Raw genomic sequence first — 69,080 nt, 5'->3', positions numbered from 1 at the left:
CTTGCTGTGCTGGATTGTAGCTCTAAGCTCCTCGCGAGCTTACGCCTTCAGTTGTTGTCTGATTGGGTTACTTGCTGTGCTGGATTGTAGCTCTATGCTCCTCATGGCTTTACGCCTTCAGTTGTTGTCTGATTGGGTTACTTGCTTTGCTGGATCGTAGCTCTAAGCTCCTCGCGGGTTTACAACTTCAGTTGTTGTCTGATTGGGTTACTTGCTGTGCTGGATTGTAGCTCTAAGCTCCTCACAGGTTTACGCCTTCAGTTGTTGTCTGGTTGGGTTACTTGCTGTGCTGGATTGTAGCTCTAAGCTCCTCACAGGTTTACGCCTTCAGTTGTTGTCTGGTTGGGTTACTTGCTGTGCTGGATTGTAGCTCTATGCTCCTCGTGGCTTTACGCCTTCAGTTGTTGTCTGGTTGGGTTACTTGCTGTGCTGGATTGTAGCTCTAAGCTCCTCGCGGGCTTACGCCTTCAGTTGTTGTCTGATTGGGTTACTTGCTGTGCTGGATTGTAGCTCTAAGCTCCTCGCGGCTTTACGCCTTCAGTTGTTGTCTGATTGGGTTACTTGCTGTGCTGGATTGTAGCTCTAAGCTCCTCGCGGACTTACGTTGTCTGATTGGGTTACTTGCTGTGCTGGATTGTAGCTCTAAGCTCCTCGCGGGTTTACGCCTTCAGTTGTTGTCTGATTGGGTTACTTGCTGTGCCGGATTGTAGCTCTAAGCTCCTCGCGGACTTACGTTGTCTGATTGGGTTACTTGCTGTGCTGGATTGTAGCTCTAAGCTCCTCGCGGGTTTACGCCTTCAGTTGTTGTCTGATTGGGTTACTTGCTGTGCTGGATTGTAGCTCTAAGCTCCTCGCGGGTTTACGCCTTCAGTTGTTGTCTGATTGGGTTACTTGCTGTGCTGGATTGTAGCTCTAAGCTCCTCGCGGGTTTACGCCTTCAGTTGTTGTCTGATTTGGTTACTTGCTGTGCTGGATTGTAGCTCTAAGCTCCTCGCGGGTGTACCCCTTCAGTTGTTGTCTGATTGGGTTACTTGCTGTGCTGGATTGTAGATCTAAGCTCCTCACGGGTTTCCGCCTTCAGTTGTTGTCTGGTTGGGTTACTTGCTGTGCTGGATTGTAGCTCTAAGCTCCTCGCGGGCTTACGCCTTCAGTTTTTGTCTGATTGGTTTACTTGCTGTGCTGGATTGTAGCTCTATGATCTTCATGGGTTTACGCCTTCAGTTGTTGTCTGATTGGGTTACTTGCTGTGCTGGATTATAGCTCTAAGCTCCTCGCGGACTTACGCCTTCAGTGGTTGTCTGATTGGTTTACTTGCTGTGCTGGATTGTAGCTCTAAGCTCCTCGCGGGTTTACGCCTTCAGTTGTTGTCTGATTGGGTTACTTGCTGTGCTGGATTGTAGCACTAAGCTCCTCGCGGGTTTACGCCTTCAATTGTTCTCTGATTGGGACACTTGCTGTGCTGGATTGTAGCTCTAAGCTCCTCGCGGGCTTACGCCTTCAGTAGTTGTCTGATTGGGTTACTTGCTGTGCTGGATTGTAGCTCTATGCTCCTCATGGCTTTAGGCCTTCAGTTGTTGTCTGATTGGGTTACTTGCTTTGCTGGATTGTAGCTCTAAGCTCCTCGCGGGTTTACAACTTCAGTTGTTGTCTGATTGGGTTACTTGCTGTGCTGGATTGTAGGTCTAAGCTCCTCGTGGGCTTATGCCTTCAGTGGTTCTCTCATTGGGTTACTTGCTGTGCTGGATGTAGCTCTAAGATCCCCACAGGGTTACGCCTTCAGTTGTCTGGTTGGGTTACTTGCTGTGCTGGATTTTAGCTCTAAGCTCCTCACAGGGTTACGCCTTCAGTTTTTGTCTGATTGGTTTACTTGCTGTGCTGGATTGTAGCTCTATGATCTTCATGGGTTTACGCCTTCAGTTGTTGTCTGATTGGGTTACTTGATGTGCTGGATTATAGCTCTAAGCTCCTCGCGGACTTACGCCTTCAGTGGTTGTCTGATTGGTTTACTTGCTGTGCTGGATTGTAGCTCTAAGCTTCTCGCGGGTTTACGCCTTCAGTTGTTGTCTGATTGGGTTACTTGCTGTGCTGGATTGTAGCTCTAAGCTCCTCGCGGGTTTACGCCTTCAGTTGTTGTCTGATTGGGTTACTTGCTGTGCTGGATTGTAGCTCTATGCTCCTCATGGCTTTACGCCTTCAGTTGTTGTCTGATTGGGTTACTTGCTTTGCTGGATTGTAGCTCTAAGCTCCTCGCGGGTTTACAACTTCAGTTGTTGTCTGATTGGGTTACTTGCTGTGCTGGATTGTAGGTCTAAGCTCCTCGTGGGCTTATGCCTTCAGTGGTTCTCTGATTGGGTTACTTGCTGTGCTGGATTGTAGCTCTAAGCTCCTCACAGGGTTACGCCTTCAGTTGTTGTCTGGTTGGGTTACTTGCTGTGCTGGATTGTAGCTCTAAGCTCCTCACAGGTTTACGCCTTCAGTTGTTGTCTGGTTGGGTTACTTGCTGTGCTGGATTGTAGCTCTATGCTCCTCGTGGCTTTACGCCTTCAGTTGTTGTCTGGTTGGGTTACTTGCTGTGCTGGATTGTAGCTCTAAGCTCCTCGCGGGCTTACGCCTTCAGTTGTTGTCTGATTGGGTTACTTGCTGTGCTGTATTGTAGCTCTAAGCTCCTCGCGGCTTTACGCCTTCAGTTGTTGTCTGATTGGGTTACTTGCTGTGCTGGATTGTAGCTCTAAGCTCCTCGCGGACTTACGTTGTCTGATTGGGTTACTTGCTGTGCTGGATTGTAGCTCTAAGCTCCTCGCGGGTTTACGCCTTCAGTTGTTGTCTGATTGGGTTACTTGCTGTGCTGGATTGTAGCTCTAAGCTCCTCGCGGACTTACGTTGTCTGATTGGGTTACTTGCTGTGCTGGATTGTAGCTCTAAGCTCCTCGCGGGTGTATGCCTTCAGTTGTTGTCTGATTGGGTTACTTGCTGTGCTGGATTGTAGCTCTAAGCTCCTCGCGGGTTTACGCCTTCAGTTGTTGTCTGATTTGGTTACTTGCTTTGCTGGATTGTAGCTCTAAGCTCCCCACGGGTTTACGCATTCAGTTGTCTGATTGGGTTACTTGCTGTGCTGGATTGTAGCTCTAAGCTCCTCACGGGTTTCCGCCTTCAGTTGTTGTCTGGTTGGGTTACTTGCTGTGCTGGATTGTAGCTCTAAGCTCCTCGCGGGCTTACGCCTTCAGTTTTTGTCTGATTGGTTTACTTGCTGTGCTGGATTGTAGCTCTATGATCTTCATGGGTTTACGCCTTCAGTTGTTGTCTGATTGGGTTACTTGCTTTGCTGGATTGTAGCTCTAAGCTCCTTGCGGGTTTACACCTTCAGTTGTTGTCTGGTTGGGTTACTTGCTGTGCTGGATTGTAGCTCTAAGCTCCTCGCGGGTTTACGCCTTCAGTTGTTGTCTGATTGGGTTACTTGCTGTGCTGGATTGTAGGTCTAAGCTCCTCGCGGGTTTACGCCGTCAGTTGTTGTCTGATTGGGTTACTTGCTGTGCTGGATTGTAGCTCTAAGCTCCTCGCGGGTTTACACCTTCAGTTGTTGTCTGATTGGGTTACTTGCTGTGCTGGATTGTAGCTCTAAGCTCCACGCAGGCTTCTGCCTTCAGTGGTTCTCTGATTGGGTTACTTGCTGTGCTGGATTGTAGCTCTAAGCTCCTCGCGGGTTTACACCTTCAGTTGTTGTCTGGGTTACTTGCTGTGCTGGATTGTAGGTCTAAGCTCCTCGCGGGTTTATGCCTTCAGTGGTTTTCTGATTGGGTTACTTGCTGTGCTGGATTGTAGCTCTAAGCTCCTCGCGGGTTTACACCTTCAGTTGTTGTCTGATTGGGTTACTTGATGTGCTGGATTGTAGCTCTAAGCTCCTCGCGTGCTTACGCCTTCAGTGGTTCTCTGATTGGGTTACTTGCTGTGCTGGATTGTAGCTCTAAGCTCCTCCCGGGTTTACACCTTCAGTTGTTGTCTGATTGGGTTACGTGCTGTGCTGGATTGTAGCTCTAAGCTCCTCACAGGCTTACGCCTTCAGTGGTTCTCTGATTGGGTTACTTGCTGTGCTGGATTGTAGCTCTAAGCTCCTCGCGGGTTTACACCTTCAGTTGTTGTCTGATTGGGTTACTTGCTGTGCTGGATTGTAGTTCTAAGCTTCTTGCGGGTTTACACCTTCAGTTGTCTGATTGGGTTACTTTCTGTGCTGGATTGTAGGTCTAAGCTCCTCGTGGGCTTATGCCTTCAGTGGTTCTCTGATTGGGTTACTTGCTGTGCTGGATTGTAGCTCTAAGCTCCTCACAGGTTTACACCTTCAGTTGTTGTCTGGTTGGGTTACTTGCTGTGCTGGATTGTAGCTCTAAGCTCCTCACAGGTTTACGCCTTCAGTTGTTGTCTGGTTGGGTTACTTGCTGTGCTGGATTGTAGCTCTAAGCTCCTCACAGGTTTACGCCTTCAGTTGTTAACTGGTTGGGTTACTTGCTGTGCTGGATTGTAGCTCTATGCTCCTCGTGGCTTTACGCCTTCAGTTGTTGTCTGGTTGGGTTACTTGCTGTACTGGATTGTACCTCTAAGCTCCTCGCGGGCTTACGCCTTCAGTTGTTGTCTGATTGGGATACTTGCTGTGCTGGATTGTAGCTCTAAGCTCCTCACGGCTTTACGCCTTCAGTTGTTGTCTGATTGGGTTACTTGCTGTGCTGGATTGTAGCTCTAAGCTCCTCGCGGACTTACGTTGTCTGATTGGGTTACTTGCTGTGCTGGATTGTAGCTCTAAGCTCATTGCGGGTTTACGCCTTCAGTTGTTGTCTGATTGGGTTACTTGCTGTGCTGGATTGTAGCTCTAAGCTCCTCGCGGACTTACGTTGTCTGATTGGGTTACTTGCTGTGCTGGATTGTAGCTCTAAGCTCCTCGCGGGTTTACGCCTTCAGTAGTTGTCTGATTGGGTTACTTGCTGTGCTGGATTGTAGCTCTAAGCTTCTCGCGGGTTTACGCCTTCAGTTGTTGTCTGATTTGGTTACTTGCTGTGCTGGATTGTAGCTCTAAGCTCCTCGCGGGTTTACGCCTTCAGTTGTCTGGTTGGGTTACTTGCTGTGCTGGATTGTAGCTCTAAGCTCCTCGCGGGCTTACGCCTTCAGTTTTTGTCTGATTGGTTTACTTGCTGTGCTGGATTGTAGCTCTATGATCTTCATGGGTTTACGCCTTCAGTTGTTGTCTGATTGGGTTACTCGCTGTGCTGGATTGTAGCTCTAAGCTCCTCACGGGCTTACGCCTTAAGTTGTTGTCTGATTGGGTTACTCGCTGTGCTGGATTGCAGCTCTAAACTCCTCGCAGGTTTACGCCTTCAGTTGTTGTCTGATTGGGTTACTTGTTGTGCTGGATTGTAGCTCTAAGCTCTTTGCGGGTTTACACCTTCAGTTGTTGTCTGATTGGGTTACTTGCTGTGCTGGATTGTAGCTCTAAGCTCCTCGCGGGTTTACGCCTTCAGTTGTTTTTTGATTGGGTTACTTGCTGTGCTGGATTGTAGCTCTAAGCTCCTCGCGGGTTTACGCATTCAGTTGTTGTCTGATTGGGTTACTTGCTGTGCTGGATTGTAGCTCTAAGCTCCTCGCGGGTTTACGCCTTCAGTTGTTGTCTGATTGGGTTACTTGCTGTGCTGGATTGTAGCTCTAAGCTCCTCACGGGTTTACGCCTTTAGTTGTTGTCTGATTGGGTTACTTGCTGTGCTGGATTGTAGCTCTAAGCTCCTTGCGGGTTTACGCTTTCAGTTGTTGTCTGATTGGGACACTTGCTGTGCTGGATTGTAGCTCTAAGCTCCTCACGGGCTTACGCCATCAGTTGTTGTCTGATTGGGTTACTTGCTGTGCTGGATTGTAGCTCTAAGCTCCTCGCGGGTTTACGCCTTCAGTTGTTGTCTGATTGGGTTACTTGCTGTGCTGGATTGTAGCTCTAAGCTCCTTGCGGGTTTACGCCTTTAGTTGTTGTCTGATTGGGTTACTTGCTGTGCTGGATTGTAGCTCTAAGCTCCTTGCGGGTTTACGCTTTCAGTTGTTGTCTGATTGGGACACTTGCTGTGCTGGATTGTAGCTCTAAGCTCCTCGCGAGCTTACGCCTTCAGTTGTTGTCTAATTGGGTTACTTGCTGTGCTGGATTGTAGCTCTATGCTCCTCATGGCTTTACGCCTTCAGTTGTTGTCTGATTGGGTTACTTGCTTTGCTGGATCGTAGCTCTAAGCTCCTTGCGGGTTTACAACTTCAGTTGTTGTCTGATTGGGTTACTTGCTGTGCTGGATTGTAGCTCTAAGCTCCTCACAGGTTTACGCCTTCAGTTGTTGTCTGGTTGGGTTACTTGCTGTGCTGGATTGTAGCTCTATGCTCCTCGTGGCTTTACGCCTTCAGTTGTTGTCTGGTTGGGTTACTTGCTGTGCTGGATTGTAGCTCTAAGCTCCTCGCGGGCTTACGCCTTCAGTTGTTGTCTGATTGGGTTACTTGCTGTGCTGGATTGTAGCTCTAAGCTCCTCGCGGCTTTACGCCTTCAGTTGTTGTCTGATTGGGTTACTTGCTGTGCTGGATTGTAGCTCTAAGCTCCTCGCGGACTTATGTTGTCTGATTGGGTTACTTGCTGTGCTGGATTGTAGCTCTAAGCTCCTCGCGGGTTTACGCCTTCAGTTGTTGTCTGATTGGGTTACTTGCTGTGCTGGATTGTAGCTCTAAGCTCCTCGCGGACTTACGTTGTCTGATTGGGTTACTTGCTGTGCTGGATTGTAGCTCTAAGCTCCTCGCGGGTTTACGCCTTCAGTTGTTGTCTGATTGGGTTACTTGCTGTGCTGGATTGTAGCTCTAAGCTCCTCGCGGGTTTACGCCTTCAGTTGTTGTCTGATTGGGTTACTTGCTGTGCTGGATTGTAGCTCTAAGCTCCTCGCGGGTTTACGCCTTCAGTTGTTGTCTGATTTGGTTACTTGCTGTGCTGGATTGTAGCTCTAAGCTCCTCGCGGGTTTACCCCTTCAGTTGTTGTCTGATTGGGTTACTTGCTGTGCTGGATTGTAGCTCTAAGCTCCTCACGGGTTTCCGCCTTCAGTTGTTGTCTGATTGGGTTACTTGCTGTGCTGGATTGTAGCTCTAAGCTCCTCGCGGGCTTACGCCTTCAGTTTTTGTCTGATTGGTTTACTTGCTGTGCTGGATTGTAGCTCTATGATCTTCATGGGTTTACGCCGTCAGTTGTTGTCTGATTGGGTTACTTGCTGTGCTGGATTATAGCTCTAAGCTCCTCGCGGACTTACGCCTTCAGTCGTTGTCTGATTGGTTTACTTGCTGTGCTGGATTGTAGCTCTAAGCTCCTCGCGGGTTTACGCCTTCAGTTGTTGTCTGATTGGGTTACTTGCTGTGCTGGATTGTAGCTCTAAGCTCCTCGCGGGTTTACGCCTTCAGTTGTTGTCTGATTGGGACACTTGCTGTGCTGGATTGTAGCTCTAAGCTCCTCGCGGGCTTACGCCTTCAGTTGTTGTTTGATTGGGTTACTTGCTGTGCTGGATTGTAGCTCTATGCTCCTCATGGCTTTACGCCGTCAGTTGTTGTCTGATTGGGTTACTTGCTTTGCTGGATTGTAGCTCTAAGCTCCTCGCGGGTTTACAACTTCAGTTGTTGTCTGATTGGGTTACTTGCTGTGCTGGATTGTAGGTCTAAGCTCCTTGTGGGCTTATGCCTTCAGTGGTTCTCTGATTGGGTTACTTGCTGTGCTGGATTGTAGCTCTAAGCTCCTCACAGGGTTACGCCTTCAGTTGTCTGGTTGGGTTACTTGCTGTGCTGGATTGTAGCTCTAAGCTCCTCACAGGGTTACGCCTTCAGTTTTTGTCTGATTGGTTTACTTGCTGTGCTGGATTGTAGCTCTATGATCTTCATGGGTTTACGCCTTCAGTTGTTGTCTGATTGGGTTACTTGATGTGCTGGATTATAGCTCTAAGCTCCTCGCGGACTTACGCCTTCAGTGGTTGTCTGATTGGTTTACTTGCTGTGCTGGATTGTAGCTCTAAGCTTCTCGCGGGTTTACGCCTTCAGTTGTTGTCTGATTGGGTTACTTGCTGTGCTGGATTGTAGCTCTAAGCTCCTCGCGGGTTTACGCCTTCAGTTGTTGTCTGATTGGGACACTTGCTGTGCTGGATTGTAGCTCTAAGCTCCTCGCGGGCTTACACCTTCAGTTGTTGTCTGATTGGGTTACTTGCTGTGCTGGATTGTAGCTCTATGCTCCTCATGGCTTTACGCCTTCAGTTGTTGTCTGATTGGGTTACTTGCTTTGCTGGATTGTAGCTCTAAGCTCCTCGCGGGTTTACAACTTCAGTTGTTGTCTGATTGGGTTACTTGCTGTGCTGGATTGTAGGTCTAAGCTCCTCGTGGGCTTATGCCTTCAGTGGTTCTCTGATTGGGTTACTTGCTGTGCTGGACTGTAGCTCTAAGCTCCTCACAGGGTTACGCCTTCAGTTGTTGTCTGGTTGGGTTACTTGCTGTGCTGGATTGTAGCTCTAAGCTCCTCACAGGTTTACGCCTTCAGTTGTTGTCTGGTTGGGTTACTTGCTGTGCTGGATTGTAGCTCTATGCTCCTCGTGGCTTTACGCCTTCAGTTGTTGTCTGGTTGGGTTACTTGCTGTGCTGGATTGTAGCTCTAAGCTCCTCGCGGGCTTACGCCTTCAGTTGTTGTCTGATTGGGTTACTTGCTGTGCTGGATTGTAGCTCTAAGCTCCTCGCGGCTTTACGCCTTCAGTTGTTGTCTGATTGGGTTACTTGCTGTGCTGGATTGTAGCTCTAAGCTCCTCGCGGACTTACGTTGTCTGATTGGGTTACTTGCTGTGCTGGATTGTAGCTCTAAGCTCCTCGCGGGTTTACGCCTTCAGTTGTTGTCTGATTGGGTTACTTGCTGTGCTGGATTGTAGCTCTAAACTCCTCGCGGACTTACGTTGTCTGATTGGGTTACTTGCTGTGCTGGATTGTAGCTCTAAGCTCCTCGCGGGTGTATGCCTTCAGTTGTTGTCTGATTGGGTTACTTGCTGTGCTGGATTGTAGCTCTAAGCTCCTCGCGGGTTTACGCCTTCAGTTGTTGTCTGATTTGGTTACTTGCTTTGCTGGATTGTAGCTCTAAGCTCCCCACGGGTTTACACATTCAGTTGTTGTCTGATTGGGTTACTTGCTGTGCTGGATTGTAGCTCTAAGCTCCTCACGGGTTTCCGCCTTCAGTTGGTGTCTGGTTGGGTTACTTGCTGTGCTGGATTGTAGCTCTAAGCTCCTCGCGGGCTTACGCCTTCAGTTTTTGTCTGATTGGTTTACTTGCTGTGCTGGATTGTAGCTCTATGATCTTCATGGGTTTACGCCTTCAGTTGTTGTCTGATTGGGTTACTTGCTTTGCTGGATTGTAGCTCTAAGCTCCTCGCGGGTTTACGCCTTCAGTTGTTGTCTGGTTGGGTTACTTGCTGTGCTGGATTGTAGCTCTAAGCTCCTCGCGGGTTTACGCCTTCAGTTGTTGTCTGATTGGGTTACTTGCTGTGCTGGATTGTAGGTCTAAGCTCCTCGCGGGTTTACGCCGTCAGTTGTTGTCTGATTGGGTTACTTGCTGTGCTGGATTGTAGCTCTAAGCTCCTCGCGGGTTTACACCTTCAGTTGTTGTCTGATTGGGTTACTTGCTGTGCTGGATTGTAGCTCTAAGCTCCACGCAGGCTTCTGCCTTCAGTGGTTCTCTGATTGGGTTACTTGCTGTGCTGGATTGTAGCTCTAAGCTCCTCGCGGGTTTACACCTTCAGTTGTTGTCTGGGTTACTTGCTGTGCTGGATTGTAGGTCTAAGCTCCTCGCGGGCTTATGCCTTCAGTGGTTTTCTGATTGGGTTACTTGCTGTGCTGGATTGTAGCTCTAAGCTCCTCGCGGGTTTACACCTTCAGTTGTTGTCTGATTGGGTTACGTGCTGTGCTGGATTGTAGCTCTAAGCTCCTCGCGGGTTTACAACTTCAGTTGTTGTCTGATTGGGTTACTTGCTGTGCTGGATTGTAGTTCTAAGCTTCTTGCGGGTTTACACCTTCAGTTGTCTGATTGGGTTACTTTCTGTGCTGGATTGTAGGTCTAAGCTCCTCGTGGGCTTATGCCTTCAGTGGTTCTCTGATTGGGTTACTTGCTGTGCTGGATTGTAGCTCTAAGCTCCTCACAGGTTTACACCTTCAGTTGTTGTCTGGTTGGGTTACTTGCTGTGCTGGATTGTAGCTCTAAGCTCCTCACAGGTTTACGCCTTCAGTTGTTGTCTGGTTGGGTTACTTGCTGTGCTGGATTGTAGCTCTATGATCTTCATGGGTTTACGCCTTCAGTTGTTGTCTGATTGGGTTACTTGCTGTGCTGGATTATAGCTCTAAGCTCCTCGCGGACCTACGCCTTCAGTGGTTGTCTGATTGGTTTACTTGCTGTGCTGGATTGTAGCTCTAAGCTCCTCGCGGGTTTACGCCTTCAGTTGTTGTCTGATTGGGTTACTTGCTTTGCTGGATTGCAGCTCTAAGCTCCTCGCGGGTTTACGCCTTCAGTTGTTGTCTGATTGGGACACTTGCTGTGCTGGATTGTAGCTCTAAGCTCCTCGCGGGCTTACGCCTTCAGTTGTTGTCTGATTGGGTTACTTGCTGTGCTGGATTGTAGCTCTATGCTCCTCATGGCTTTACGCCTTCAGTTGTTGTCTGATTGGGTTACTTGCTTTGCTGGATTGTAGCTCTAAGCTCCTCGCGGGTTTACAACTTCAGTTGTTGTCTGATTGGGTTACTTGCTGTGCTGGATTGTAGGTCTAAGCTCCTCGTGGGCTTATGCCTTCAGTGGTTCTCTGATTGGGTTACTTGCTGTGCTGGATTGTAGCTCTAAGCTCCTCACAGGTTTACGCCTTCAGTTGTTGTCTGGTTGGGTTACTTGCTGTGCTGGATTGTAGCTCTAAACTCCTCACAGGTTTACGACTTCAGTTGTTGTCTGGTTGGGTTACTTGCTGTGCTGGATTGTAGCTCTATGCTCCTCGTGGCTTTACGCCTTCAGTTGTTCTCTGGTTGGGTTACTTGCTGTGCTGGATTGTAGCTCTAAGCTCCTCGCGGGCTTACACCTTCAGTTGTTGTCTGATTGGGTTACTTGCTGTGCTGGATTGTAGCTCTAAGCTCCTCGCGGCTTTACGCCTTCAGTTGTTGTCTGATTGGGTTACTTGATGTGCTGGATTGTAGCTCTAAGCTCCTCGCGGACTTACCTTGTCTGATTGGGTTACTTGCTGTGCTGGATTGTAGCTCTAAGCTCCTCGCGGGTTTACGCCTTCAGTTGTTGTCTGATTGGGTTACTTGCTGTGCTGGATTGTAGCTATAAGCTCCTCGCGGACTTACGTTGTCTGATTGGGTTACTTGCTGTGCTGGATTGTAGCTCTAAGCTCCTCACGGGTTTACGCCTTCAGTTGTTGTCTGATTGGGTTACTTGCTGTGCTGGATTGTAGCTCTAAGCTCCTCGCGGGTTTACGCCTTCAGTTGTTGTCTGATTTGGTTACTTGCTGTGCTGGATTGTAGCTCTAAGCTCCTCGCGGTTTTACGCCTTCAGTTGTTGTCTGATTGGGTTACTTGCTGTGCTGGATTGTAGCTCTAAGCTCCTCACGGGTTTCCGCCTTCAGTTGTTGTCTGGTTGGGTTACTTGCTGTGCTGGATTGTAGCTCTAAGCTTCTCGCGGGCCTACACCTTTAGTTTTTGTCTGATTGGTTTACTTGCTGTGCTGGATTGTAGCTCTATGATCTTCATGGGTTTACGCCTTCAGTTGTTGTCTGATTGGGTTACTTGCTGTGCTGGATTATAGCTCTAAGCTCCTCGCGGACTTACGCCTTCAGTGGTTGTCTGATTGGTTTACTTGCTGTGCTGGATTGTAGCTCTAAGCTCCTCGCGGGTTTACGCCTTCAGTTGTTGTCTGATTGGGTTACTTGCTTTGCTGGATTGTAGCTCTAAGCTCCTTGCGGGTTTACGCCTTCAGTTGTTGTCTGGTTGGGTTACTTGCTGTGCTGGATTGTGGCACTAAGCTCCTCACGGGTTTACGCCTTCAGTTGTTGTCTGATTGGGTTACTTGCTGTGCTGGATTGTAGCTCTAAGCTCCTCACGGATTTACGCCTTCAGTTGTTGTCTGATTTGGTTACTTGCTGTGCTGGATTGTAGCTCTAAGCTCCTCGCGGGTTTACGCCTTCAGTTGTTGTCTGATTGGGTTACTTGCTGTGCTGGATTGTAGGTCTAAGCTCCTCGCGGGTTTACGCCGTCAGTTGTTGTCTGATTGGGTTACTTGCTGTGCTGGATTGTAGCTCTAAGCTCCTCGCGGGTTTACACCTTCAGTTGTTGTCTGATTGGGTTACTTGCTGTGCTGGATTGTAGCTCTAAGCTCCACGCAGGCTTACGCCTTCAGTGGTTCTCTGATTGGGTTACTTGCTGTGCTGGATTGTAGCTCTAAGCTCCTCGCGGGTTTACACCTTCAGTTGTTGTCTGATTGGGTTACTTGCTGTGCTGGATTGTAGGTCTAAGCTCCTCGCGGGCTTATGCCTTCAGTGGTTCTCTGATTGGGTTACTTGCTGTGCTGGATTGTAGCTCTAAGCTCCTCGCGGGTTTACACCTTCAGTTGTTGTCTGATTGGGTTACTTGCTGTGCTGGATTGTAGCTCTAAGCTTCTCGCGGGTTTACGCCTTCATTTGTTGTCTGATTTGGTTACTTGCTGTGCTGGATTGTAGCTCTAAGCTCCTCGCGGACTTACGTTGTCTGATTGGGTTACTTGCTGTGCTGGATTGTAGCTCTAAGCTCCTCGCGGGTTTACGCCTTCAGTAGTTGTCTGATTGGGTTACTTGCTGTGCTGGATTGTAGCTCTAAGCTTCTCGCGGGTTTACGCCTTCAGTTGTTGTCTGGTTGGGTTACTTGCTGTGCTGGATTGTAGCTCTAAGCTCCTCGCGGGCTTACGCCTTCAGTTTTGGTCTGATTGGTTTACTTGCTGTGCTGGATTGTAGCTCTATGATCTTCATGGGTTTACGCCTTCAGTTGTTGTCTGATTGGGTTACTCGCTGTGCTGGATTGTAGCTCTAAGCTCCTCACGGGCTTACGCCTTAAGTTGTTGTCTGATTGGGTTACTCGCTGTGCTGGATTGCAGCTCTAAACTCCTCGCAGGTTTACGCCTTCAGTTGTTGTCTGATTGGGTTACTTGCTGTGCTGGATTGTAGCTCTAAGCTCTTTGCGGGTTTACACCTTCAGTTGTTGTCTGATTGGGTTACTTGCTGTGCTGGATTGTAGCTCTAAGCTCCTCGCGGGTTTACGCCTTCAGTTGTTGTTTGATTGGGTTACTTGCTGTGCTGGATTGTAGCTCTAAGCTCCTTGCGGGTTTACGCATTCAGTTGTTGTCTGATTGGGTTACTTGCTGTGCTGGATTGTAGCTCTAAGCTCCTCGCGGGTTTACGCCTTCAGTTGTTGTCTGATTGGGTTACTTGCTGTGCTGGATTGTAGCTCTAAGCTCCTTGCGGGTTTACGCCTTTAGTTGTTGTCTGATTGGGTTACTTGCTGTGCTGGATTGTAGCTCTAAGCTCCTTGCGGGTTTACGCTTTCAGTTGTTGTCTGATTGGGACACTTGCTGTGCTGGATTGTAGCTCTAAGCTCCTCGCGGGCTTACGCCTTCAGTTGTTGTCTGATTGGGTTACTTGCTGTGCTGGATTGTAGCTCTAAGCTCCTCGCGGGTTTACGCCTTCAGTTGTTGTCTGATTGGGTTACTTTCTGTGCTGGATTGTAGCTCTAAGTTCCTTGCGGGTTTACGCCTTTAGTTGTTGTCTGATTGGGTTACTTGCTGTGCTGGATTGTAGCTCTAAGCTCCTTGCAGGTTTACGCTTTCAGTTGTTGTCTGATTGGGACACTTGCTGTGCTGGATTGTAGCTCTAAGCTCCTCGCGAGCTTACGCCTTCAGTTGTTGTCTGATTGGGTTACTTGCTGTGCTGGATTGTAGCTCTATGCTCCTCATGGCTTTACGCCTTCAGTTGTTGTCTGATTGGGTTACTTGCTTTGCTGGATCGTAGCTCTAAGCTCCTCGCGGGTTTACAACTTCAGTTGTTGTCTGATTGGGTTACTTGCTGTGCTGGATTGTAGCTCTAAGCTCCTCACAGGTTTACGCCTTCAGTTGTTGTCTGGTTGGGTTACTTGCTGTGCTGGATTGTAGCTCTAAGCTCCTCACAGGTTTACGCCTTCAGTTGTTGTCTGGTTGGGTTACTTGCTGTGCTGGATTGTAGCTCTATGCTCCTCGTGGCTTTACGCCTTCAGTTGTTGTCTGGTTGGGTTACTTGCTGTGCTGGATTGTAGCTCTAAGCTCCTCGCGGGCTTACGCCTTCAGTTGTTGTCTGATTGGGTTACTTGCTGTGCTGGATTGTAGCTCTAAGCTCCTCGCGGCTTTACGCCTTCAGTTGTTGTCTGATTGGGTTACTTGCTGTGCTGGATTGTAGCTCTAAGCTCCTCGCGGACTTACGTTGTCTGATTGGGTTACTTGCTGTGCTGGATTGTAGCTCTAAGCTCCTCGCGGGTTTACGCCTTCAGTTGTTGTCTGATTGGGTTACTTGCTGTGCCGGATTGTAGCTCTAAGCTCCTCGCGGACTTACGTTGTCTGATTGGGTTACTTGCTGTGCTGGATTGTAGCTCTAAGCTCCTCGCGGGTTTACGCCTTCAGTTGTTGTCTGATTGGGTTACTTGCTGTGCTGGATTGTAGCTCTAAGCTCCTCGCGGGTTTACGCCTTCAGTTGTTGTCTGATTGGGTTACTTGCTGTGCTGGATTGTAGCTCTAAGCTCCTCGCGGGTTTACGCCTTCAGTTGTTGTCTGATTTGGTTACTTGCTGTGCTGGATTGTAGCTCTAAGCTCCTCGCGGGTGTACCCCTTCAGTTGTTGTCTGATTGGGTTACTTGCTGTGCTGGATTGTAGATCTAAGCTCCTCACGGGTTTCCGCCTTCAGTTGTTGTCTGGTTGGGTTACTTGCTGTGCTGGATTGTAGCTCTAAGCTCCTCGCGGGCTTACGCCTTCAGTTTTTGTCTGATTGGTTTACTTGCTGTGCTGGATTGTAGCTCTATGATCTTCATGGGTTTACGCCTTCAGTTGTTGTCTGATTGGGTTACTTGCTGTGCTGGATTATAGCTCTAAGCTCCTCGCGGACTTACGCCTTCAGTGGTTGTCTGATTGGTTTACTTGCTGTGCTGGATTGTAGCTCTAAGCTCCTCGCGGGTTTACGCCTTCAGTTGTTGTCTGATTGGGTTACTTGCTGTGCTGGATTGTAGCACTAAGCTCCTCGCGGGTTTACGCCTTCAATTGTTCTCTGATTGGGACACTTGCTGTGCTGGATTGTAGCTCTAAGCTCCTCGCGGGCTTACGCCTTCAGTAGTTGTCTGATTGGGTTACTTGCTGTGCTGGATTGTAGCTCTATGCTCCTCATGGCTTTAGGCCTTCAGTTGTTGTCTGATTGGGTTACTTGCTTTGCTGGATTGTAGCTCTAAGCTCCTCGCGGGTTTACAACTTCAGTTGTTGTCTGATTGGGTTACTTGCTGTGCTGGATTGTAGGTCTAAGCTCCTCGTGGGCTTATGCCTTCAGTGGTTCTCTCATTGGGTTACTTGCTGTGCTGGATGTAGCTCTAAGATCCCCACAGGGTTACGCCTTCAGTTGTCTGGTTGGGTTACTTGCTGTGCTGGATTTTAGCTCTAAGCTCCTCACAGGGTTACGCCTTCAGTTTTTGTCTGATTGGTTTACTTGCTGTGCTGGATTGTAGCTCTATGATCTTCATGGGTTTACGCCTTCAGTTGTTGTCTGATTGGGTTACTTGATGTGCTGGATTATAGCTCTAAGCTCCTCGCGGACTTACGCCTTCAGTGGTTGTCTGATTGGTTTACTTGCTGTGCTGGATTGTAGCTCTAAGCTTCTCGCGGGTTTACGCCTTCAGTTGTTGTCTGATTGGGTTACTTGCTGTGCTGGATTGTAGCTCTAAGCTCCTCGCGGGTTTACGCCTTCAGTTGTTGTCTGATTGGGTTACTTGCTGTGCTGGATTGTAGCTCTATGCTCCTCATGGCTTTACGCCTTCAGTTGTTGTCTGATTGGGTTACTTGCTTTGCTGGATTGTAGCTCTAAGCTCCTCGCGGGTTTACAACTTCAGTTGTTGTCTGATTGGGTTACTTGCTGTGCTGGATTGTAGGTCTAAGCTCCTCGTGGGCTTATGCCTTCAGTGGTTCTCTGATTGGGTTACTTGCTGTGCTGGATTGTAGCTCTAAGCTCCTCACAGGGTTACGCCTTCAGTTGTTGTCTGGTTGGGTTACTTGCTGTGCTGGATTGTAGCTCTAAGCTCCTCACAGGTTTACGCCTTCAGTTGTTGTCTGGTTGGGTTACTTGCTGTGCTGGATTGTAGCTCTATGCTCCTCGTGGCTTTACGCCTTCAGTTGTTGTCTGGTTGGGTTACTTGCTGTGCTGGATTGTAGCTCTAAGCTCCTCGCGGGCTTACGCCTTCAGTTGTTGTCTGATTGGGTTACTTGCTGTGCTGTATTGTAGCTCTAAGCTCCTCGCGGCTTTACGCCTTCAGTTGTTGTCTGATTGGGTTACTTGCTGTGCTGGATTGTAGCTCTAAGCTCCTCGCGGACTTACGTTGTCTGATTGGGTTACTTGCTGTGCTGGATTGTAGCTCTAAGCTCCTCGCGGGTTTACGCCTTCAGTTGTTGTCTGATTGGGTTACTTGCTGTGCTGGATTGTAGCTCTAAGCTCCTCGCGGACTTACGTTGTCTGATTGGGTTACTTGCTGTGCTGGATTGTAGCTCTAAGCTCCTCGCGGGTGTATGCCTTCAGTTGTTGTCTGATTGGGTTACTTGCTGTGCTGGATTGTAGCTCTAAGCTCCTCGCGGGTTTACGCCTTCAGTTGTTGTCTGATTTGGTTACTTGCTTTGCTGGATTGTAGCTCTAAGCTCCCCACGGGTTTACGCATTCAGTTGTCTGATTGGGTTACTTGCTGTGCTGGATTGTAGCTCTAAGCTCCTCACGGGTTTCCGCCTTCAGTTGTTGTCTGGTTGGGTTACTTGCTGTGCTGGATTGTAGCTCTAAGCTCCTCGCGGGCTTACGCCTTCAGTTTTTGTCTGATTGGTTTACTTGCTGTGCTGGATTGTAGCTCTATGATCTTCATGGGTTTACGCCTTCAGTTGTTGTCTGATTGGGTTACTTGCTTTGCTGGATTGTAGCTCTAAGCTCCTTGCGGGTTTACACCTTCAGTTGTTGTCTGGTTGGGTTACTTGCTGTGCTGGATTGTAGCTCTAAGCTCCTCGCGGGTTTACGCCTTCAGTTGTTGTCTGATTGGGTTACTTGCTGTGCTGGATTGTAGGTCTAAGCTCCTCGCGGGTTTACGCCGTCAGTTGTTGTCTGATTGGGTTACTTGCTGTGCTGGATTGTAGCTCTAAGCTCCTCGCGGGTTTACACCTTCAGTTGTTGTCTGATTGGGTTACTTGCTGTGCTGGATTGTAGCTCTAAGCTCCACGCAGGCTTCTGCCTTCAGTGGTTCTCTGATTGGGTTACTTGCTGTGCTGGATTGTAGCTCTAAGCTCCTCGCGGGTTTACACCTTCAGTTGTTGTCTGGGTTACTTGCTGTGCTGGATTGTAGGTCTAAGCTCCTCGCGGGTTTATGCCTTCAGTGGTTTTCTGATTGGGTTACTTGCTGTGCTGGATTGTAGCTCTAAGCTCCTCGCGGGTTTACACCTTCAGTTGTTGTCTGATTGGGTTACTTGATGTGCTGGATTGTAGCTCTAAGCTCCTCGCGTGCTTACGCCTTCAGTGGTTCTCTGATTGGGTTACTTGCTGTGCTGGATTGTAGCTCTAAGCTCCTCCCGGGTTTACACCTTCAGTTGTTGTCTGATTGGGTTACGTGCTGTGCTGGATTGTAGCTCTAAGCTCCTCACAGGCTTACGCCTTCAGTGGTTCTCTGATTGGGTTACTTGCTGTGCTGGATTGTAGCTCTAAGCTCCTCGCGGGTTTACACCTTCAGTTGTTGTCTGATTGGGTTACTTGCTGTGCTGGATTGTAGTTCTAAGCTTCTTGCGGGTTTACACCTTCAGTTGTCTGATTGGGTTACTTTCTGTGCTGGATTGTAGGTCTAAGCTCCTCGTGGGCTTATGCCTTCAGTGGTTCTCTGATTGGGTTACTTGCTGTGCTGGATTGTAGCTCTAAGCTCCTCACAGGTTTACACCTTCAGTTGTTGTCTGGTTGGGTTACTTGCTGTGCTGGATTGTAGCTCTAAGCTCCTCACAGGTTTACGCCTTCAGTTGTTGTCTGGTTGGGTTACTTGCTGTGCTGGATTGTAGCTCTAAGCTCCTCACAGGTTTACGCCTTCAGTTGTTAACTGGTTGGGTTACTTGCTGTGCTGGATTGTAGCTCTATGCTCCTCGTGGCTTTACGCCTTCAGTTGTTGTCTGGTTGGGTTACTTGCTGTACTGGATTGTACCTCTAAGCTCCTCGCGGGCTTACGCCTTCAGTTGTTGTCTGATTGGGATACTTGCTGTGCTGGATTGTAGCTCTAAGCTCCTCACGGCTTTACGCCTTCAGTTGTTGTCTGATTGGGTTACTTGCTGTGCTGGATTGTAGCTCTAAGCTCCTCGCGGACTTACGTTGTCTGATTGGGTTACTTGCTGTGCTGGATTGTAGCTCTAAGCTCATTGCGGGTTTACGCCTTCAGTTGTTGTCTGATTGGGTTACTTGCTGTGCTGGATTGTAGCTCTAAGCTCCTCGCGGACTTACGTTGTCTGATTGGGTTACTTGCTGTGCTGGATTGTAGCTCTAAGCTCCTCGCGGGTTTACGCCTTCAGTAGTTGTCTGATTGGGTTACTTGCTGTGCTGGATTGTAGCTCTAAGCTTCTCGCGGGTTTACGCCTTCAGTTGTTGTCTGATTTGGTTACTTGCTGTGCTGGATTGTAGCTCTAAGCTCCTCGCGGGTTTACGCCTTCAGTTGTCTGGTTGGGTTACTTGCTGTGCTGGATTGTAGCTCTAAGCTCCTCGCGGGCTTACGCCTTCAGTTTTTGTCTGATTGGTTTACTTGCTGTGCTGGATTGTAGCTCTATGATCTTCATGGGTTTACGCCTTCAGTTGTTGTCTGATTGGGTTACTCGCTGTGCTGGATTGTAGCTCTAAGCTCCTCACGGGCTTACGCCTTAAGTTGTTGTCTGATTGGGTTACTCGCTGTGCTGGATTGCAGCTCTAAACTCCTCGCAGGTTTACGCCTTCAGTTGTTGTCTGATTGGGTTACTTGTTGTGCTGGATTGTAGCTCTAAGCTCTTTGCGGGTTTACACCTTCAGTTGTTGTCTGATTGGGTTACTTGCTGTGCTGGATTGTAGCTCTAAGCTCCTCGCGGGTTTACGCCTTCAGTTGTTTTTTGATTGGGTTACTTGCTGTGCTGGATTGTAGCTCTAAGCTCCTCGCGGGTTTACGCATTCAGTTGTTGTCTGATTGGGTTACTTGCTGTGCTGGATTGTAGCTCTAAGCTCCTCGCGGGTTTACGCCTTCAGTTGTTGTCTGATTGGGTTACTTGCTGTGCTGGATTGTAGCTCTAAGCTCCTCACGGGTTTACGCCTTTAGTTGTTGTCTGATTGGGTTACTTGCTGTGCTGGATTGTAGCTCTAAGCTCCTTGCGGGTTTACGCTTTCAGTTGTTGTCTGATTGGGACACTTGCTGTGCTGGATTGTAGCTCTAAGCTCCTCACGGGCTTACGCCATCAGTTGTTGTCTGATTGGGTTACTTGCTGTGCTGGATTGTAGCTCTAAGCTCCTCGCGGGTTTACGCCTTCAGTTGTTGTCTGATTGGGTTACTTGCTGTGCTGGATTGTAGCTCTAAGCTCCTTGCGGGTTTACGCCTTTAGTTGTTGTCTGATTGGGTTACTTGCTGTGCTGGATTGTAGCTCTAAGCTCCTTGCGGGTTTACGCTTTCAGTTGTTGTCTGATTGGGACACTTGCTGTGCTGGATTGTAGCTCTAAGCTCCTCGCGAGCTTACGCCTTCAGTTGTTGTCTAATTGGGTTACTTGCTGTGCTGGATTGTAGCTCTATGCTCCTCATGGCTTTACGCCTTCAGTTGTTGTCTGATTGGGTTACTTGCTTTGCTGGATCGTAGCTCTAAGCTCCTTGCGGGTTTACAACTTCAGTTGTTGTCTGATTGGGTTACTTGCTGTGCTGGATTGTAGCTCTAAGCTCCTCACAGGTTTACGCCTTCAGTTGTTGTCTGGTTGGGTTACTTGCTGTGCTGGATTGTAGCTCTATGCTCCTCGTGGCTTTACGCCTTCAGTTGTTGTCTGGTTGGGTTACTTGCTGTGCTGGATTGTAGCTCTAAGCTCCTCGCGGGCTTACGCCTTCAGTTGTTGTCTGATTGGGTTACTTGCTGTGCTGGATTGTAGCTCTAAGCTCCTCGCGGCTTTACGCCTTCAGTTGTTGTCTGATTGGGTTACTTGCTGTGCTGGATTGTAGCTCTAAGCTCCTCGCGGACTTATGTTGTCTGATTGGGTTACTTGCTGTGCTGGATTGTAGCTCTAAGCTCCTCGCGGGTTTACGCCTTCAGTTGTTGTCTGATTGGGTTACTTGCTGTGCTGGATTGTAGCTCTAAGCTCCTCGCGGACTTACGTTGTCTGATTGGGTTACTTGCTGTGCTGGATTGTAGCTCTAAGCTCCTCGCGGGTTTACGCCTTCAGTTGTTGTCTGATTGGGTTACTTGCTGTGCTGGATTGTAGCTCTAAGCTCCTCGCGGGTTTACGCCTTCAGTTGTTGTCTGATTGGGTTACTTGCTGTGCTGGATTGTAGCTCTAAGCTCCTCGCGGGTTTACGCCTTCAGTTGTTGTCTGATTTGGTTACTTGCTGTGCTGGATTGTAGCTCTAAGCTCCTCGCGGGTTTACCCCTTCAGTTGTTGTCTGATTGGGTTACTTGCTGTGCTGGATTGTAGCTCTAAGCTCCTCACGGGTTTCCGCCTTCAGTTGTTGTCTGATTGGGTTACTTGCTGTGCTGGATTGTAGCTCTAAGCTCCTCGCGGGCTTACGCCTTCAGTTTTTGTCTGATTGGTTTACTTGCTGTGCTGGATTGTAGCTCTATGATCTTCATGGGTTTACGCCGTCAGTTGTTGTCTGATTGGGTTACTTGCTGTGCTGGATTATAGCTCTAAGCTCCTCGCGGACTTACGCCTTCAGTCGTTGTCTGATTGGTTTACTTGCTGTGCTGGATTGTAGCTCTAAGCTCCTCGCGGGTTTACGCCTTCAGTTGTTGTCTGATTGGGTTACTTGCTGTGCTGGATTGTAGCTCTAAGCTCCTCGCGGGTTTACGCCTTCAGTTGTTGTCTGATTGGGACACTTGCTGTGCTGGATTGTAGCTCTAAGCTCCTCGCGGGCTTACGCCTTCAGTTGTTGTTTGATTGGGTTACTTGCTGTGCTGGATTGTAGCTCTATGCTCCTCATGGCTTTACGCCGTCAGTTGTTGTCTGATTGGGTTACTTGCTTTGCTGGATTGTAGCTCTAAGCTCCTCGCGGGTTTACAACTTCAGTTGTTGTCTGATTGGGTTACTTGCTGTGCTGGATTGTAGGTCTAAGCTCCTTGTGGGCTTATGCCTTCAGTGGTTCTCTGATTGGGTTACTTGCTGTGCTGGATTGTAGCTCTAAGCTCCTCACAGGGTTACGCCTTCAGTTGTCTGGTTGGGTTACTTGCTGTGCTGGATTGTAGCTCTAAGCTCCTCACAGGGTTACGCCTTCAGTTTTTGTCTGATTGGTTTACTTGCTGTGCTGGATTGTAGCTCTATGATCTTCATGGGTTTACGCCTTCAGTTGTTGTCTGATTGGGTTACTTGATGTGCTGGATTATAGCTCTAAGCTCCTCGCGGACTTACGCCTTCAGTGGTTGTCTGATTGGTTTACTTGCTGTGCTGGATTGTAGCTCTAAGCTTCTCGCGGGTTTACGCCTTCAGTTGTTGTCTGATTGGGTTACTTGCTGTGCTGGATTGTAGCTCTAAGCTCCTCGCGGGTTTACGCCTTCAGTTGTTGTCTGATTGGGACACTTGCTGTGCTGGATTGTAGCTCTAAGCTCCTCGCGGGCTTACACCTTCAGTTGTTGTCTGATTGGGTTACTTGCTGTGCTGGATTGTAGCTCTATGCTCCTCATGGCTTTACGCCTTCAGTTGTTGTCTGATTGGGTTACTTGCTTTGCTGGATTGTAGCTCTAAGCTCCTCGCGGGTTTACAACTTCAGTTGTTGTCTGATTGGGTTACTTGCTGTGCTGGATTGTAGGTCTAAGCTCCTCGTGGGCTTATGCCTTCAGTGGTTCTCTGATTGGGTTACTTGCTGTGCTGGACTGTAGCTCTAAGCTCCTCACAGGGTTACGCCTTCAGTTGTTGTCTGGTTGGGTTACTTGCTGTGCTGGATTGTAGCTCTAAGCTCCTCACAGGTTTACGCCTTCAGTTGTTGTCTGGTTGGGTTACTTGCTGTGCTGGATTGTAGCTCTATGCTCCTCGTGGCTTTACGCCTTCAGTTGTTGTCTGGTTGGGTTACTTGCTGTGCTGGATTGTAGCTCTAAGCTCCTCGCGGGCTTACGCCTTCAGTTGTTGTCTGATTGGGTTACTTGCTGTGCTGGATTGTAGCTCTAAGCTCCTCGCGGCTTTACGCCTTCAGTTGTTGTCTGATTGGGTTACTTGCTGTGCTGGATTGTAGCTCTAAGCTCCTCGCGGACTTACGTTGTCTGATTGGGTTACTTGCTGTGCTGGATTGTAGCTCTAAGCTCCTCGCGGGTTTACGCCTTCAGTTGTTGTCTGATTGGGTTACTTGCTGTGCTGGATTGTAGCTCTAAACTCCTCGCGGACTTACGTTGTCTGATTGGGTTACTTGCTGTGCTGGATTGTAGCTCTAAGCTCCTCGCGGGTGTATGCCTTCAGTTGTTGTCTGATTGGGTTACTTGCTGTGCTGGATTGTAGCTCTAAGCTCCTCGCGGGTTTACGCCTTCAGTTGTTGTCTGATTTGGTTACTTGCTTTGCTGGATTGTAGCTCTAAGCTCCCCACGGGTTTACACATTCAGTTGTTGTCTGATTGGGTTACTTGCTGTGCTGGATTGTAGCTCTAAGCTCCTCACGGGTTTCCGCCTTCAGTTGGTGTCTGGTTGGGTTACTTGCTGTGCTGGATTGTAGCTCTAAGCTCCTCGCGGGCTTACGCCTTCAGTTTTTGTCTGATTGGTTTACTTGCTGTGCTGGATTGTAGCTCTATGATCTTCATGGGTTTACGCCTTCAGTTGTTGTCTGATTGGGTTACTTGCTTTGCTGGATTGTAGCTCTAAGCTCCTCGCGGGTTTACGCCTTCAGTTGTTGTCTGGTTGGGTTACTTGCTGTGCTGGATTGTAGCTCTAAGCTCCTCGCGGGTTTACGCCTTCAGTTGTTGTCTGATTGGGTTACTTGCTGTGCTGGATTGTAGGTCTAAGCTCCTCGCGGGTTTACGCCGTCAGTTGTTGTCTGATTGGGTTACTTGCTGTGCTGGATTGTAGCTCTAAGCTCCTCGCGGGTTTACACCTTCAGTTGTTGTCTGATTGGGTTACTTGCTGTGCTGGATTGTAGCTCTAAGCTCCACGCAGGCTTCTGCCTTCAGTGGTTCTCTGATTGGGTTACTTGCTGTGCTGGATTGTAGCTCTAAGCTCCTCGCGGGTTTACACCTTCAGTTGTTGTCTGGGTTACTTGCTGTGCTGGATTGTAGGTCTAAGCTCCTCGCGGGCTTATGCCTTCAGTGGTTTTCTGATTGGGTTACTTGCTGTGCTGGATTGTAGCTCTAAGCTCCTCGCGGGTTTACACCTTCAGTTGTTGTCTGATTGGGTTACGTGCTGTGCTGGATTGTAGCTCTAAGCTCCTCGCGGGTTTACAACTTCAGTTGTTGTCTGATTGGGTTACTTGCTGTGCTGGATTGTAGTTCTAAGCTTCTTGCGGGTTTACACCTTCAGTTGTCTGATTGGGTTACTTTCTGTGCTGGATTGTAGGTCTAAGCTCCTCGTGGGCTTATGCCTTCAGTGGTTCTCTGATTGGGTTACTTGCTGTGCTGGATTGTAGCTCTAAGCTCCTCACAGGTTTACACCTTCAGTTGTTGTCTGGTTGGGTTACTTGCTGTGCTGGATTGTAGCTCTAAGCTCCTCACAGGTTTACGCCTTCAGTTGTTGTCTGGTTGGGTTACTTGCTGTGCTGGATTGTAGCTCTATGATCTTCATGGGTTTACGCCTTCAGTTGTTGTCTGATTGGGTTACTTGCTGTGCTGGATTATAGCTCTAAGCTCCTCGCGGACCTACGCCTTCAGTGGTTGTCTGATTGGTTTACTTGCTGTGCTGGATTGTAGCTCTAAGCTCCTCGCGGGTTTACGCCTTCAGTTGTTGTCTGATTGGGTTACTTGCTTTGCTGGATTGCAGCTCTAAGCTCCTCGCGGGTTTACGCCTTCAGTTGTTGTCTGATTGGGACACTTGCTGTGCTGGATTGTAGCTCTAAGCTCCTCGCGGGCTTACGCCTTCAGTTGTTGTCTGATTGGGTTACTTGCTGTGCTGGATTGTAGCTCTATGCTCCTCATGGCTTTACGCCTTCAGTTGTTGTCTGATTGGGTTACTTGCTTTGCTGGATTGTAGCTCTAAGCTCCTCGCGGGTTTACAACTTCAGTTGTTGTCTGATTGGGTTACTTGCTGTGCTGGATTGTAGGTCTAAGCTCCTCGTGGGCTTATGCCTTCAGTGGTTCTCTGATTGGGTTACTTGCTGTGCTGGATTGTAGCTCTAAGCTCCTCACAGGTTTACGCCTTCAGTTGTTGTCTGGTTGGGTTACTTGCTGTGCTGGATTGTAGCTCTAAACTCCTCACAGGTTTACGACTTCAGTTGTTGTCTGGTTGGGTTACTTGCTGTGCTGGATTGTAGCTCTATGCTCCTCGTGGCTTTACGCCTTCAGTTGTTCTCTGGTTGGGTTACTTGCTGTGCTGGATTGTAGCTCTAAGCTCCTCGCGGGCTTACACCTTCAGTTGTTGTCTGATTGGGTTACTTGCTGTGCTGGATTGTAGCTCTAAGCTCCTCGCGGCTTTACGCCTTCAGTTGTTGTCTGATTGGGTTACTTGATGTGCTGGATTGTAGCTCTAAGCTCCTCGCGGACTTACCTTGTCTGATTGGGTTACTTGCTGTGCTGGATTGTAGCTCTAAGCTCCTCGCGGGTTTACGCCTTCAGTTGTTGTCTGATTGGGTTACTTGCTGTGCTGGATTGTAGCTATAAGCTCCTCGCGGACTTACGTTGTCTGATTGGGTTACTTGCTGTGCTGGATTGTAGCTCTAAGCTCCTCACGGGTTTACGCCTTCAGTTGTTGTCTGATTGGGTTACTTGCTGTGCTGGATTGTAGCTCTAAGCTCCTCGCGGGTTTACGCCTTCAGTTGTTGTCTGATTTGGTTACTTGCTGTGCTGGATTGTAGCTCTAAGCTCCTCGCGGTTTTACGCCTTCAGTTGTTGTCTGATTGGGTTACTTGCTGTGCTGGATTGTAGCTCTAAGCTCCTCACGGGTTTCCGCCTTCAGTTGTTGTCTGGTTGGGTTACTTGCTGTGCTGGATTGTAGCTCTAAGCTTCTCGCGGGCCTACACCTTTAGTTTTTGTCTGATTGGTTTACTTGCTGTGCTGGATTGTAGCTCTATGATCTTCATGGGTTTACGCCTTCAGTTGTTGTCTGATTGGGTTACTTGCTGTGCTGGATTATAGCTCTAAGCTCCTCGCGGACTTACGCCTTCAGTGGTTGTCTGATTGGTTTACTTGCTGTGCTGGATTGTAGCTCTAAGCTCCTCGCGGGTTTACGCCTTCAGTTGTTGTCTGATTGGGTTACTTGCTTTGCTGGATTGTAGCTCTAAGCTCCTTGCGGGTTTACGCCTTCAGTTGTTGTCTGGTTGGGTTACTTGCTGTGCTGGATTGTGGCACTAAGCTCCTCACGGGTTTACGCCTTCAGTTGTTGTCTGATTGGGTTACTTGCTGTGCTGGATTGTAGCTCTAAGCTCCTCACGGATTTACGCCTTCAGTTGTTGTCTGATTTGGTTACTTGCTGTGCTGGATTGTAGCTCTAAGCTCCTCGCGGGTTTACGCCTTCAGTTGTTGTCTGATTGGGTTACTTGCTGTGCTGGATTGTAGGTCTAAGCTCCTCGCGGGTTTACGCCGTCAGTTGTTGTCTGATTGGGTTACTTGCTGTGCTGGATTGTAGCTCTAAGCTCCTCGCGGGTTTACACCTTCAGTTGTTGTCTGATTGGGTTACTTGCTGTGCTGGATTGTAGCTCTAAGCTCCACGCAGGCTTACGCCTTCAGTGGTTCTCTGATTGGGTTACTTGCTGTGCTGGATTGTAGCTCTAAGCTCCTCGCGGGTTTACACCTTCAGTTGTTGTCTGATTGGGTTACTTGCTGTGCTGGATTGTAGGTCTAAGCTCCTCGCGGGCTTATGCCTTCAGTGGTTCTCTGATTGGGTTACTTGCTGTGCTGGATTGTAGCTCTAAGCTCCTCGCGGGTTTACACCTTCAGTTGTTGTCTGATTGGGTTACTTGCTGTGCTGGATTGTAGCTCTAAGCTCCTCGCGGGCTTACGCCTTCAGTGGTTCTCTGATTGGGTTACTTGCTGTGCTGGATTGTAGCTCTAAGCTCCTCGCGGGTTTACACCTTCAGTTGTTGTCTGATTGGGTTACTTGCTGTGCTGGATTGTAGCTCTAAGCTCCTCACAGGCTTACGCCTTCAGTGGTTCTCTGATTGGGTTACTTGCTGTGCTGGATTGTAGCTCTAATATCCTCGCGGGTTTACACCTTCAGTTGTTGTCTGATTGGGTTACTTGCTGTGCTGGATTCTAGTTCTAAGCTTCTTGCGGGTTTACACCTTCAGTTGTCTGATTGGGTTACTTTCTGTGCTGGATTGTAGCTCTAAGTTCCTCGCGGGCTTACGCCTTCAGTGGTTCTCTGATTGGGTTACTTGCTTTGCTGGATTGTAGCTCTAAGCTCCTCGCGGGTTTACACCTTCAGTTGTCGTCTGATTGGGTTACTTGCTGTGCTGGATTGTAGGTCTAAGCTCCTCGTGGGCTTATGCCTTCAGTGTTTCTCTGATTGGGTTATTTGCTGTGCTGGATTGTAGCTCTAAGCTCCTCGCGGGTTTACACCTTCAGTTGTTGTCTGATTGGGTTACTTGCTGTGCTGGATTGTAGGTCTAAGCTCCTTGCGGGCTTATGCCTTCAGTGGTTCTCTGATTGGGTTACTTGCTGTGCTGGATTGTAGCTCTAAGCTCCTCGCGGGTTTACACCTTCAGTTGTTGTCTGATTGGGTTACTTGCTGTGCTCCATTGTAGCTCTAAGCTCCTCGCGGGTTTACACCTTTAGTTGTTGTCTGATTGGGTTACTTGCTGTGCTGGATTGTAGCTCTAAGCTCCTCGTGGACTTACGCCTTCAGTGGTTGTCTGATTGGTTTACTTGCTGTGCTTGATTGTAGCTCTAAGCTCCTCGCGGGTTTACGCCTTCAGTTGTTGTCTGATTGGGTTACTTGCTGTGCTGGATTGTAGCTCTAAGCTCCTCGCGGGTTTACGCCTTCAGTTGTTGTCTGATTGGGACACTTGCTGTGCTGGATTGTAGCTCTAAGCTCCTCGCGGGCTTACGCCTTCAGTTGTTGTCTGATTGGGTTACTTGCTGTGCTGGATTGTAGCTCTATGCTCCTCATGGCTTTACGCCTTCAGTTGTTGTCTGATTGGGTTACTTGCTTTTCTGGATTGTAGCTCTAAGCTCCTCGCAGGTTTACAACTTCAGTTGTTGTCTGATTGGGTTACTTGCTGTGCTGGATTGTAGGTCTAAGCTCCTCGTGGGCTTATGCCTTCAGTGGTTCTCTGATTGGGTTACTTGCTGTGCTGGATTGTAGCTCTAAGCTCCTCACAGGTTTACGCCTTCAGTTGTTGTCTGGTTGGGTTACTTGCTGTGCTGGATTGTAGCTCTAAGCTCCTCACAGGTTTACGACTTCAGTTGTTGTCTGGTTGGGTTACTTGCTGTGCTGGATTGTAGCTCTATGCTCCTCGTGGCTTTACGCCTTCAGTTGTTGTCGGGTTGGGTTACTTGCTGTGCTGGATTGTAGCTCTAAGCTCCTCGCAGGCTTACGCCTTCAGTTGTTGTCTGATTGGGTTACTTGCTGTGCTGGATTGTAGCTCTAAGCTCCTCGCGGCTTTACGCCTTCAGTTGTTGTCTGATTGGGTTACTTGATGTGCTGGATTGTAGCTCTAAGCTCCTCGCGGACTTACGTTGTCTGATTGGGTTACTTGCTGTGCTGGATTGTAGCTCTAAGCTCCTCGCGGGTTTACGCCTTCAGTTGTTGTCTGATTGGGTTACTTGCTGTGCTGGATTGTAGCTCTAAGCTCCTCGCGGACTTACGTTGTCTGATTGGGTTACTTGCTGTGCTGGATTGTAGCTCTAAGCTCCTCGCGGGTTTACGCCTTCAGTTGTTCTCTGATTGGGTTACTTGCTGTGCTGGATTGTAGCTCTAAGCTCCTCGCGGGTTTACGCCTTCAGTTGTTGTCTGATTTGGTTACTTGCTGTGCTGGATTGTAGCTCTAAGCTCCTCGCGGGTTTACGCCTTCAGTTGTTGTCTGATTGGGTTACTTGCTGTGCTGGATTGTAGCTCTAAGCTCCTCACGGGTTTCCGCCTTCAGTTTTTGTCTGATTGGTTTACTTGCTGTGCTGGATTGTAGCTCTATGATCTTCATGGGTTTACGCCTTCAGTTGTTGTCTGATTGGGTTACTTGCTATGCTGGATTATAGCTCTAAGCTCCTCGCGGACTTACGCCTTCAGTGGTTGTCTGATTGGTTTACTTGCTGTGCTGGATTGTAGCTCTAAGCTCCTCGCGGGTTTACGCCTTCAGTTGTTGTCTGATTGGGTTACTTGCTTTGCTGGATTGTAGCTCTAAGCTCCTCGCGGGTTTACGCCTTCAGTTGTTGTCTGGTTGGGTTACTTGCTGTGCTGGATTGTAGCACTAAGCTCCTCACGGGTTTACGCCTTCAGTTGTTGTCTGATTGGGTTACTTGCTGTGCTGGATTGTAGCTCTAAGCTCCTCACGGGTTTACGCCTTCAGTTGTTGTCTGATTGGGTTACTTGCTGTGCTGGATTGTAGCTCTAAGCTCCTTGCGGGTTTACGCCTTCAGTTGTTGTCTGATTGGGTTACTTGCTGTGCTGGATTGTAGGTCTAAGCTCCTCGCGGGTTTACGCCGTCAGTTGTTGTCTGATTGGGTTACTTGCTGTGCTGGATTGTAGCTCTAAGCTCCTCGCGGGTTTACGCCTTCAGTTGTTGTCTGATTGGGTTACTTGCTGTGCTGGATTGTAGCTCTAAGCTCCTCACGGGTTTACGCCTTTAGTTGTTGTCTGATTGGGTTACTTGCTGTGCTGGATTGTAGCTCTAAGCTCCTTGCGGGTTTACGCTTTCAGTTGTTGTCTGATTGGGACACTTGCTGTGCTGGATTGTAGCTCTAAGCTCCTCACGGGCTTACGCCTTCAGTTGTTGTCTGATTGGGTTACTTGCTGTGCTGGATTGTAGCTCTAAGCTCCTCGCGGGTTTACGCCTTCAGTTGTTGTCTGATTGGGTTACTTGCTGTGCTGGATTGTAGCTCTAAGCTCCTTGCGGGTTTACGCCTTTAGTTGTTGTCTGATTGGGTTACTTGCTGTGCTGGATTGTAGCTCTAAGCTCCTTGCGGGTTTACGCTTTCAGTTGTTGTCTGATTGGGACACTTGCTGTGCTGGATTGTAGCTCTAAGCTCCTCGCGAGCTTACGCCTTCAGTTGTTGTCTGATTGGGTTACTTGCTGTGCTGGATTGTAGCTCTATGCTCCTCATGGCTTTACGCCTTCAGTTGTTGTCTGATTGGGTTACTTGCTTTGCTGGATCGTAGCTCTAAGCTCCTTGCGGGTTTACAACTTCAGTTGTTGTCTGATTGGGTTACTTGCTGTGCTGGATTGTAGCTCTAAGCTCCTCACAGGTTTACGCCTTCAGTTGTTGTCTGGTTGGGTTACTTGCTGTGCTGGATTGTAGCTCTATGCTCCTCGTGGCTTTACGCCTTCAGTTGTTGTCTGGTTGGGTTACTTGCTGTGCTGGATTGTAGCTCTAAGCTCCTCGCGGGCTTACGCCTTCAGTTGTTGTCTGATTGGGTTACTTGCTGTGCTGGATTGTAGCTCTAAGCTCCTCGCGGCTTTACGCCTTCAGTTGTTGTCTGATTGGGTTACTTGCTGTGCTGGATTGTAGCTCTAAGCTCCTCGTGGACTTATGTTGTCTGATTGGGTTACTTGCTGTGCTGGATTGTAGCTCTAAGCTCCTCGCGGGTTTACGCCTTCAGTTGTTGTCTGATTGGGTTACTTGCTGTGCTGGATTGTAGCCCTAAGCTCCTCGCGGACTTACGTTGTCTGATTGGGTTACTTGCTGTGCTGGATTGTAGCTCTAAGCTCCTCGCGGGTTTACGCCTTCAGTTGTTGTCTGATTGGGTTACTTGCTGTGCTGGATTGTAGCTCTAAGCTCCTCGCGGGTTTACGCCTTCAGTTGTTGTCTGATTGGGTTACTTGCTGTGCTGGATTGTAGCTCTAAGCTCCTCGCGGGTTTACGCCTTCAGTTGTTGTCTGATTTGGTTACTTGCTGTGCTGGATTGTAGCTCTAAGCTCCTCGCGGGTTTACCCCTTCAGTTGTTGTCTGATTGGGTTACTTGCTGTGCTGGATTGTAGCTCTAAGCTCCTCACGGGTTTCCGCCTTCAGTTGTTGTCTGGTTGGGTTACTTGCTGTGCTGGATTGTAGCTCTAAGCTCCTCGCGGGCTTACGCCTTCAGTTTTTGTCTGATTGGTTTACTTGCTGTGCTGGATTGTAGCTCTATGATCTTCATGGGTTTACGCCGTCAGTTGTTGTCTGATTGGGTTACTTGCTGTGCTGGATTATAGCTCTAAGCTCCTCGCAGGTTTACAACTTCAGTTGTTGTCTGATTGGGTTACTTGCTGTGCTGGATTGTAGGTCTAAGCTCCTCGTGGGCTTATGCCTTCAGTGGTTCTCTGATTGGGTTACTTGCTGTGCTGGATTGTAGCTCTAAGCTCCTCACAGGTTTACGCCTTCAGTTGTTGTCTGGTTGGGTTACTTGCTGTGCTGGATTGTAGCTCTAAGCTCCTCACAGGTTTACGACTTCAGTTGTTGTCTGGTTGGGTTACTTGCTGTGCTGGATTGTAGCTCTATGCTCCTCGTGGCTTTACGCCTTCAGTTGTTGTCGGGTTGGGTTACTTGCTGTGCTGGATTGTAGCTCTAAGCTCCTCGCAGGCTTACGCCTTCAGTTGTTGTCTGATTGGGTTACTTGCTGTGCTGGATTGTAGCTCTAAGCTCCTCGCGGCTTTACGCCTTCAGTTGTTGTCTGATTGGGTTACTTGATGTGCTGGATTGTAGCTCTAAGCTCCTCGCGGACTTACGTTGTCTGATTGGGTTACTTGCTGTGCTGGATTGTAGCTCTAAGCTCCTCGCGGGTTTACGCCTTCAGTTGTTGTCTGATTGGGTTACTTGCTGTGCTGGATTGTAGCTCTAAGCTCCTCGCGGACTTACGTTGTCTGATTGGGTTACTTGCTGTGCTGGATTGTAGCTCTAAGCTCCTCGCGGGTTTACGCCTTCAGTTGTTCTCTGATTGGGTTACTTGCTGTGCTGGATTGTAGCTCTAAGCTCCTCGCGGGTTTACGCCTTCAGTTGTTGTCTGATTTGGTTACTTGCTGTGCTGGATTGTAGCTCTAAGCTCCTCGCGGGTTTACGCCTTCAGTTGTTGTCTGATTGGGTTACTTGCTGTGCTGGATTGTAGCTCTAAGCTCCTCACGGGTTTCCGCCTTCAGTTTTTGTCTGATTGGTTTACTTGCTGTGCTGGATTGTAGCTCTATGATCTTCATGGGTTTACGCCTTCAGTTGTTGTCTGATTGGGTTACTTGCTATGCTGGATTATAGCTCTAAGCTCCTCGCGGACTTACGCCTTCAGTGGTTGTCTGATTGGTTTACTTGCTGTGCTGGATTGTAGCTCTAAGCTCCTCGCGGGTTTACGCCTTCAGTTGTTGTCTGATTGGGTTACTTGCTTTGCTGGATTGTAGCTCTAAGCTCCTCGCGGGTTTACGCCTTCAGTTGTTGTCTGGTTGGGTTACTTGCTGTGCTGGATTGTAGCACTAAGCTCCTCACGGGTTTACGCCTTCAGTTGTTGTCTGATTGGGTTACTTGCTGTGCTGGATTGTAGCTCTAAGCTCCTCACGGGTTTACGCCTTCAGTTGTTGTCTGATTGGGTTACTTGCTGTGCTGGATTGTAGCTCTAAGCTCCTTGCGGGTTTACGCCTTCAGTTGTTGTCTGATTGGGTTACTTGCTGTGCTGGATTGTAGGTCTAAGCTCCTCGCGGGTTTACGCCATCAGTTGTTGTCTGATTGGGTTACTTGCTGTGCTGGATTGTAGCTCTAAGCTCCTCGCGGGTTTACGCCTTCAGTTGTTGTCTGATTGGGTTACTTGCTGTGCTGGATTGTAGCTCTAAGCTCCTCACGGGTTTACGCCTTTAGTTGTTGTCTGATTGGGTTACTTGCTGTGCTGGATTGTAGCTCTAAGCTCCTTGCGGGTTTACGCTTTCAGTTGTTGTCTGATTGGGACACTTGCTGTGCTGGATTGTAGCTCTAAGCTCCTCACGGGCTTACGCCTTCAGTTGTTGTCTGATTGGGTTACTTGCTGTGCTGGATTGTAGCTCTAAGCTCCTCGCGGGTTTACGCCTTCAGTTGTTGTCTGATTGGGTTACTTGCTGTGCTGGATTGTAGCTCTAAGCTCCTTGCGGGTTTACGCCTTTAGTTGTTGTCTGATTGGGTTACTTGCTGTGCTGGATTGTAGCTCTAAGCTCCTTGCGGGTTTACGCTTTCAGTTGTTGTCTGATTGGGACACTTGCTGTGCTGGATTGTAGCTCTAAGCTCCTCGCGAGCTTACGCCTTCAGTTGTTGTCTGATTGGGTTACTTGCTGTGCTGGATTGTAGCTCTATGCTCCTCATGGCTTTACGCCTTCAGTTGTTGTCTGATTGGGTTACTTGCTTTGCTGGATCGTAGCTCTAAGCTCCTTGCGGGTTTACAACTTCAGTTGTTGTCTGATTGGGTTACTTGCTGTGCTGGATTGTAGCTCTAAGCTCCTCACAGGTTTACGCCTTCAGTTGTTGTCTGGTTGGGTTACTTGCTGTGCTGGATTGTAGCTCTATGCTCCTCGTGGCTTTACGCCTTCAGTTGTTGTCTGGTTGGGTTACTTGCTGTGCTGGATTGTAGCTCTAAGCTCCTCGCGGGCTTACGCCTTCAGTTGTTGTCTGATTGGGTTACTTGCTGTGCTGGATTGTAGCTCTAAGCTCCTCGCGGCTTTACGCCTTCAGTTGTTGTCTGATTGGGTTACTTGCTGTGCTGGATTGTAGCTCTAAGCTCCTCGTGGACTTATGTTGTCTGATTGGGTTACTTGCTGTGCTGGATTGTAGCTCTAAGCTCCTCGCGGGTTTACGCCTTCAGTTGTTGTCTGATTGGGTTACTTGCTGTGCTGGATTGTAGCCCTAAGCTCCTCGCGGACTTACGTTGTCTGATTGGGTTACTTGCTGTGCTGGATTGTAGCTCTAAGCTCCTCGCGGGTTTACGCCTTCAGTTGTTGTCTGATTGGGTTACTTGCTGTGCTGGATTGTAGCTCTAAGCTCCTCGCGGGTTTACGCCTTCAGTTGTTGTCTGATTGGGTTACTTGCTGTGCTGGATTGTAGCTCTAAGCTCCTCGCGGGTTTACGCCTTCAGTTGTTGTCTGATTTGGTTACTTGCTGTGCTGGATTGTAGCTCTAAGCTCCTCGCGGGTTTACCCCTTCAGTTGTTGTCTGATTGGGTTACTTGCTGTGCTGGATTGTAGCTCTAAGCTCCTCACGGGTTTCCGCCTTCAGTTGTTGTCTGGTTGGGTTACTTGCTGTGCTGGATTGTAGCTCTAAGCTCCTCGCGGGCTTACGCCTTCAGTTTTTGTCTGATTGGTTTACTTGCTGTGCTGGATTGTAGCTCTATGATCTTCATGGGTTTACGCCGTCAGTTGTTGTCTGATTGGGTTACTTGCTGTGCTGGATTATAGCTCTAAGCTCCTCGCGGACTTACGCCTTCAGTCGTTGTCTGATTGGTTTACTTGCTGTGCTGGATTGTAGCTCTAAGCTCCTCGCGGGTTTACGCCTTCAGTTGTTGTCTGATTGGGTTACTTGCTGTGCTGGATTGTAGCTCTAAGCTCCTCGCGGGTTTACGCCTTCAGTTGTTGTCTGATTGGGACACTTGCTGTGCTGGATTGTAGCTCTAAGCTCCTCGCGGGCTTACGCCTTCAGTTGTTGTTTGATTGGGTTACTTGCTGTGCTGGATTGTAGCTCTATGCTCCTCATGGCTTTACGCCGTCAGTTGTTGTCTGATTGGGTTACTTGCTTTGCTGGATTGTAGCTCTAAGCTCCTCGCGGGTTTACAACTTCAGTTGTTGTCTGATTGGGTTACTTGCTGTGCTGGATTGTAGGTCTAAGCTCCTTGTGGGCTTATGCCTTCAGTGGTTCTCTGATTGGGTTACTTGCTGTGCTGGATTGTAGCTCTAAGCTCCTCACAGGGTTACGCCTTCAGTTGTCTGGTTGGGTTACTTGCTGTGCTGGATTGTAGCTCTAAGCTCCTCACAGGGTTACGCCTTCAGTTTTTGTCTGATTGGTTTACTTGCTGTGCTGGATTGTAGCTCTATGATCTTCATGGGTTTACGCCTTCAGTTGTTGTCTGATTGGGTTACTCGCTGTGCTGGATTGTAGCTCTAAGCTCCTCACGGGCTTACGCCTTAAGTTGTTGTCTGATTGGGTTACTCGCTGTGCTGGATTGCAGCTCTAAACTCCTCGCAGGTTTACGCCTTCAGTTGTTGTCTGATTGGGTTACTTGTTGTGCTGGATTGTAGCTCTAAGCTCTTTGCGGGTTTACACCTTCAGTTGTTGTCTGATTGGGTTACTTGCTGTGCTGGATTGTAGCTCTAAGCTCCTCGCGGGTTTACGCCTTCAGTTGTTTTTTGATTGGGTTACTTGCTGTGCTGGATTGTAGCTCTAAGCTCCTCGCGGGTTTACGCATTCAGTTGTTGTCTGATTGGGTTACTTGCTGTGCTGGATTGTAGCTCTAAGCTCCTCGCGGGTTTACGCCTTCAGTTGTTGTCTGATTGGGTTACTTGCTGTGCTGGATTGTAGCTCTAAGCTCCTCACGGGTTTACGCCTTTAGTTGTTGTCTGATTGGGTTACTTGCTGTGCTGGATTGTAGCTCTAAGCTCCTTGCGGGTTTACGCTTTCAGTTGTTGTCTGATTGGGACACTTGCTGTGCTGGATTGTAGCTCTAAGCTCCTCACGGGCTTACGCCATCAGTTGTTGTCTGATTGGGTTACTTGCTGTGCTGGATTGTAGCTCTAAGCTCCTCGCGGGTTTACGCCTTCAGTTGTTGTCTGATTGGGTTACTTGCTGTGCTGGATTGTAGCTCTAAGCTCCTTGCGGGTTTACGCCTTTAGTTGTTGTCTGATTGGGTTACTTGCTGTGCTGGATTGTAGCTCTAAGCTCCTTGCGGGTTTACGCTTTCAGTTGTTGTCTGATTGGGACACTTGCTGTGCTGGATTGTAGCTCTAAGCTCCTCGCGAGCTTACGCCTTCAGTTGTTGTCTAATTGGGTTACTTGCTGTGCTGGATTGTAGCTCTATGCTCCTCATGGCTTTACGCCTTCAGTTGTTGTCTGATTGGGTTACTTGCTTTGCTGGATCGTAGCTCTAAGCTCCTTGCGGGTTTACAACTTCAGTTGTTGTCTGATTGGGTTACTTGCTGTGCTGGATTGTAGCTCTAAGCTCCTCACAGGTTTACGCCTTCAGTTGTTGTCTGGTTGGGTTACTTGCTGTGCTGGATTGTAGCTCTATGCTCCTCGTGGCTTTACGCCTTCAGTTGTTGTCTGGTTGGGTTACTTGCTGTGCTGGATTGTAGCTCTAAGCTCCTCGCGGGCTTACGCCTTCAGTTGTTGTCTGATTGGGTTACTTGCTGTGCTGGATTGTAGCTCTAAGCTCCTCGCGGCTTTACGCCTTCAGTTGTTGTCTGATTGGGTTACTTGCTGTGCTGGATTGTAGCTCTAAGCTCCTCGCGGACTTATGTTGTCTGATTGGGTTACTTGCTGTGCTGGATTGTAGCTCTAAGCTCCTCGCGGGTTTACGCCTTCAGTTGTTGTCTGATTGGGTTACTTGCTGTGCTGGATTGTAGCTCTAAGCTCCTCGCGGACTTACGTTGTCTGATTGGGTTACTTGCTGTGCTGGATTGTAGCTCTAAGCTCCTCGCGGGTTTACGCCTTCAGTTGTTGTCTGATTGGGTTACTTGCTGTGCTGGATTGTAGCTCTAAGCTCCTCGCGGGTTTACGCCTTCAGTTGTTGTCTGATTGGGTTACTTGCTGTGCTGGATTGTAGCTCTAAGCTCCTCGCGGGTTTACGCCTTCAGTTGTTGTCTGATTTGGTTACTTGCTGTGCTGGATTGTAGCTCTAAGCTCCTCGCGGGTTTACCCCTTCAGTTGTTGTCTGATTGGGTTACTTGCTGTGCTGGATTGTAGCTCTAAGCTCCTCACGGGTTTCCGCCTTCAGTTGTTGTCTGATTGGGTTACTTGCTGTGCTGGATTGTAGCTCTAAGCTCCTCGCGGGCTTACGCCTTCAGTTTTTGTCTGATTGGTTTACTTGCTGTGCTGGATTGTAGCTCTATGATCTTCATGGGTTTACGCCGTCAGTTGTTGTCTGATTGGGTTACTTGCTGTGCTGGATTATAGCTCTAAGCTCCTCGCGGACTTACGCCTTCAGTCGTTGTCTGATTGGTTTACTTGCTGTGCTGGATTGTAGCTCTAAGCTCCTCGCGGGTTTACGCCTTCAGTTGTTGTCTGATTGGGTTACTTGCTGTGCTGGATTGTAGCTCTAAGCTCCTCGCGGGTTTACGCCTTCAGTTGTTGTCTGATTGGGACACTTGCTGTGCTGGATTGTAGCTCTAAGCTCCTCGCGGGCTTACGCCTTCAGTTGTTGTTTGATTGGGTTACTTGCTGTGCTGGATTGTAGCTCTATGCTCCTCATGGCTTTACGCCGTCAGTTGTTGTCTGATTGGGTTACTTGCTTTGCTGGATTGTAGCTCTAAGCTCCTCGCGGGTTTACAACTTCAGTTGTTGTCTGATTGGGTTACTTGCTGTGCTGGATTGTAGGTCTAAGCTCCTTGTGGGCTTATGCCTTCAGTGGTTCTCTGATTGGGTTACTTGCTGTGCTGGATTGTAGCTCTAAGCTCCTCACAGGGTTACGCCTTCAGTTGTCTGGTTGGGTTACTTGCTGTGCTGGATTGTAGCTCTAAGCTCCTCACAGGGTTACGCCTTCAGTTTTTGTCTGATTGGTTTACTTGCTGTGCTGGATTGTAGCTCTATGATCTTCATGGGTTTACGCCTTCAGTTGTTGTCTGATTGGGTTACTTGATGTGCTGGATTATAGCTCTAAGCTCCTCGCGGACTTACGCCTTCAGTGGTTGTCTGATTGGTTTACTTGCTGTGCTGGATTGTAGCTCTAAGCTTCTCGCGGGTTTACGCCTTCAGTTGTTGTCTGATTGGGTTACTTGCTGTGCTGGATTGTAGCTCTAAGCTCCTCGCGGGTTTACGCCTTCAGTTGTTGTCTGATTGGGACACTTGCTGTGCTGGATTGTAGCTCTAAGCTCCTCGCGGGCTTACACCTTCAGTTGTTGTCTGATTGGGTTACTTGCTGTGCTGGATTGTAGCTCTATGCTCCTCATGGCTTTACGCCTTCAGTTGTTGTCTGATTGGGTTACTTGCTTTGCTGGATTGTAGCTCTAAGCTCCTCGCGGGTTTACAACTTCAGTTGTTGTCTGATTGGGTTACTTGCTGTGCTGGATTGTAGGTCTAAGCTCCTCGTGGGCTTATGCCTTCAGTGGTTCTCTGATTGGGTTACTTGCTGTGCTGGACTGTAGCTCTAAGCTCCTCACAGGGTTACGCCTTCAGTTGTTGTCTGGTTGGGTTACTTGCTGTGCTGGATTGTAGCTCTAAGCTCCTCACAGGTTTACGCCTTCAGTTGTTGTCTGGTTGGGTTACTTGCTGTGCTGGATTGTAGCTCTATGCTCCTCGTGGCTTTACGCCTTCAGTTGTTGTCTGGTTGGGTTACTTGCTGTGCTGGATTGTAGCTCTAAGCTCCTCGCGGGCTTACGCCTTCAGTTGTTGTCTGATTGGGTTACTTGCTGTGCTGGATTGTAGCTCTAAGCTCCTCGCGGCTTTACGCCTTCAGTTGTTGTCTGATTGGGTTACTTGCTGTGCTGGATTGTAGCTCTAAGCTCCTCGCGGACTTACGTTGTCTGATTGGGTTACTTGCTGTGCTGGATTGTAGCTCTAAGCTCCTCGCGGGTTTACGCCTTCAGTTGTTGTCTGATTGGGTTACTTGCTGTGCTGGATTGTAGCTCTAAACTCCTCGCGGACTTACGTTGTCTGATTGGGTTACTTGCTGTGCTGGATTGTAGCTCTAAGCTCCTCGCGGGTGTATGCCTTCAGTTGTTGTCTGATTGGGTTACTTGCTGTGCTGGATTGTAGCTCTAAGCTCCTCGCGGGTTTACGCCTTCAGTTGTTGTCTGATTTGGTTACTTGCTTTGCTGGATTGTAGCTCTAAGCTCCCCACGGGTTTACACATTCAGTTGTTGTCTGATTGGGTTACTTGCTGTGCTGGATTGTAGCTCTAAGCTCCTCACGGGTTTCCGCCTTCAGTTGGTGTCTGGTTGGGTTACTTGCTGTGCTGGATTGTAGCTCTAAGCTCCTCGCGGGCTTACGCCTTCAGTTTTTGTCTGATTGGTTTACTTGCTGTGCTGGATTGTAGCTCTATGATCTTCATGGGTTTACGCCTTCAGTTGTTGTCTGATTGGGTTACTTGCTTTGCTGGATTGTAGCTCTAAGCTCCTCGCGGGTTTACGCCTTCAGTTGTTGTCTGGTTGGGTTACTTGCTGTGCTGGATTGTAGCTCTAAGCTCCTCGCGGGTTTACGCCTTCAGTTGTTGTCTGATTGGGTTACTTGCTGTGCTGGATTGTAGGTCTAAGCTCCTCGCGGGTTTACGCCGTCAGTTGTTGTCTGATTGGGTTACTTGCTGTGCTGGATTGTAGCTCTAAGCTCCTCGCGGGTTTACACCTTCAGTTGTTGTCTGATTGGGTTACTTGCTGTGCTGGATTGTAGCTCTAAGCTCCACGCAGGCTTCTGCCTTCAGTGGTTCTCTGATTGGGTTACTTGCTGTGCTGGATTGTAGCTCTAAGCTCCTCGCGGGTTTACACCTTCAGTTGTTGTCTGGGTTACTTGCTGTGCTGGATTGTAGGTCTAAGCTCCTCGCGGGCTTATGCCTTCAGTGGTTTTCTGATTGGGTTACTTGCTGTGCTGGATTGTAGCTCTAAGCTCCTCGCGGGTTTACACCTTCAGTTGTTGTCTGATTGGGTTACGTGCTGTGCTGGATTGTAGCTCTAAGCTCCTCGCGGGTTTACAACTTCAGTTGTTGTCTGATTGGGTTACTTGCTGTGCTGGATTGTAGTTCTAAGCTTCTTGCGGGTTTACACCTTCAGTTGTCTGATTGGGTTACTTTCTGTGCTGGATTGTAGGTCTAAGCTCCTCGTGGGCTTATGCCTTCAGTGGTTCTCTGATTGGGTTACTTGCTGTGCTGGATTGTAGCTCTAAGCTCCTCACAGGTTTACACCTTCAGTTGTTGTCTGGTTGGGTTACTTGCTGTGCTGGATTGTAGCTCTAAGCTCCTCACAGGTTTACGCCTTCAGTTGTTGTCTGGTTGGGTTACTTGCTGTGCTGGATTGTAGCTCTATGATCTTCATGGGTTTACGCCTTCAGTTGTTGTCTGATTGGGTTACTTGCTGTGCTGGATTATAGCTCTAAGCTCCTCGCGGACCTACGCCTTCAGTGGTTGTCTGATTGGTTTACTTGCTGTGCTGGATTGTAGCTCTAAGCTCCTCGCGGGTTTACGCCTTCAGTTGTTGTCTGATTGGGTTACTTGCTTTGCTGGATTGCAGCTCTAAGCTCCTCGCGGGTTTACGCCTTCAGTTGTTGTCTGATTGGGACACTTGCTGTGCTGGATTGTAGCTCTAAGCTCCTCGCGGGCTTACGCCTTCAGTTGTTGTCTGATTGGGTTACTTGCTGTGCTGGATTGTAGCTCTATGCTCCTCATGGCTTTACGCCTTCAGTTGTTGTCTGATTGGGTTACTTGCTTTGCTGGATTGTAGCTCTAAGCTCCTCGCGGGTTTACAACTTCAGTTGTTGTCTGATTGGGTTACTTGCTGTGCTGGATTGTAGGTCTAAGCTCCTCGTGGGCTTATGCCTTCAGTGGTTCTCTGATTGGGTTACTTGCTGTGCTGGATTGTAGCTCTAAGCTCCTCACAGGTTTACGCCTTCAGTTGTTGTCTGGTTGGGTTACTTGCTGTGCTGGATTGTAGCTCTAAACTCCTCACAGGTTTACGACTTCAGTTGTTGTCTGGTTGGGTTACTTGCTGTGCTGGATTGTAGCTCTATGCTCCTCGTGGCTTTACGCCTTCAGTTGTTCTCTGGTTGGGTTACTTGCTGTGCTGGATTGTAGCTCTAAGCTCCTCGCGGGCTTACACCTTCAGTTGTTGTCTGATTGGGTTACTTGCTGTGCTGGATTGTAGCTCTAAGCTCCTCGCGGCTTTACGCCTTCAGTTGTTGTCTGATTGGGTTACTTGATGTGCTGGATTGTAGCTCTAAGCTCCTCGCGGACTTACCTTGTCTGATTGGGTTACTTGCTGTGCTGGATTGTAGCTCTAAGCTCCTCGCGGGTTTACGCCTTCAGTTGTTGTCTGATTGGGTTACTTGCTGTGCTGGATTGTAGCTATAAGCTCCTCGCGGACTTACGTTGTCTGATTGGGTTACTTGCTGTGCTGGATTGTAGCTCTAAGCTCCTCACGGGTTTACGCCTTCAGTTGTTGTCTGATTGGGTTACTTGCTGTGCTGGATTGTAGCTCTAAGCTCCTCGCGGGTTTACGCCTTCAGTTGTTGTCTGATTTGGTTACTTGCTGTGCTGGATTGTAGCTCTAAGCTCCTCGCGGTTTTACGCCTTCAGTTGTTGTCTGATTGGGTTACTTGCTGTGCTGGATTGTAGCTCTAAGCTCCTCACGGGTTTCCGCCTTCAGTTGTTGTCTGGTTGGGTTACTTGCTGTGCTGGATTGTAGCTCTAAGCTTCTCGCGGGCCTACACCTTTAGTTTTTGTCTGATTGGTTTACTTGCTGTGCTGGATTGTAGCTCTATGATCTTCATGGGTTTACGCCTTCAGTTGTTGTCTGATTGGGTTACTTGCTGTGCTGGATTATAGCTCTAAGCTCCTCGCGGACTTACGCCTTCAGTGGTTGTCTGATTGGTTTACTTGCTGTGCTGGATTGTAGCTCTAAGCTCCTCGCGGGTTTACGCCTTCAGTTGTTGTCTGATTGGGTTACTTGCTTTGCTGGATTGTAGCTCTAAGCTCCTTGCGGGTTTACGCCTTCAGTTGTTGTCTGGTTGGGTTACTTGCTGTGCTGGATTGTGGCACTAAGCTCCTCACGGGTTTACGCCTTCAGTTGTTGTCTGATTGGGTTACTTGCTGTGCTGGATTGTAGCTCTAAGCTCCTCACGGATTTACGCCTTCAGTTGTTGTCTGATTTGGTTACTTGCTGTGCTGGATTGTAGCTCTAAGCTCCTCGCGGGTTTACGCCTTCAGTTGTTGTCTGATTGGGTTACTTGCTGTGCTGGATTGTAGGTCTAAGCTCCTCGCGGGTTTACGCCGTCAGTTGTTGTCTGATTGGGTTACTTGCTGTGCTGGATTGTAGCTCTAAGCTCCTCGCGGGTTTACACCTTCAGTTGTTGTCTGATTGGGTTACTTGCTGTGCTGGATTGTAGCTCTAAGCTCCACGCAGGCTTACGCCTTCAGTGGTTCTCTGATTGGGTTACTTGCTGTGCTGGATTGTAGCTCTAAGCTCCTCGCGGGTTTACACCTTCAGTTGTTGTCTGATTGGGTTACTTGCTGTGCTGGATTGTAGGTCTAAGCTCCTCGCGGGCTTATGCCTTCAGTGGTTCTCTGATTGGGTTACTTGCTGTGCTGGATTGTAGCTCTAAGCTCCTCGCGGGTTTACACCTTCAGTTGTTGTCTGATTGGGTTACTTGCTGTGCTGGATTGTAGCTCTAAGCTCCTCGCGGGCTTACGCCTTCAGTGGTTCTCTGATTGGGTTACTTGCTGTGCTGGATTGTAGCTCTAAGCTCCTCGCGGGTTTACACCTTCAGTTGTTGTCTGATTGGGTTACTTGCTGTGCTGGATTGTAGCTCTAAGCTCCTCACAGGCTTACGCCTTCAGTGGTTCTCTGATTGGGTTACTTGCTGTGCTGGATTGTAGCTCTAATATCCTCGCGGGTTTACACCTTCAGTTGTTGTCTGATTGGGTTACTTGCTGTGCTGGATTCTAGTTCTAAGCTTCTTGCGGGTTTACACCTTCAGTTGTCTGATTGGGTTACTTTCTGTGCTGGATTGTAGCTCTAAGTTCCTCGCGGGCTTACGCCTTCAGTGGTTCTCTGATTGGGTTACTTGCTTTGCTGGATTGTAGCTCTAAGCTCCTCGCGGGTTTACACCTTCAGTTGTCGTCTGATTGGGTTACTTGCTGTGCTGGATTGTAGGTCTAAGCTCCTCGTGGGCTTATGCCTTCAGTGTTTCTCTGATTGGGTTATTTGCTGTGCTGGATTGTAGCTCTAAGCTCCTCGCGGGTTTACACCTTCAGTTGTTGTCTGATTGGGTTACTTGCTGTGCTGGATTGTAGGTCTAAGCTCCTTGCGGGCTTATGCCTTCAGTGGTTCTCTGATTGGGTTACTTGCTGTGCTGGATTGTAGCTCTAAGCTCCTCGCGGGTTTACACCTTCAGTTGTTGTCTGATTGGGTTACTTGCTGTGCTCCATTGTAGCTCTAAGCTCCTCGCGGGTTTACACCTTTAGTTGTTGTCTGATTGGGTTACTTGCTGTGCTGGATTGTAGCTCTAAGCTCCTCGTGGACTTACGCCTTCAGTGGTTGTCTGATTGGTTTACTTGCTGTGCTTGATTGTAGCTCTAAGCTCCTCGCGGGTTTACGCCTTCAGTTGTTGTCTGATTGGGTTACTTGCTGTGCTGGATTGTAGCTCTAAGCTCCTCGCGGGTTTACGCCTTCAGTTGTTGTCTGATTGGGACACTTGCTGTGCTGGATTGTAGCTCTAAGCTCCTCGCGGGCTTACGCCTTCAGTTGTTGTCTGATTGGGTTACTTGCTGTGCTGGATTGTAGCTCTATGCTCCTCATGGCTTTACGCCTTCAGTTGTTGTCTGATTGGGTTACTTGCTTTTCTGGATTGTAGCTCTAAGCTCCTCGCAGGTTTACAACTTCAGTTGTTGTCTGATTGGGTTACTTGCTGTGCTGGATTGTAGGTCTAAGCTCCTCGTGGGCTTATGCCTTCAGTGGTTCTCTGATTGGGTTACTTGCTGTGCTGGATTGTAGCTCTAAGCTCCTCACAGGTTTACGCCTTCAGTTGTTGTCTGGTTGGGTTACTTGCTGTGCTGGATTGTAGCTCTAAGCTCCTCACAGGTTTACGACTTCAGTTGTTGTCTGGTTGGGTTACTTGCTGTGCTGGATTGTAGCTCTATGCTCCTCGTGGCTTTACGCCTTCAGTTGTTGTCGGGTTGGGTTACTTGCTGTGCTGGATTGTAGCTCTAAGCTCCTCGCAGGCTTACGCCTTCAGTTGTTGTCTGATTGGGTTACTTGCTGTGCTGGATTGTAGCTCTAAGCTCCTCGCGGCTTTACGCCTTCAGTTGTTGTCTGATTGGGTTACTTGATGTGCTGGATTGTAGCTCTAAGCTCCTCGCGGACTTACGTTGTCTGATTGGGTTACTTGCTGTGCTGGATTGTAGCTCTAAGCTCCTCGCGGGTTTACGCCTTCAGTTGTTGTCTGATTGGGTTACTTGCTGTGCTGGATTGTAGCTCTAAGCTCCTCGCGGACTTACGTTGTCTGATTGGGTTACTTGCTGTGCTGGATTGTAGCTCTAAGCTCCTCGCGGGTTTACGCCTTCAGTTGTTCTCTGATTGGGTTACTTGCTGTGCTGGATTGTAGCTCTAAGCTCCTCGCGGGTTTACGCCTTCAGTTGTTGTCTGATTTGGTTACTTGCTGTGCTGGATTGTAGCTCTAAGCTCCTCGCGGGTTTATGCCTTCAGTTGTTGTCTGATTGGGTTACTTGCTGTGCTGGATTGTAGCTCTAAGCTCCTCACGGGTTTCCGCCTTCAGTTTTTGTCTGATTGGTTTACTTGCTGTGCTGGATTGTAGCTCTATGATCTTCATGGGTTTACGCCTTCAGTTGTTGTCTGATTGGGTTACTTGCTATGCTGGATTATAGCTCTAAGCTCCTCGCGGACTTACGCCTTCAGTGGTTGTCTGATTGGTTTACTTGCTGTGCTGGATTGTAGCTCTAAGCTCCTCGCGGGTTTACGCCTTCAGTTGTTGTCTGATTGGGTTACTTGCTTTGCTGGATTGTAGCTCTAAGCTCCTCGCGGGTTTACGCCTTCAGTTGTTGTCTGGTTGGGTTACTTGCTGTGCTGGATTGTAGCACTAAGCTCCTCACGGGTTTACGCCTTCAGTTGTTGTCTGATTGGGTTACTTGCTGTGCTGGATTGTAGCTCTAAGCTCCTCACGGGTTTACGCCTTCAGTTGTTGTCTGATTGGGTTACTTGCTGTGCTGGATTGTAGCTCTAAGCTCCTTGCGGGTTTACGCCTTCAGTTGTTGTCTGATTGGGTTACTTGCTGTGCTGGATTGTAGGTCTAAGCTCCTCGCGGGTTTACGCCGTCAGTTGTTGTCTGATTGGGTTACTTGCTGTGCTGGATTGTAGCTCTAAGCTCCTCGCGGGTTTACGCCTTCAGTTGTTGTCTGATTGGGTTACTTGCTGTGCTGGATTGTAGCTCTAAGCTCCTCACGGGTTTACGCCTTTAGTTGTTGTCTGATTGGGTTACTTGCTGTGCTGGATTGTAGCTCTAAGCTCCTTGCGGGTTTACGCTTTCAGTTGTTGTCTGATTGGGACACTTGCTGTGCTGGATTGTAGCTCTAAGCTCCTCACGGGCTTACGCCTTCAGTTGTTGTCTGATTGGGTTACTTGCTGTGCTGGATTGTAGCTCTAAGCTCCTCGCGGGTTTACGCCTTCAGTTGTTGTCTGATTGGGTTACTTGCTGTGCTGGATTGTAGCTCTAAGCTCCTTGCGGGTTTACGCCTTTAGTTGTTGTCTGATTGGGTTACTTGCTGTGCTGGATTGTAGCTCTAAGCTCCTTGCGGGTTTACGCTTTCAGTTGTTGTCTGATTGGGACACTTGCTGTGCTGGATTGTAGCTCTAAGCTCCTCGCGAGCTTACGCCTTCAGTTGTTGTCTGATTGGGTTACTTGCTGTGCTGGATTGTAGCTCTATGCTCCTCATGGCTTTACGCCTTCAGTTGTTGTCTGATTGGGTTACTTGCTTTGCTGGATCGTAGCTCTAAGCTCCTTGCGGGTTTACAACTTCAGTTGTTGTCTGATTGGGTTACTTGCTGTGCTGGATTGTAGCTCTAAGCTCCTCACAGGTTTACGCCTTCAGTTGTTGTCTGGTTGGGTTACTTGCTGTGCTGGATTGTAGCTCTATGCTCCTCGTGGCTTTACGCCTTCAGTTGTTGTCTGGTTGGGTTACTTGCTGTGCTGGATTGTAGCTCTAAGCTCCTCGCGGGCTTACGCCTTCAGTTGTTGTCTGATTGGGTTACTTGCTGTGCTGGATTGTAGCTCTAAGCTCCTCGCGGCTTTACGCCTTCAGTTGTTGTCTGATTGGGTTACTTGCTGTGCTGGATTGTAGCTCTAAGCTCCTCGTGGACTTATGTTGTCTGATTGGGTTACTTGCTGTGCTGGATTGTAGCTCTAAGCTCCTCGCGGGTTTACGCCTTCAGTTGTTGTCTGATTGGGTTACTTGCTGTGCTGGATTGTAGCCCTAAGCTCCTCGCGGACTTACGTTGTCTGATTGGGTTACTTGCTGTGCTGGATTGTAGCTCTAAGCTCCTCGCGGGTTTACGCCTTCAGTTGTTGTCTGATTGGGTTACTTGCTGTGCTGGATTGTAGCTCTAAGCTCCTCGCGGGTTTACGCCTTCAGTTGTTGTCTGATTGGGTTACTTGCTGTGCTGGATTGTAGCTCTAAGCTCCTCGCGGGTTTACGCCTTCAGTTGTTGTCTGATTTGGTTACTTGCTGTGCTGGATTGTAGCTCTAAGCTCCTCGCGGGTTTACCCCTTCAGTTGTTGTCTGATTGGGTTACTTGCTGTGCTGGATTGTAGCTCTAAGCTCCTCACGGGTTTCCGCCTTCAGTTGTTGTCTGGTTGGGTTACTTGCTGTGCTGGATTGTAGCTCTAAGCTCCTCGCGGGCTTACGCCTTCAGTTTTTGTCTGATTGGTTTACTTGCTGTGCTGGATTGTAGCTCTATGATCTTCATGGGTTTACGCCGTCAGTTGTTGTCTGATTGGGTTACTTGCTGTGCTGGATTATAGCTCTAAGCTCCTCGCAGGTTTACAACTTCAGTTGTTGTCTGATTGGGTTACTTGCTGTGCTGGATTGTAGGTCTAAGCTCCTCGTGGGCTTATGCCTTCAGTGGTTCTCTGATTGGGTTACTTGCTGTGCTGGATTGTAGCTCTAAGCTCCTCACAGGTTTACGCCTTCAGTTGTTGTCTGGTTGGGTTACTTGCTGTGCTGGATTGTAGCTCTAAGCTCCTCACAGGTTTACGACTTCAGTTGTTGTCTGGTTGGGTTACTTGCTGTGCTGGATTGTAGCTCTATGCTCCTCGTGGCTTTACGCCTTCAGTTGTTGTCGGGTTGGGTTACTTGCTGTGCTGGATTGTAGCTCTAAGCTCCTCGCAGGCTTACGCCTTCAGTTGTTGTCTGATTGGGTTACTTGCTGTGCTGGATTGTAGCTCTAAGCTCCTCGCGGCTTTACGCCTTCAGTTGTTGTCTGATTGGGTTACTTGATGTGCTGGATTGTAGCTCTAAGCTCCTCGCGGACTTACGTTGTCTGATTGGGTTACTTGCTGTGCTGGATTGTAGCTCTAAGCTCCTCGCGGGTTTACGCCTTCAGTTGTTGTCTGATTGGGTTACTTGCTGTGCTGGATTGTAGCTCTAAGCTCCTCGCGGACTTACGTTGTCTGATTGGGTTACTTGCTGTGCTGGATTGTAGCTCTAAGCTCCTCGCGGGTTTACGCCTTCAGTTGTTCTCTGATTGGGTTACTTGCTGTGCTGGATTGTAGCTCTAAGCTCCTCGCGGGTTTACGCCTTCAGTTGTTGTCTGATTTGGTTACTTGCTGTGCTGGATTGTAGCTCTAAGCTCCTCGCGGGTTTACGCCTTCAGTTGTTGTCTGATTGGGTTACTTGCTGTGCTGGATTGTAGCTCTAAGCTCCTCACGGGTTTCCGCCTTCAGTTTTTGTCTGATTGGTTTACTTGCTGTGCTGGATTGTAGCTCTATGATCTTCATGGGTTTACGCCTTCAGTTGTTGTCTGATTGGGTTACTTGCTATGCTGGATTATAGCTCTAAGCTCCTCGCGGACTTACGCCTTCAGTGGTTGTCTGATTGGTTTACTTGCTGTGCTGGATTGTAGCTCTAAGCTCCTCGCGGGTTTACGCCTTCAGTTGTTGTCTGATTGGGTTACTTGCTTTGCTGGATTGTAGCTCTAAGCTCCTCGCGGGTTTACGCCTTCAGTTGTTGTCTGGTTGGGTTACTTGCTGTGCTGGATTGTAGCACTAAGCTCCTCACGGGTTTACGCCTTCAGTTGTTGTCTGATTGGGTTACTTGCTGTGCTGGATTGTAGCTCTAAGCTCCTCACGGGTTTACGCCTTCAGTTGTTGTCTGATTGGGTTACTTGCTGTGCTGGATTGTAGCTCTAAGCTCCTTGCGGGTTTACGCCTTCAGTTGTTGTCTGATTGGGTTACTTGCTGTGCTGGATTGTAGGTCTAAGCTCCTCGCGGGTTTACGCCGTCAGTTGTTGTCTGATTGGGTTACTTGCTGTGCTGGATTGTAGCTCTAAGCTCCTCGCGGGTTTACGCCTTCAGTTGTTGTCTGATTGGGTTACTTGCTGTGCTGGATTGTAGCTCTAAGCTCCTCACGGGTTTACGCCTTTAGTTGTTGTCTGATTGGGTTACTTGCTGTGCTGGATTGTAGCTCTAAGCTCCTTGCGGGTTTACGCTTTCAGTTGTTGTCTGATTGGGACACTTGCTGTGCTGGATTGTAGCTCTAAGCTCCTCACGGGCTTACGCCTTCAGTTGTTGTCTGATTGGGTTACTTGCTGTGCTGGATTGTAGCTCTAAGCTCCTCGCGGGTTTACGCCTTCAGTTGTTGTCTGATTGGGTTACTTGCTGTGCTGGATTGTAGCTCTAAGCTCCTTGCGGGTTTACGCCTTTAGTTGTTGTCTGATTGGGTTACTTGCTGTGCTGGATTGTAGCTCTAAGCTCCTTGCGGGTTTACGCTTTCAGTTGTTGTCTGATTGGGACACTTGCTGTGCTGGATTGTAGCTCTAAGCTCCTCGCGAGCTTACGCCTTCAGTTGTTGTCTGATTGGGTTACTTGCTGTGCTGGATTGTAGCTCTATGCTCCTCATGGCTTTACGCCTTCAGTTGTTGTCTGATTGGGTTACTTGCTTTGCTGGATCGTAGCTCTAAGCTCCTTGCGGGTTTACAACTTCAGTTGTTGTCTGATTGGGTTACTTGCTGTGCTGGATTGTAGCTCTAAGCTCCTCACAGGTTTACGCCTTCAGTTGTTGTCTGGTTGGGTTACTTGCTGTGCTGGATTGTAGCTCTATGCTCCTCGTGGCTTTACGCCTTCAGTTGTTGTCTGGTTGGGTTACTTGCTGTGCTGGATTGTAGCTCTAAGCTCCTCGCGGGCTTACGCCTTCAGTTGTTGTCTGATTGGGTTACTTGCTGTGCTGGATTGTAGCTCTAAGCTCCTCGCGGCTTTACGCCTTCAGTTGTTGTCTGATTGGGTTACTTGCTGTGCTGGATTGTAGCTCTAAGCTCCTCGTGGACTTATGTTGTCTGATTGGGTTACTTGCTGTGCTGGATTGTAGCTCTAAGCTCCTCGCGGGTTTACGCCTTCAGTTGTTGTCTGATTGGGTTACTTGCTGTGCTGGATTGTAGCCCTAAGCTCCTCGCGGACTTACGTTGTCTGATTGGGTTACTTGCTGTGCTGGATTGTAGCTCTAAGCTCCTCGCGGGTTTACGCCTTCAGTTGTTGTCTGATTGGGTTACTTGCTGTGCTGGATTGTAGCTCTAAGCTCCTCGCGGGTTTACGCCTTCAGTTGTTGTCTGATTGGGTTACTTGCTGTGCTGGATTGTAGCTCTAAGCTCCTCGCGGGTTTACGCCTTCAGTTGTTGTCTGATTTGGTTACTTGCTGTGCTGGATTGTAGCTCTAAGCTCCTCGCGGGTTTACCCCTTCAGTTGTTGTCTGATTGGGTTACTTGCTGTGCTGGATTGTAGCTCTAAGCTCCTCACGGGTTTCCGCCTTCAGTTGTTGTCTGGTTGGGTTACTTGCTGTGCTGGATTGTAGCTCTAAGCTCCTCGCGGGCTTACGCCTTCAGTTTTTGTCTGATTGGTTTACTTGCTGTGCTGGATTGTAGCTCTATGATCTTCATGGGTTTACGCCGTCAGTTGTTGTCTGATTGGGTTACTTGCTGTGCTGGATTATAGCTCTAAGCTCCTCGCGGACTTACGCCTTCAGTCGTTGTCTGATTGGTTTACTTGCTGTGCTGGATTGTAGCTCTAAGCTCCTCGCGGGTTTACGCCTTCAGTTGTTGTCTGATTGGGTTACTTGCTGTGCTGGATTGTAGCTCTAAGCTCCTCGCGGGTTTACGCCTTCAGTTGTTGTCTGATTGGGACACTTGCTGTGCTGGATTGTAGCTCTAAGCTCCTCGCGGGCTTACGCCTTCAGTTGTTGTTTGATTGGGTTACTTGCTGTGCTGGATTGTAGCTCTATGCTCCTCATGGCTTTACGCCGTCAGTTGTTGTCTGATTGGGTTACTTGCTTTGCTGGATTGTAGCTCTAAGCTCCTCGCGGGTTTACAACTTCAGTTGTTGTCTGATTGGGTTACTTGCTGTGCTGGATTGTAGGTCTAAGCTCCTTGTGGGCTTATGCCTTCAGTGGTTCTCTGATTGGGTTACTTGCTGTGCTGGATTGTAGCTCTAAGCTCCTCACAGGGTTACGCCTTCAGTTGTCTGGTTGGGTTACTTGCTGTGCTGGATTGTAGCTCTAAGCTCCTCACAGGGTTACGCCTTCAGTTTTTGTCTGATTGGTTTACTTGCTGTGCTGGATTGTAGCTCTATGATCTTCATGGGTTTACGCCTTCAGTTGTTGTCTGATTGGGTTACTTGATGTGCTGGATTATAGCTCTAAGCTCCTCGCGGACTTACGCCTTCAGTGGTTGTCTGATTGGTTTACTTGCTGTGCTGGATTGTAGCTCTAAGCTTCTCGCGGGTTTACGCCTTCAGTTGTTGTCTGATTGGGTTACTTGCTGTGCTGGATTGTAGCTCTAAGCTCCTCGCGGGTTTACGCCTTCAGTTGTTGTCTGATTGGGACACTTGCTGTGCTGGATTGTAGCTCTAAGCTCCTCGCGGGCTTACACCTTCAGTTGTTGTCTGATTGGGTTACTTGCTGTGCTGGATTGTAGCTCTATGCTCCTCATGGCTTTACGCCTTCAGTTGTTGTCTGATTGGGTTACTTGCTTTGCTGGATTGTAGCTCTAAGCTCCTCGCGGGTTTACAACTTCAGTTGTTGTCTGATTGGGTTACTTGCTGTGCTGGATTGTAGGTCTAAGCTCCTCGTGGGCTTATGCCTTCAGTGGTTCTCTGATTGGGTTACTTGCTGTGCTGGATTGTAGCTCTAAGCTCCTCACAGGGTTACGCCTTCAGTTGTTGTCTGGTTGGGTTACTTGCTGTGCTGGATTGTAGCTCTAAGCTCCTCACAGGTTTACGCCTTCAGTTGTTGTCTGGTTGGGTTACTTGCTGTGCTGGATTGTAGCTCTATGCTCCTCGTGGCTTTACGCCTTCAGTTGTTGTCTGGTTGGGTTACTTGCTGTGCTGGATTGTAGCTCTAAGCTCCTCGCGGGCTTACGCCTTCAGTTGTTGTCTGATTGGGTTACTTGCTGTGCTGGATTGTAGCTCTAAGCTCCTCGCGGCTTTACGCCTTCAGTTGTTGTCTGATTGGGTTACTTGCTGTGCTGGATTGTAGCTCTAAGCTCCTCGCGGACTTACGTTGTCTGATTGGGTTACTTGCTGTGCTGGATTGTAGCTCTAAGCTCCTCGCGGGTTTACGCCTTCAGTTGTTGTCTGATTGGGTTTTGCTGTGCTGGATTGTAGCTCTAAGCTCCTCGCGGACTTACGTTGTCTGATTGGGTTACTTGCTGTGCTGGATTGTAGCTCTAAGCTCCTCGCGGGTGTATGCCTTCAGTTGTTGTCTGATTGGGTTACTTGCTGTGCTGGATTGTAGCTCTATGATCTTCATGGGTTTACGCCTTCAGTTGTTGTCTGATTGGGTTACTTGATGTGCTGGATTATAGCTCTAAGCTCCTCGCGGACTTACGCCTTCAGTGGTTGTCTGATTGGTTTACTTGCTGTGCTGGATTGTAGCTCTAAGCTTCTCGCGGGTTTACGCCTTCAGTTGTTGTCTGATTGGGTTACTTGCTGTGCTGGATTGTAGCTCTAAGCTCCTCGCGGGTTTACGCCTTCAGTTGTTGTCTGATTGGGACACTTGCTGTGCTGGATTGTAGCTCTAAGCTCCTCGCGGGCTTACACCTTCAGTTGTTGTCTGATTGGGTTACTTGCTGTGCTGGATTGTAGCTCTATGCTCCTCATGGCTTTACGCCTTCAGTTGTTGTCTGATTGGGTTACTTGCTTTGCTGGATTGTAGCTCTAAGCTCCTCGCGGGTTTACAACTTCAGTTGTTGTCTGATTGGGTTACTTGCTGTGCTGGATTGTAGGTCTAAGCTCCTCGTGGGCTTATGCCTTCAGTGGTTCTCTGATTGGGTTACTTGCTGTGCTGGATTGTAGCTCTAAGCTCCTCACAGGGTTACGCCTTCAGTTGTTGTCTGGTTGGGTTACTTGCTGTGATGGATTGTAGCTCTAAGCTCCTCACAGGTTTACGCCTTCAGTTGTTGTCTGGTTGGGTTACTTGCTGTGCTGGATTGTAGCTCTATGCTCCTCGTGGCTTTACGCCTTCAGTTGTTGTCTGGTTGGGTTACTTGCTGTGCTGGATTGTAGCTCTAAGCTCCTCGCGGGCTTACGCCTTCAGTTGTTGTCTGATTGGGTTACTTGCTGTGCTGGATTGTAGCTCTAAGCTCCTCGCGGCTTTACGCCTTCAGTTGTTGTCTGATTGGGTTACTTGCTGTGCTGGATTGTAGCTCTAAGCTCCTCGCGGACTTACGTTGTCTGATTGGGTTACTTGCTGTGCTGGATTGTAGCTCTAAGCTCCTCGCGGGTTTACGCCTTCAGTTGTTGTCTGATTGGGTTTTGCTGTGCTGGATTGTAGCTCTTAGCTCCTCGCGGACTTACGTTGTCTGATTGGGTTACTTGCTGTGCTGAATTGTAGCTCTAAGCTCCTCGCGGGTGTATGCCTTCAGTTGTTGTCTGATTGGGTTACTTGCTGTGCTGGATTGTAGCTCTAAGCTCCTCGCGGGTTTACGCCTTCAGTTGTTGTCTGATTTGGTTACTTGCTTTGCTGGATTGTAGCTCTAAGCTCCCCACGGGTTTACACATTCAGTTGTTGTCTGATTGGGTTACTTGCTGTGCTGGATTGTAGCTCTAAGCTCCTCACGGGTTTCCGCCTTCAGTTGGTGTCTGGTTGGGTTACTTGCTGTGCTGGATTGTAGCTCTAAGCTCCTCGCGGGCTTACGCCTTCAGTTTTTGTCTGATTGGTTTACTTGCTGTGCTGGATTGTAGCTCTATGATCTTCATGGGTTTACGCCTTCAGTTGTTGTCTGATTGGGTTACTTGCTTTGCTGGATTGTAGCTCTAAGCTCCTCGCGGGTTTACGCCTTCAGTTGTTGTCTGGTTGGGTTACTTGCTGTGCTGGATTGTAGCTCTAAGCTCCTCGCGGGTTTACGCCTTCAGTTGTTGTCTGATTGGGTTACTTGCTGTGCTGGATTGTAGGTCTAAGCTCCTCGCGGGTTTACGCCGTCAGTTGTTGTCTGATTGGGTTACTTGCTGTGCTGGATTGTAGCTCTAAGCTCCTCGCGGGTTTACACCTTCAGTTGTTTCTGATTGGGTTACTTGCTGTGCTGGATTGTAGCTCTAAGCTCCACGCAGGCTTCTGCCTTCAGTGGTTCTCTGATTGGGTTACTTGCTGTGCTGGATCGTAGCTCTAAGCTCCTCGCGGGTTTACACCTTCAGTTGTTGTCTGGGTTACTTGCTGTGCTGGATTGTAGGTCTAAGCTCCTCGCGGGCTTATGCCGTCAGTGGTTTTCTGATTGGGTTACTTGCTGTGCTGGATTGTAGCTCTAAGCTCCTCGCGGGTTTACACCTTCAGTTGTTGTCTGATTGGGTTACGTGCTGTGCTGGATTGTAGCTCTAAGCTCCTCACAGGCTTACGCCTTCAGTGGTTCTCTGATTGGGTTACTTGCTGTGCTGGATTGTAGCTCTAAGCTCCTCGCGGGTTTACACCTTCAGTTGTTGTCTGATTGGGACACTTGCTGTGCTGGATTGTAGTTCTAAGCTTCTTGCGGGTTTACACCTTCAGTTGTCTGATTGGGTTACTTTCTGTGCTGGATTGTAGGTCTAAGCTCCTCGTGGGCTTATGCCTTCAGTGGTTCTCTGATTGGGTTACTTGCTGTGCTGGATTGTAGCTCTAAGCTCCTCACAGGTTTACACCTTCAGTTGTTGTCTGGTTGGGTTACTTGCTGTGCTGGATTGTAGCTCTAAGCTCCTCACAGGTTTACGCCTTCAGTTGTTGTCTGGTTGGGTTACTTGCTGTGCTGGATTGTAGCTCTATGATCTTCATGGGTTTACGCCTTCAGTTGTTGTCTGATTGGGTTACTTGCTGTGCTGGATTATAGCTCTAAGCTCCTCGCGGACCTACGCCTTCAGTGGTTGTCTGATTGGTTTACTTGCTGTGCTGGATTGTAGCTCTAAGCTCCTCGCGGGTTTACGCCTTCAGTTGTTGTCTGATTGGGTTACTTGCTTTGCTGGATTGCAGCTCTAAGCTCCTCGCGGGTTTACGCCTTCAGTTGTTGTCTGATTGGGACACTTGCTGTGATGGATTGTAGCTCTAAGCTCCTCGCGGGCTTACGCCTTCAGTTGTTGTCTGATTGGGTTACTTGCTGTGCTGGATTGTAGCTCTATGCTCCTCATGGCTTTACGCCTTCAGTTGTTGTCTGATTGGGTTACTTGCTTTGCTGGATTGTAGCTCTAAGCTCCTCGCGGGTTTACAACTTCAGTTGTTGTCTGATTGGGTTACTTGCTGTGCTGGATTGTAGGTCTAAGCTCCTCGTGGGCTTATGCCTTCAGTGGTTCTCTGATTGGGTTACTTGCTGTGCTGGATTGTAGCTCTAAGCTCCTATTAGGTTTACGCCTTCAGTTGTTGTCTGGTTGGGTTACTTGCTGTGCTGGATTGTAGCTCTAAGCTCCTCACAGGTTTACGACTTCAGTTGTTGTCTGGTTGGGTTACTTGCTGTGCTGGATTGTAGCTCTATGCTCCTCGTGGCTTTACGCCTTCAGTTGTTCTCTGGTTGGGTTACTTGCTGTGCTGGATTGTAGCTCTAAGCTCCTCGCGGGCTTACGCCTTCAGTTGTTGTCTGATTGGGTTACTTGCTGTGCTGGATTGTAGCTCTAAGCTCCTCGCGGCTTTACGCCTTCAGTTGTTGTCTGATTGGGTTACTTGATGTGCTGGATTGTAGCTCTAAGCTCCTCGCGGACTTACCTTGTCTGATTGGGTTACTTGCTGTGCTGGATTGTAGCTCTAAGCTCCTCGCGGGTTTACGCCTTCAGTTGTTGTCTGATTGGGTTACTTGCTGTGCTGGATTGTAGCTCTAAGCTCCTCGCGGACTTACGTTGTCTGATTGGGTTACTTGCTGTGCTGGATTGTAGCTCTAAGCTCCTCACGGGTTTACGCCTTCAGTTGTTGTCTGATTGGGTTACTTGCTGTGCTGGATTGTAGCTCTAAGCTCCTCGCGGGTTTACGCCTTCAGTTGTTGTCTGATTTGGTTACTTGCTGTGCTGGATTGTAGCTCTAAGCTCCTCGCGGTTTTACGCCTTCAGTTGTTGTCTGATTGGGTTACTTGCTGTGCTGGATTGTAGCTCTAAGCTCCTCACGGGTTTCCGCCTTCAATTGTTGTCTGATTGGGTTACTTGCTGTGCTGGATTGTAGCTCTAAGCTTCTCGCGGGCCTACACCTTTAGTTTTTGTCTGATTGGTTTACTTGCTGTGCTGGATTGTAGCTCTATGATCTTCATGGGTTTACGCCTTCAGTTGTTGTCTGATTGGGTTACTTGCTGTGCTGGATTATAGCTCTAAGCTCCTCGCGGACTTACGCCTTCAGTGGTTGTCTGATTGGTTTACTTGCTGTGCTGGATTGTAGCTCTAAGCTCCTCGCGGGTTTACGCCTTCAGTTGTTGTCTGATTGGGTTACTTGCTTTGCTGGATTGTAGCTCTAAGCTCCTTGCGGGTTTACGCCTTCAGTTGTTGTCTGGTTGGGTTACTTGCTGTGCTGGATTGTGGCACTAAGCTCCTCACGGGTTTACGCCTTCAGTTGTTGTCTGATTGGGTTACTTGCTGTGCTGGATTGTAGCTCTAAGCTCCTCACGGATTTACGCCTTCAGTTGTTGTCTGATTTGGTTACTTGCTGTGCTGGATTGTAGCTCTAAGCTCCTCGCGGGTTTACGCCTTCAGTTGTTGTCTGATTGGGTTACTTGCTGTGCTGGATTGTAGGTCTAAGCTCCTCGCGGGTTTACGCCGTCAGTTGTTGTCTGATTGGGTTACTTGCTGTGCTGGATTGTAGCTCTAAGCTCCTCGCGGGTTTACACCTTCAGTTGTTGTCTGATTGGGTTACTTGCTGTGCTGGATTGTAGCTCTAAGCTCCACGCAGGCTTACGCCTTCAGTGGTTCTCTGATTGGGTTACTTGCTGTGCTGGATTGTAGCTCTAAGCTCCTCGCGGGTTTACACCTTCAGTTGTTGTCTGATTGGGTTACTTGCTGTGCTGGATTGTAGGTCTAAGCTCCTCGCGGGCTTATGCCTTCAGTGGTTCTCTGATTGGGTTACTTGCTGTGCTGGATTGTAGCTCTAAGCTCCTCGCGGGTTTACACCTTCAGTTGTTGTCTGATTGGGTTACTTGCTGTGCTGGATTGTAGCTCTAAGCTCCTCGCGGGCTTACGCCTTCAGTGGTTCTCTGATTGGGTTACTTGCTGTGCTGGATTGTAGCTCTAAGCTCCTCGCGGGTTTACACCTTCAGTTGTTGTCTGATTGGGTTACTTGCTGTGCTGGATTGTAGCTCTAAGCTCCTCACAGGCTTACGCCTTCAGTGGTTCTCTGATTGGGTTACTTGCTGTGCTGGATTGTAGCTCTAATATCCTCGCGGGTTTACACCTTCAGTTGTTGTCTGATTGGGTTACTTGCTGTGCTGGATTGTAGTTCTAAGCTTCTTGCGGGTTTACACCTTCAGTTGTCTGATTGGGTTACTTTCTGTGCTGGATTGTAGCTCTAAGTTCCTCGCGGGCTTACGCCTTCAGTGGTTCTCTGATTGGGTTACTTGCTTTGCTGGATTGTAGCTCTAAGCTCCTCGCGGGTTTACACCTTCAGTTGTCGTCTGATTGGGTTACTTGCTGTGCTGGATTGTAGGTCTAAGCTCCTCGTGGGCTTATGCCTTCAGTGTTTCTCTGATTGGGTTATTTGCTGTGCTGGATTGTAGCTCTAAGCTCCTCGCGGGTTTACACCTTCAGTTGTTGTCTGATTGGGTTACTTGCTGTGCTGGATTGTAGGTCTAAGCTCCTTGCGGGCTTATGCCTTCAGTGGTTCTCTGATTGGGTTACTTGCTGTGCTGGATTGTAGCTCTAAGCTCCTCGCGGGTTTACACCTTCAGTTGTTGTCTGATTGGGTTACTTGCTGTGCTCCATTGTAGCTCTAAGCTCCTCGCGGGTTTACACCTTTAGTTGTTGTCTGATTGGGTTACTTGCTGTGCTGGATTGTAGCTCTAAGCTCCTCGTGGACTTACGCCTTCAGTGGTTGTCTGATTGGTTTACTTGCTGTGCTGGATTGTAGCTCTAAGCTCCTCGCGGGTTTACGCCTTCAGTTGTTGTCTGATTGGGTTACTTGCTGTGCTGGATTGTAGCTCTAAGCTCCTCGCGGGTTTACGCCTTCAGTTGTTGTCTGATTGGGACACTTGCTGTGCTGGATTGTAGCTCTAAGCTCCTCGCGGGCTTACGCCTTCAGTTGTTGTCTGATTGGGTTACTTGCTGTGCTGGATTGTAGCTCTATGCTCCTCATGGCTTTACGCCTTCAGTTGTTGTCTGATTGGGTTACTTGCTTTTCTGGATTGTAGCTCTAAGCTCCTCGCAGGTTTACAACTTCAGTTGTTGTCTGATTGGGTTACTTGCTGTGCTGGATTGTAGGTCTAAGCTCCTCGTGGGCTTATGCCTTCAGTGGTTCTCTGATTGGGTTACTTGCTGTGCTGGATTGTAGCTCTAAGCTCCTCACAGGTTTACGCCTTCAGTTGTTGTCTGGTTGGGTTACTTGCTGTGCTGGATTGTAGCTCTAAGCTCCTCACAGGTTTACGACTTCAGTTGTTGTCTGGTTGGGTTACTTGCTGTGCTGGATTGTAGCTCTATGCTCCTCGTGGCTTTACGCCTTCAGTTGTTGTCTGGTTGGGTTACTTGCTGTGCTGGATTGTAGCTCTAAGCTCCTCGCAGGCTTACGCCTTCAGTTGTTGTCTGATTGGGTTACTTGCTGTGCTGGATTGTAGCTCTAAGCTCCTCGCGGCTTTACGCCTTCAGTTGTTGTCTGATTGGGTTACTTGATGTGCTGGATTGTAGCTCTAAGCTCCTCGCGGACTTACGTTGTCTGATTGGGTTACTTGCTGTGCTGGATTGTAGCTCTAAGCTCCTTGCGGGTTTACGCCTTCAGTTGTTGTCTGATTGGGTTACTTGCTGTGCTGGATTGTAGCTCTAAGCTCCTCGCGGACTTACGTTGTCTGATTGGGTTACTTGCTGTGCTGGATTGTAGCTCTAAGCTCCTCGCGGGTTTACGCCTTCAGTTGTTCTCTGATTGGGTTACTTGCTGTGCTGGATTGTAGCTCTAAGCTCCTCGCGGGTTTACGCCTTCAGTTGTTGTCTGATTTGGTTACTTGCTGTGCTGGATTGTAGCTCTAAGCTCCTCGCGGGTTTACGCCTTCAGTTGTTGTCTGATTGGGTTACGTGCTGTGCTGGATTGTAGCTCTAAGCTCCTCACAGGCTTACGCCTTCAGTGGTTCTCTGATTGGGTTACTTGCTGTGCTGGATTGTAGCTCTAAGCTCCTCGCGGGTTTACACCTTCAGTTGTTGTCTGATTGGGTTACTTGCTGTGCTGGATTGTAGTTCTAAGCTTCTTGCGGGTTTACACCTTCAGTTGTCTGATTGGGTTACTTTCTGTGCTGGATTGTAGGTCTAAGCTCCTCGTGGGCTTATGCCTTCAGTGGTTCTCTGATTGGGTTACTTGCTGTGCTGGATTGTAGCTCTAAGCTCCTCACAGGTTTACACCTTCAGTTGTTGTCTGGTTGGGTTACTTGCTGTGCTGGATTGTAGCTCTAAGCTCCTCACAGGTTTACGCCTTCAGTTGTTGTCTGGTTGGGTTACTTGCTGTGCTGGATTGTAGCTCTATGATCTTCATGGGTTTACGCCTTCAGTTGTTGTCTGATTGGGTTACTTGCTGTGCTGGATTATAGCTCTAAGCTCCTCGCGGACCTACGCCTTCAGTGGTTGTCTGATTGGTTTACTTGCTGTGCTGGATTGTAGCTCTAAGCTCCTCGCGGGTTTACGCCTTCAGTTGTTGTCTGATTGGGTTACTTGCTTTGCTGGATTGCAGCTCTAAGCTCCTCGCGGGTTTACGCCTTCAGTTGTTGTCTGATTGGGACACTTGCTGTGATGGATTGTAGCTCTAAGCTCCTCGCGGGCTTACGCCTTCAGTTGTTGTCTGATTGGGTTACTTGCTGTGCTGGATTGTAGCTCTATGCTCCTCATGGCTTTACGCCTTCAGTTGTTGTCTGATTGGGTTACTTGCTTTGCTGGATTGTAGCTCTAAGCTCCTCGCGGGTTTACAACTTCAGTTGTTGTCTGATTGGGTTACTTGCTGTGCTGGATTGTAGGTCTAAGCTCCTCGTGGGCTTATGCCTTCAGTGGTTCTCTGATTGGGTTACTTGCTGTGCTGGATTGTAGCTCTAAGCTCCTCACAGGTTTACGCCTTCAGTTGTTGTCTGGTTGGGTTACTTGCTGTGCTGGATTGTAGCTCTAAGCTCCTCACAGGTTTACGACTTCAGTTGTTGTCTGGTTGGGTTACTTGCTGTGCTGGATTGTAGCTCTATGCTCCTCGTGGCTTTACGCCTTCAGTTGTTCTCTGGTTGGGTTACTTGCTGTGCTGGATTGTAGCTCTAAGCTCCTCGCGGGCTTACGCCTTCAGTTGTTGTCTGATTGGGTTACTTGCTGTGCTGGATTGTAGCTCTAAGCTCCTCGCGGCTTTACGCCTTCAGTTGTTGTCTGATTGGGTTACTTGATGTGCTGGATTGTAGCTCTAAGCTCCTCGCGGACTTACCTTGTCTGATTGGGTTACTTGCTGTGCTGGATTGTAGCTCTAAGCTCCTCGCGGGTTTACGCCTTCAGTTGTTGTCTGATTGGGTTACTTGCTGTGCTGGATTGTAGCTCTAAGCTCCTCGCGGACTTACGTTGTCTGATTGGGTTACTTGCTGTGCTGGATTGTAGCTCTGAGCTCCTCACGGGTTTACGCCTTCAGTTGTTGTCTGATTGGGTTACTTGCTGTGCTGGATTGTAGCTCTAAGCTCCTCGCGGGTTTACGCCTTCAGTTGTTGTCTGATTTGGTTACTTGCTGTGCTGGATTGTAGCTCTAAGCTCCTCGCGGTTTTACGCCTTCAGTTGTTGTCTGATTGGGTTACTTGCTGTGCTGGATTGTAGCTCTAAGCTCCTCACGGGTTTCCGCCTTCAATTGTTGTCTGGTTGGGTTACTTGCTGTGCTGGATTGTAGCTCTAAGCTTCTCGCGGGCCTACACCTTTAGTTTTTGTCTGATTGGTTTACTTGCTGTGCTGGATTGTAGCTCTATGATCTTCATGGGTTTACGCCTTCAGTTGTTGTCTGATTGGGTTACTTGCTGTGCTGGATTATAGCTCTAAGCTCCTCGCGGACTTACGCCTTCAGTGGTTGTCTGATTGGTTTACTTGCTGTGCTGGATTGTAGCTCTAAGCTCCTCGCGGGTTTACGCCTTCAGTTGTTGTCTGATTGGGTTACTTGCTTTGCTGGATTGTAGCTCTAAGCTCCTTGCGGGTTTACGCCTTCAGTTGTTGTCTGGTTGGGTTACTTGCTGTGCTGGATTGTGGCACTAAGCTCCTCACGGGTTTACGCCTTCAGTTGTTGTCTGATTGGGTTACTTGCTGTGCTGGATTGTAGCTCTAAGCTCCTCACGGATTTACGCCTTCAGTTGTTGTCTGATTTGGTTACTTGCTGTGCTGGATTGTAGCTCTAAGCTCCTCGCGGGTTTACGCCTTCAGTTGTTGTCTGATTGGGTTACTTGCTGTGCTGGATTGTAGGTCTAAGCTCCTCGCGGGTTTACGCCGTCAGTTGTTGTCTGATTGGGTTACTTGCTGTGCTGGATTGTAGCTCTAAGCTCCTCGCGGGTTTACACCTTCAGTTGTTGTCTGATTGGGTTACTTGCTGTGCTGGATTGTAGCTCTAAGCTCCACGCAGGCTTACGCCTTCAGTGGTTCTCTGATTGGGTTACTTGCTGTGCTGGATTGTAGCTCTAAGCTCCTCGCGGGTTTACACCTTCAGTTGTTGTCTGATTGGGTTACTTGCTGTGCTGGATTGTAGGTCTAAGCTCCTCGCGGGCTTATGCCTTCAGTGGTTCTCTGATTGGGTTACTTGCTGTGCTGGATTGTAGCTCTAAGCTCCTCGCGGGTTTACACCTTCAGTTGTTGTCTGATTGGGTTACTTGCTGTGCTGGATTGTAGCTCTAAGCTCCTCGCGGGCTTACGCCTTCAGTGGTTCTCTGATTGGGTTACTTGCTGTGCTGGATTGTAGCTCTAAGCTCCTCGCGGGTTTACACCTTCAGTTGTTGTCTGATTGGGTTACTTGCTGTGCTGGATTGTAGCTCTAAGCTCCTCACAGGCTTACGCCTTCAGTGGTTCTCTGATTGGGTTACTTGCTGTGCTGGATTGTAGCTCTAATATCCTCGCGGGTTTACACCTTCAGTTGTTGTCTGATTGGGTTACTTGCTGTGCTGGATTGTAGTTCTAAGCTTCTTGCGGGTTTACACCTTCAGATGTCTGATTGGGTTACTTTCTGTGCTGGATTGTAGCTCTAAGTTCCTCGCGGGCTTACGCCTTCAGTGGTTCTCTGATTGGGTTACTTGCTTTGCTGGATTGTAGCTCTAAGCTCCTCGCGGGTTTACACCTTCAGTTGTCGTCTGATTGGGTTACTTGCTGTGCTGGATTGTAGGTCTAAGCTCCTCGTGGGCTTATGCCTTCAGTGTTTCTCTGATTGGGTTATTTGCTGTGCTGGATTGTAGCTCTAAGCTCCTCGCGGGTTTACACCTTCAGTTGTTGTCTGATTGGGTTACTTGCTGTGCTGGATTGTAGGTCTAAGCTCCTTGCGGGCTTATGCCTTCAGTGGTTCTCTGATTGGGTTACTTGCTGTGCTGGATTGTAGCTCTAAGCTCCTCGCGGGTTTACACCTTCAGTTGTTGTCTGATTGGGTTACTTGCTGTGCTCCATTGTAGCTCTAAGCTCCTCGCGGGTTTACACCTTTAGTTGTTGTCTGATTGGGTTACTTGCTGTGCTGGATTGTAGCTCTAAGCTCCTCGTGGACTTACGCCTTCAGTGGTTGTCTGATTGGTTTACTTGCTGTGCTGTATTGTAGCTCTAAGCTCCTCGCGGGTTTACGCCTTCAGTTGTTGTCTGATTGGGTTACTTGCTGTGCTGGATTGTAGCTCTAAGCTCCTCGCGGGTTTACGCCTTCAGTTGTTGTCTGATTGGGACACTTGCTGTGCTGGATTGTAGCTCTAAGCTCCTCGCGGGCTTACGCCTTCAGTTGTTGTCTGATTGGGTTACTTGCTGTGCTGGATTGTAGCTCTATGCTCCTCATGGCTTTACGCCTTCAGTTGTTGTCTGATTGGGTTACTTGCTTTTCTGGATTGTAGCTCTAAGCTCCTCGCAGGTTTACAACTTCAGTTGTTGTCTGATTGGGTTACTTGCTGTGCTGGATTGTAGGTCTAAGCTCCTCGTGGGCTTATGCCTTCAGTGGTTCTCTGATTGGGTTACTTGCTGTGCTGGATTGTAGCTCTAAGCTCCTCACAGGTTTACGCCTTCAGTTGTTGTCTGGTTGGGTTACTTGCTGTGCTGGATTGTAGCTCTAAGCTCCTCACAGGTTTACGACTTCAGTTGTTGTCTGGTTGGGTTACTTGCTGTGCTGGATTGTAGCTCTATGCTCCTCGTGGCTTTACGCCTTCAGTTGTTGTCTGGTTGGGTTACTTGCTGTGCTGGATTGTAGCTCTAAGCTCCTCGCAGGCTTACGCCTTCAGTTGTTGTCTGATTGGGTTACTTGCTGTGCTGGATTGTAGCTCTAAGCTCCTCGCGGCTTTACGCCTTCAGTTGTTGTCTGATTGGGTTACTTGATGTGCTGGATTGTAGCTCTAAGCTCCTCGCGGACTTACGTTGTCTGATTGGGTTACTTGCTGTGCTGGATTGTAGCTCTAAGCTCCTTGCGGGTTTACGCCTTCAGTTGTTGTCTGATTGGGTTACTTGCTGTGCTGGATTGTAGCTCTAAGCTCCTCGCGGACTTACGTTGTCTGATTGGGTTACTTGCTGTGCTGGATTGTAGCTCTAAGCTCCTCGCGGGTTTACGCCTTCAGTTGTTCTCTGATTGGGTTACTTGCTGTGCTGGATTGTAGCTCTAAGCTCCTCGCGGGTTTACGCCTTCAGTTGTTGTCTGATTTGGTTACTTGCTGTGCTGGATTGTAGCTCTAAGCTCCTCGCGGGTTTACGCCTTCAGTTGTTGTCTGATTGGGTTACTTGCTGTGCTGGATTGTAGCTCTAAGCTCCTCACGGGTTTCCGCCTTCAGTTTTTGTCTGATTGGTTTACTTGCTGTGCTGGATTGTAGCTCTATGATCTTCATGGGTTTACGCCTTCAGTTGTTGTCTGATTGGGTTACTTGCTGTGCTGGATTATAGCTCTAAGCTCCTCGCGGACTTACGCCTTCAGTGGTTGTCTGATTGGTTTACTTGCTGTGCTGGATTGTAGCTCTAAGCTCCTCGCGGGTTTACGCCTTCAGTTGTTGTCTGATTGGGTTACTTGCTTTGCTGGATTGTAGCTCTAAGCTCCTCGCGGGTTTACGCCTTCAGTTGTTGTCTGGTTGGGTTACTTGCTGTGCTGGATTGTAGCACTAAGCTCCTCACGGGTTTACGCCTTCAGTTGTTGTCTGATTGGGTTACTTGCTGTGCTGGATTGTAGCTCTAAGCTCCTCACGGGTTTACGCCTTCAGTTGTTGTCTGATTGGGTTACTTGCTGTGCTGGATTGTAGCTCTAAGCTCCTTGCGGGTTTACGCCTTCAGTTGTTGTCTGATTGGGTTACTTGCTGTGCTGGATTGTAGGTCTAAGCTCCTCGCGGGTTTACGCCGTCAGTTGTTGTCTGATTGGGTTACTTGCTGTGCTGGATTGTAGCTCTAAGCTCCTCTCGGGTTTACACCTTCAGTTGTTGTCTGATTGGGTTACTTGCTGTGCTGGATTGTAGCTCTAAGCTCCACGCAGGCTTACGCCTTCAGTGGTTCTCTGATTGGGTTACTTGCTGTGCTGGATTGTAGCTCTAAGCTCCTCGCGGGTTTACACCTTCAGTTGTTGTCTGATTGGGTTACTTGCTGTGCTGGATTGTAGGTCTAAGCTCCTCGCGGGCTTATGCCTTCAGTGGTTCTCTGATTGGGTTACTTGCTGTGCTGGATTGTAGCTCTAAGCTCCTCGCGGGTTTACACCTTCAGTTGTTGTCTGATTGGGTTTCTTGCTGTGCTGGATTGTAGCTCTAAGCTCCTCGCGGGCTTACGCCTTCAGTGGTTCTCTGATTGGGTTACTTGCTGTGCTGGATTGTAGCTCTAAGCTCCTCGCGGGTTTACACCTTCAGTTGTTGTCTGATTGGGTTACTTGCTGTGCTGGATTGTAGCTCTAAGCTCCTCACAGGCTTACGCCTTCAGTGGTTCTCTGATTGGGTTACTTGCTGTGCTGGATTGTAGCTCTAAGCTCCTCGCAGGTTTACACCTTCAGTTGTTGTCTGATTGGGTTACTTGCTGTGCTGGATTGTAGTTCTAAGCTTCTTGCGGGTTTACACCTTCAGTTGTCTGATTGGGTTACTTTCTGTGCTGGATTGTAGCTCTAAGTTCCTCGCGGGCTTACGCCTTCAGTGGTTCTCTGATTGGGTTACTTGCTTTGCTGGATTGTAGCTCTAAGCTCCTCGCGGGTTTACACCTTCAGTTGTTGTCTGATTGGGTTACTTGCTGTGCTGGATTGTAGGTCTAAGCTCCTTGCGGGTTTATGCCTTCAGTGGTTCTCTGATTGGGTTACTTGCTGTGCTGGATTGTAGCTCTAAGCTCCTCGTGGGTTTACGCCTTCAGTTGTTGTCTGATTGGGTTACTTGCTGTGCTGGATTGTAGCTCTAAGCTCCTCGCGGGTTTACGCCTTCAGTTGTTGTCTGATTGGGTTACTTGCTGTGCTGGATTGTAGCTCTAAGCTCCTCGCGGGTTTACGCCTTCAGTTGTTGTCTGATTGGGTTACTTGCTGTGCTGGATTGTAGCTCTAAGCTCCTCACGGACTTACGCCTTCAGTTGTTGTGTGATTGGGTTACTTGCTGTGCTGGATTGTAGCTCTAAGTGCCTCACGGGTTTACGCCTTCAGTTGTAGTCTGATTGGGTTACTTGCTGTGCTGGATTGTAGCTCTAAGCTCCTCGCGGACTTACACCTTCCGTTGTCTGATTGGGTTACTTGCTGTGCTGGATTGTAGCTCTAAGCTCCTCGCGGACTTACGCCTTCAGTGGTTGTCTGATTAGGTTACTTGCTGTGCTGGATTGTAGCTCTAAGCTTCTCGCGGGTGCCTTCAGTTGTTGTCTGATTGGGTTACTTGCTGTGCTGGATTGTAGCTCTATGATTTTTGTGGGTTTACGCCTTCAGTTGTTGTCTGATTGGGTTACTTGCTGTGCTGGATTGTAGCTCTAAGCTCCTCGCGGGTTTACACCTTCAGTTGTTGTCTGATTGGGTTACTTGCTGTGCTGGATTGTAGCTCTAAGCTCCTCACAGGCTTACGCCTTCAGTGGTTCTCTGATTGGGTTACTTGCTGTGCTGGATTGTAGCTCTAATATCCTCGCGGGTTTACACCTTCAGTTGTTGTCTGATTGGGTTACTTGCTGTGCTGGATTGTAGTTCTAAGCTTCTTGCGGGTTTACACCTTCAGTTGTCTGATTGGGTTACTTTCTGTGCTGGATTGTAGCTCTAAGTTCCTCGCGGGCTTACGCCTTCAGTGGTTCTCTGATTGGGTTACTTGCTTTGCTGGATTGTAGCTCTAAGCTCCTCGCGGGTTTACACCTTCAGTTGTCGTCTGATTGGGTTACTTGCTGTGCTGGATTGTAGGTCTAAGCTCCTCGTGGGCTTATGCCTTCAGTGTTTCTCTGATTGGGTTATTTGCTGTGCTGGATTGTAGCTCTAAGCTCCTCGCGGGTTTACACCTTCAGTTGTTGTCTGATTGGGTTACTTGCTGTGCTGGATTGTAGGTCTAAGCTCCTTGCGGGCTTATGCCTTCAGTGGTTCTCTGATTGGGTTACTTGCTGTGCTGGATTGTAGCTCTAAGCTCCTCGCGGGTTTACACCTTCAGTTGTTGTCTGATTGGGTTACTTGCTGTGCTCCATTGTAGCTCTAAGCTCCTCGCGGGTTTACACCTTTAGTTGTTGTCTGATTGGGTTACTTGCTGTGCTGGATTGTAGCTCTAAGCTCCTCATGGACTTACGCCTTCAGTGGTTGTCTGATTGGTTTACTTGCTGTGCTGGATTGTAGCTCTAAGCTCCTCGCGGGTTTACGCCTTCAGTTGTTGTCTGATTGGGTTACTTGCTGTGCTGGATTGTAGCTCTAAGCTCCTCGCGGGTTTACGCCTTCAGTTGTTGTCTGATTGGGACACTTGCTGTGCTGGATTGTAGCTCTAAGCTCCTCGCGGGCTTACGCCTTCAGTTGTTGTCTGATTGGGTTACTTGCTGTGCTGGATTGTAGCTCTATGCTCCTCATGGCTTTACGCCTTCAGTTGTTGTCTGATTGGGTTACTTGCTTTGCTGGATTGTAGCTCTAAGCTCCTCGCAGGTTTACAACTTCAGTTGTTGTCTGATTGGGTTACTTGCTGTGCTGGATTGTAGGTCTAAGCTCCTCGTGGGCTTATGCCTTCAGTGGTTCTCTGATTGGGTTACTTGCTGTGCTGGATTGTAGCTCTAAGCTCCTCACAGGTTTACGCCTTCAGTTGTTGTCTGGTTGGGTTACTTGCTGTGCTGGATTGTAGCTCTAAGCTCCTCACAGGTTTACGACTTCAGTTGTTGTCTGGTTGGGTTACTTGCTGTGCTGGATTGTAGCTCTATGCTCCTCGTGGCTTTACGCCTTCAGTTGTTGTCTGGTTGGGTTACTTGCTGTGCTGGATTGTAGCTCTAAGCTCCTCGCGGGCTTACGCCTTCAGTTGTTGTCTGATTGGGTTACTTGCTGTGCTGGATTGTAGCTCTAAGCTCCTCGCGGCTTTACGCCTTCAGTTGTTGTCTGATTGGGTTACTTGATGTGCTGGATTGTAGCTCTAAGCTCCTCGCGGACTTACGTTGTCTGATTGGGTTACTTGCTGTGCTGGATTGTAGCTCTAAGCTCCTCGCGGGTTTACGCCTTCAGTTGTTGTCTGATTGGGTTACTTGCTGTGCTGGATTGTAGCTCTAAGCTCCTCACGGACTTACGTTGTCTGATTGGGTTACTTGCTGTGCTGGATTGTAGCTCTAAGCTCCTCGCGGGTTTACGCCTTCAGTTGTTCTCTGATTGGGTTACTTGCTGTGCTGGATTGTAGCTCTAAGCTCCTCGCGGGTTTACGCCTTCAGTTGTTGTCTGATTTGGTTACTTGCTGTGCTGGATTGTAGCTCTAAGCTCCTTGCGGGTTTACGCCTTCAGTTGTTGTCTGATTGGGTTACTTGCTGTGCTGGATTGTAGCTCTAAGCTCCTCACGGGTTTCCGCCTTCAGTTTTTGTCTGATTGGTTTACTTGCTGTGCTGGATTGTAGCTCTATGATCTTCATGGGTTTATGCCTTCAGTTGTTGTCTGATTGGGTTACTTGCTGTGCTGGATTATAGCTCTAAGCTCCTCGCGGACTTACGCCTTCAGTGGTTGTCTGATTGGTTTACTTGCTGTGCTGGATTGTAGCTCTAAGCTCCTCGCGGGTTTACGCCTTCAGTTGTTGTCTGATTGGGTTACTTGCTTTGCTGGATTGTAGCTCTAAGCTCCTCGCGGGTTTACGCCTTCAGTTGTTGTCTGGTTGGGTTACTTGCTGTGCTGGATTGTAGCACTAAGCTCCTCACGGGTTTACGCCTTCAGATGTTGTCTGATTGGGTTACTTGCTGTGCTGGATTGTAGCTCTAAGCTCCTCACGGGTTTACGCCTTCAGTTGTTGTCTGATTGGGTTACTTGCTGTGCTGGATTGTAGCTCTAAGCTCCTTGCGGGTTTACGCCTTCAGTTGTTGTCTGATTGGGTTACTTGCTGTGCTGGATTGTAGGTCTAAGCTCCTCGCGGGTTTACGCCGTCAGTTGTTGTCTGATTGGGTTACTTGCTGTGCTGGATTGTAGCTCTAAGCTCCTCTCGGGTTTACACCTTCAGTTGTTGTCTGATTGGGTTACTTGCTGTGCTGGATTGTAGCTCTAAGCTCCACGCAGGCTTACGCCTTCAGTGGTTCTCTGATTGGGTTACTTGCTGTGCTGGATTGTAGCTCTAAGCTCCTCGCGGGTTTACACCTTCAGTTGTTGTCTGATTGGGTTACTTGCTGTGCTGGATTGTAGGTCTAAGCTCCTCGCGGGCTTATGCCTTCAGTGGTTCTCTGATTGGGTTACTTGCTGTGCTGGATTGTAGCTCTAAGCTCCTCGCGGGTTTACACCTTCAGTTGTTGTCTGAATGGGTTTCTTGCTGTGCTGGATTGTAGCTCTAAGCTCCTCGCGGGCTTACGCCTTCAGTGGTTCTCTGATTGGGTTACTTGCTGTGCTGGATTGTAGCTCTAAGCTCCTCGCGGGTTTACACCTTCAGTTGTTGTCTGATTGGGTTACTTGCTGTGCTGGATTGTAGCTCTAAGCTCCTCACAGGCTTACGCCTTCAGTGGTTCTCTGATTGGGTTACTTGCTGTGCTGGATTGTAGCTCTAAGCTCCTCGCAGGTTTACACCTTCAGTTGTTGTCTGATTGGGTTACTTGCTGTGCTGGATTGTAGTTCTAAGCTTCTTGCGGGTTTACACCTTCAGTTGTCTGATTGGGTTACTTTCTGTGCTGGATTGTAGCTCTAAGTTCCTCGCGGGCTTACGCCTTCAGTGGTTCTCTGATTGGGTTACTTGCTTTGCTGGATTGTAGCTCTAAGCTCCTCGCGGGTTTACACCTTCAGGTGTTGTCTGATTGGGTTACTTGCTGTGCTGGATTGTAGGTCTAAGCTCCTTGCGGGTTTATGCCTTCAGTGGTTCTCTGATTGGGTTACTTGCTGTGCTGG

The sequence above is a fragment of the Ambystoma mexicanum genome, chromosome 3q (genome assembly GCF_040938575.1).
Source record: "Ambystoma mexicanum isolate Mex_15411 chromosome 3q, UKY_AmexF1_1, whole genome shotgun sequence".
Taxonomy (NCBI): domain Eukaryota; kingdom Metazoa; phylum Chordata; class Amphibia; order Caudata; family Ambystomatidae; genus Ambystoma; species Ambystoma mexicanum.
Note: the sequence above shows the minus strand (reverse complement) of the source record.